We start from the raw sequence: 72,089 nt of genomic DNA, 5'->3' as shown, positions 1-72,089 counted from the left end.
GAAAACTCTATTATTTCTTGCAAGATGAGTTGCTATTTTCCATTTAATTGGTTTGGCATTACATTAACACGATACACCGTAAATATCACAAAGCAGAATAAATGACATTTGATGGAGGAAAAAACTAACTGTCACTGGGTCTTGCAAAACTTTTTTGTTGTTGTTGTCCCTGTTTTATTTTGCAGCTCATTTTGGAGGTTCTGACCCTAATCCTGAGACACAGCGTTGCCTGGCAAACTCATGTTGCTCATTAAACAAGGTCTGGGTGACCCTACAGGAAAATCATCACCATAGCTTGTAATTGGCCTTGAGGGAGAAAAAAAGAAAACAGCACACATTCGTCCATCTATCTGAGTGTAGTGTTTGCTGGAAGCAGGCATTGCCATTAAAGGGGAAAAAGAATTATGAAGATAAAATGGAAAAGAGGGTGGAGAAGGTCACCATGAAATAACAGTCTTGGGTCTTGCTTCTCAACTGGGATGATAATGCCTATTCAGTTAGTTAACAACTGTCTCTGTGTTTCAACCAATCTCCACAGGGACAGAATGGAGCATAAACAATCTTACAAAGTGTAAGTCAGTGGCTAGAAAAACAGTAAATGGAGCCTGTGAGGAAATTTTGAGAAACTTTTCACAGAATGTTATTTAAAGGATGACAGCAGTGGACAAAGCAGACACAAAACCCGAAGCAAGTTCTGAGAAATATAGCCTGTGTTAATCAAAGCCAGTGGAGCAGCAAAGACAAACTGAAAGGTGAGCAAACTTTCCAGAATGGAGAAGAGTGTAAGTTGAGGCTGGAAACAGGGTCAGGCAGCTCTGCAGAACCTGTGGAGCTGGATATTAATAACCCATGCCGGGTTCTGAATTGTACTAATCAATACACACCCTCCAATGTGTGATAGGGCCCAAGTACCTTCACTGGGAGAGAGATGAGTGTTACTGATCAAAAGTTAGTGACCCACCCAGGATAGCAGAAGAGCTACAGAAACCACAGTGGTTACAGAAACTTGTTTCCATTAGACACTGTGGTATGGAGTTCTGCCTTTGGGCAGTTAGTGTGGTGAGCAGAGAGTATCCGGGGGAGACTCGAGGGTAGTGACACTATGGAATGACTAGGTGCTTTGTTTTCTCTTTCATTTGATTTTCTCAGGATGTTGGTTTGCACTCAGGGAAGTCCTGTAGCAACACATTTCAAATCATTATGATTAACTCCTAATGGAATAACTCAAAGAATGGATGAGGTTGCCAAGAGAAAGACTGCTCTTGTGTTTGAGCTGTGTATGAGGAACCCAGATAGATGGGCTTAGGTCTCAAGCAGGTATGGTATGTGAACACTGAAGTGCATGATCAATACATATTATGTTCCTTCTCTTTTAGATTTATTTATTTACATGAATGTTCTGTCTGCATGAATACCTGAAGGCTAGGAAAGGACATCTGATACAATTATGGATAGTAGTGAGCCAATGCGTGCTTGCTCGGAATTTAATACAGGACCTCTGGAAGAGCAGCTGGTGTTCTTCACCATCTTCCCAGCTCCAATATATTCTTTTCTTAGTGTTATCTTTTATCTAGTAAACATTCTCTTGTGTTTAGTCAATAAGGTTTGCAGCCCAGCAGGCATCACACAATCAAAAAAAAAAAAAAAAACCCAAAGATGGCTCTTGTCTGACAGAAGCCAAGACCAAAAAGACTTGAGCAACTCAGACTATAAAACATTTACACTAAGCTACTGGTTTGAGAAGATATATAAAAATCTATAGCATCCTGTTAAAAAGATTCTTTAGGCTAGATGAGGGAGGGTGAGACATTAACAGATCTATTTCTGAAAATTATCTGAATTCTAACTATCTTTTTGTCCCTATTACCTCCAACCTTTAAACCAACTGATGTCTGATATGACTGGGCAATTGCAGAATAAGTTAGTAACCCTCTGATGGCTCCAGCATGGGCTCCTGAGTTGAACCCAGGAAGATGGGAGAACTATGACTTTGCCAGTGTACTAAGGAACAATTGAGTAAAAGACCATTTCTATAGACAAAAATGGACATGAGTTGTGTATGGGATCCATGTATCTGAGAACTGCCTGGATTAGGTACAGAAGTCAAAGGGGTTTTGATTCCTTGATATGATATGATAAAGTTGTAGCTTGTGTGCACCAGCACCACAGTGGTGGCTACTCATGGCCATCAAGTTTTTCAGGGCAGTGGTGTTAAACCAGTGCTTGGTTTAGCATCTGTATTAGTTATTCTTTTTATTGCTATGACAAAATACTCAACAAAGGGAATATAACAGAGGTAGGACTTAGTTGGCTTACAGTCCTAGGGGACCCACTCTGTTATGACAGAGAGATATGGGGACAGGAGCAGCATAGGGCTGATCACATTGTGTTCAGTCAGATAGCAGAAGGAGCTAAATGATACTGCTTAGTTTTCTGTTTCCTTTTTATTCTTTTTGGGTCGCAGCTCATAGAATGCTGCTACCAACACCCAGGGCCTTCCCGCTTCAGTTACACCTTTTCAGAGGTACACTCACTGACATGCCTAGAGGTCTGTCTCCTAGACAATTCTAAACCCTGTCAAGTTGAAAATCAAGATTAATCATCATGGCATCTGAGACAAAATGATACATGCCCTTAAGGATAGGAAAAGTTACTGATCTGAGAGCAATACATTTGAAGTATAAATTTCGAGACGTGAGAACCCAGGGCCAAATCAACTTAAGAATTCTCCTGGTATGTGTCATCTGAGCATCAGGATGCAGTGAGGAGGTTATTTATCTTACAAATAATTTCCACCAAAGTCACAGCCCAATTCTCTCAGGCATCTCCAACCTTATGAACTGCTCATCACAGTAGTACAGCATAAAGGAGCTCCTCTTTGAAAGTGACTCTAGTCACTTTAACGCAGAGAACAGTGGCAAGTTGTCCCCTGCCTCTGAGCCCAGCTGTCAGAACTCCTTCAATTTAAGCACATCTCTAAAGCAGGTACACACATGTCTTCATTGACTCCTGGTTGGCCCTTGAACGTATTTCCAGTTTTTGATATTTGTTGTCTTGTGGTTAAGTACAAGGGGCAGAAACATGGGAAAACCTGTGGAGACTCAAATGCTTGATGAGATGGGCATTTCAGGAGTATGGGATGGTGGCCATTACTGTGTGATGGAATGTGGGATTCACTGTCATCCACGAGGCCACATTGTGAAGGGCAGAGCTGAGAAATGAATCCAAGGCTTTTGACTTCAAGGTTTTCTACTGAACCAAATGATTGCTTTTAGCCCTGTTTTAAAATATGGGAGCCAGAGAGCTATTTTGGAAAGTGCAAAAAGAATAGAATCCTCTCTTTGCCTCATGAATTTATTCACCAAATAAATGGAAAATACAAGAGTGGAGTCTTGGTCAGCTTGGCACAGGCCTATACAGACTAGGTACCTTACAAAGAGCAGAAATTTAGTCTAACACAGTTCTGAAGTCTAGGAAGTCCAAGATCAAGGGAGTGACATTCAGCCTGATGAGAGCCTTCTTCATTGTTTCATGGTGGAAGCCAGAAGGAAAATCTAGTAGAAGGCTCTATGATGTCTTCATCCTTGCCAGAGCTGTCTTTATGGCCTAATGTACTCTTTAAAACCTTAGTTCTTTGTCACATTGACAATACATAAATTATGAAGGGTACCCATTCAAACTGTGGTGCCACCCGGTGTCTGCTTTTTGCTCTGGGTAGCCCATCCCATTGAGCTCTGAGTTGAACTGGAGAGAGGGAAGCCTAACTGTTCCTGGGTTAATGTAATGCAGGATCTAGGTTGGCGATGCGTGCCCTGGCAATGAATACCTGGGAACAGCTTCAGAAAACTGGTTGTGTTTACTAGGCAGCAGGGGGGTGGGATGAGTACTTATGCCCCTGAGATGGTGGCCAGGGTCTCTGGGGACATGGTTTCTGTGACTGTGTACCATTGGCCAGGACAGGAGTATTGGAAGATGTTTCATCTACATACCCAGGGGCTTGTAGGGTGAGGATGAAGGGAACCTTGTAAAGCCAAAGGAGTGAAGCCTGATAACTTTCAGGATAATAAACTCATATTAGGGTTGTCAGTCGAGGAGCCGTCTTTATGGTGCCAAATTGGAAGGGGGAAGGTAGCCAACTCCTAGCATCCTCATGTTTTAGATATCTGGCGTTGAAGTTCCTTTAACCTTTTGTTCATAATCCTGGGGCGTTAGGGTCCCACAGCATGGCAGTAGTCAACACTAACTCAATTTATGCCAGATCAATGAACCAGCTAATAAAAATAAATGGAGAGATAAGAACAATTCTGACTTTAGAGACTAATGTCCAAAAATAACCAGGAACTTGAAATTGAACTATGCCTGTTAGTCCAAGCTTGTGCCAAAATATCATCATTACATAGTTTTTCTTTCTTTAAAATTTATTCATTACCCATACATATACATTTGAAACCTTAGTTCAGCTACCAGCGTATGGATGTTTCTTGTACAATAGCCTGGGACGATCTGTCTCAACTCTTTCGTGCCTTGCATTCATAACAAGAATCAGGATTTGTGCCCTCCAGCACCAAATCTACATTGACTCCTGCATGAGATTTTCCAGCTTATTAATATTTTGAAGTGGTCAGGATAAGCTCTACCACATTAAAGAGAATGTCTCAGTGACACGTGAAGAGCTTAGTGAGAAAACGTTAGGGAAAGCCTGCAGGAGTGGCTCAGTGCAAGAAGTGGCTGAGCCGTTTCAGTTTCCACTGTTTTAGCCTATCTGATGAAGTTGGGAATACAAAGCAAGAAATTGTGAAGGAAATATTTTGAGGCTAAGGAGATGGCTCAGTGGTTGAAGTTCTTGGTATGTGTATGAGATTCTAAAGTCAGATCTCTAGCTCCCATGTAGAAAATAGGCACACTTCTGTAAGGATAACTTTGACCAACAGTGTGTGTGTGTGTGTGTGTGTATGTCTGTGTGTGTGTGTGTGTTTTCCATAAGCTTGGCTGATTTTACTGTGCAATTTTGTAGAATATACAGCTTTTCAGAAATGTTATCACTATGGCAGAGATCACTGCATCCACCAGGCTTGGTGTGAAGCAAATTCTGAGACAAAAGTTCCAGTGTAGAATGACTGTCACAGGAGCTCTTTACTAACCCCTGTGGAGGAACGTGAAGAGGAGAGAAGCAGAGTGAAAGAATGAGGAGAGAAGGGGAAGAGAGGTAAGGGGGGGAAAGGAAAGGAAGTGGAAGGAAGGGAAGAGGAGAGAAGGATAGGGGAAGACAGGGCATGAGAGTGGAGTGGAGGGGAGCAGAAGGGAAGGAAGAGGAGGGGAAAATATTGAGTAGAGAAAGTCAGCATGCGGCTGAATAGCCTCAGCTGATCTCACAGGTGGCTCAAAGTTAAATGGCCATTAAAGTACTCAATATTGCCTTAAAAGGTCTAGGGTCTTTTACTCTGCTCTTGATCAACTATTCAGTGTGGGGTTATCTTTGTGTGACTTTAGGCAAAGCAGCCGCTTGAAGCTAAAGCAGTTCTGGAAAGGCTGATGGTTGGCGGTTGTGTACTGACAAGTGATACAAGAATTTCTGGGAATGAGTATCCAGGCCCAATGTCCTCAAGTCTGTTTTCTTATGAATTTTAAGGAAAACTGGAGCAGTCTAAACCCTATGCTCACAAATTATTCTTTGGTTTGTATATGTATATTTGCAGATTCTTCTCTATATCCATGTATTGATTTGCCTTTGTGTTTGTGTGCATGGATATGAATGTAGCAATGTGCCACAACTGTTTCATTTGCCAATCTACCTTGGAGATGTGTCTAGTTCAATTCTTTTATATCTAGGACATTCTTCTTTTTAGCATGTGTATGCATCCAATGCATGCATGTATATATATAGTGTACCAATATATGAATACATGGATGCATTTGTATTTTAAAATGGGTATACATCTGTCAAGTGTACCCATGCAAGTCAGAGAACAACCTTTGGTATTGATCCTGGACTTCCAGTTTGTTTGAGACAAAGTCTGTCTTAGTGTTTCTATTGCTGTGATAAAATATCATGACCAAATGCAATGTGGGGAAGAAAGGCTTTATTTCAGCTTATAGTTCTGTAGCACAGTCCATCCTTGAAGGAAGTCAGAACAGGACCCTGGAGGCAGGAACCTTGAGGCAGAAACCTGCAGGCAGGAACTAAAGCAGAAGCCATAAATGGACACTGCTCCTCATGGTTTACTCAGCCTTCCTTCTGCTTAGGCACTGTCCAGAGGTTCTCCTATATCAATATCTTATTCAAAAATTCCCCACAGGCTTACCTACAGTCAAATCTCATTTTCTCAAATATCGTTCTCTCTTCTTAGATAACTCCAGATTGTGTGACTCGGCACAAAACCAACCAGAAGAGTCTCTTTTGTTGTTTTTCTGCAGATTAGCTGGCCCACACGCTTCGGAAATTCTATTGCTGCCTTCTATCTCCGGGAAGAAATACCTAGACATCAAAAATTTTTTCGTGCCACAGATGTAACTTTTATGTGGGGCTTAACTTCAAGTTCTCATGCTTACTGACAAACACTCTGATTCACTGAACCTGTAGCCTAGCCTTCTGTTATAGTTTTGCACTTTCTAATATATTCAACTTACATGATTCTTGGTAAAAGAATCGCTCTTTATCAGTCTGAATCCTGATTTTACAAAGATAGTAACGTACACATCTCAGAAGTCCACATGAGTAGATGAAGGTGAGACATTTCAGAGTTCTGCCTAATTCACCTCCCTAGATTCTATTTACTCTCCAACAAGAATAACAAGCAAATAATCCTAACTAATGTAACTGATTTAACTATCTTGTTTATTGTTGAAAATGTATTATTGCTCTCTAAGGTCCCAACAGTTCTAGCATTTTCACAAGCTCAATCAATACCCATGTGGATATTGTATTGACTGTAAGTCCCTACAGAAGTAAAAATATAGTTGTGTGCTTAGAAGATACAATAGCACACAGTGGAAGTTTTCATTCTAAATGGAAAGAATCAGAGGATAGAATGGAGGGATCCAGCCAAAACAAGCATAAAATTGGGCAGAAAAGATATCAAGTTTTATAGCCCTTTATGTGATGTTGGGGGAAAGGTATGGTAAGAGTTCAAAGGGGCCTGTGTGGTCCTGAAGTGAGGAGGCTTAACCTTCCTACATGACCTCTCTCCTAGCCTGTGTCTGCTCACAGATTTCCCTGTCAGTCCACATTTCTTCCTGATGTGTCTCTAACTTCCTAGAGTTTTCGGTACCTCTTGCATTCCACCAGGGTTGCCTACAGGGATCTTGACCCTCTATCCATCCAAAGGCCTGACATTGTCTATAACTATTGCATTCTCTATGCCTAAAAAACTGGTAGCATGTGAGCAACATCACTGTCTGCTTTCACCTCAGAAAAAGGCTACACCACCTTGGACCACAGCTGTGGTATCCTCCACATGCCCAGATGGCTGAACCCAGGTGTAGGCTACTCTTTGTGAACAGTATATTTTGGTGGATCTGTCTGCTCAAGGGAAAAGTCTTCCAAGTGAATTTACACTTGTATACCCTTGGCTTTGTGATTAGCAATGACTCCATATGTCCTCAAAGCATCGTTTTTTATTATACTAATGCAAAGTGCCCGGATTCCTTTATGATACTAATCTCTTTAGCAAGCCCTTCTTGTACTGAGCATTCAATTCGCTCCATCTCTGGCCAATCTGTAAACTTTTCTAATCCCTGCACTCTGCCTTTTTGCTTCTTTTTACAATTCTCAATGTAAATTGGATTGAAAGCAGGCAGCAAGATTCATGCTACAGATGGAACACTGAGCCACCTTGAAATTCCAGCCATCAGTTAGTTAATCCATAACCTTTTGATTCAGCCTCACAGAAATTCTTGGAGAAGGTACAAAGGACAGCTGAGTTCCATGCCAGAACGTCGGTAGAGTATGTTCTCCCTTCTATAATCTGATGAGTAGGTTTTACTCTCCTCATTTGTGTTACTCATTGTCTTCTATACTCCCAGGATAATTTCCTATTAAACTCTTCAGGCAGCATTCCATGTCTTTTGTCACCCGCATCTTAAAACATTTTCAATATCCCCCTTCCTTAGATTTCTTTTAATTAATTAATTTGTTTATTTTAAACTCCAAATTTTACTCCTCCACAGTACATCCTCCAACTGTTCCACAACCCATACCTCCTCCCTGAACCCTGTCTCCATGAGGAAGTTCCCCCTCCCCACCAGACTTCTAAACTCCCTAAGCCTCCAGTGTTTTGAAGGTTAATTGCATATTCTCTGACTAAACACAGACCCAGTAGTCCTCTGTTGTATTTGTGTTGGGGGCCCAATATCAGCGGGTGTACGCTGCCTGGTTGGTGGTCCAGTGTTTGAGAGATTTCAGGGGTCTAGATTCATTGAGACTGCTGGTCCTCCTCAGCGTCTTCCAGCTTTTCCCTAATTCAATCACAGGGGTCAGCCGCTTCTGTTCTTTGGTTGGGTGCAAATATCTGCATCTGACTCTTTCAGCTGCTTGTTGGGTCTTTTGGAGGGCAGTCATGATAGGTCCCTTCTTGTGAGCATTCCATAACCTCAGTAATAGTGTGAGGCTTTGGGACCTTCCCTTGAGCTGGGTCACACTTTGGGCCTGTCATTGAACCTTCTTTTCCTCAGGCCTCTCCATTTCCATCCCTCCAGTTATTTCAGACAGGAACAATTCTGGGTCAAAGTTTTTGACTGTGGGATGGCAACTCAGCAGGCTGTAAGTAATCTGTAGCGGCCTGTGGCCACGGGTCACCTGGGTTCACCTGAAAGGGAGGGTGGGAATGAAAGAAGGGACGGAAGGGCGAGAAAAGATGGAGCCAAGACAACGTATTCTGATCAAGGTTCAAAGTTTAAGGTTCAGCTGTCAATTTAAAGGGGGAGCCCCACCCCACCACCAAACCCCTTCTTGCTTCAGGTGGTGTAGGTGAGGAGAACCCATCCTTAGTCACAGCGAGAGGTGTCTCGAGGCAAGTTCAGCAGGCAATCTATTTTTCTGAGTTCCTGTAGTAGGCTATAAGTGCAGCCAAGGTGGGTAACACCACCTGGGTCCTATTGTTTGGTCTACTGTGGTAAACAAAGTCTTTCAGCCTGCTCAAGGCTGGGAGAAAGGCCACAACTCTCTCCCTCACTTGATGCCATGTCTTCCTGTTGGAGGTGAGCTCTATGACTTCACTTTCCCTATTGGCAGGCATTTCATCTAAGGTCACTGACTTTGAATCCTGAGAGTCTCTCACCTCTCAGGTCTCTGGTACATTCTGGAAGATTCCCCCCGCCCCTACTTCCTACCTCCTGAGGTTACCTGTTTCCACTCTTTCTAATGGTCCTCAGGGCTTCAGTCCATTTCCCTCACCCAATACAAGATCAGATTCCCCTTTTCCAACCCTCTATCCGTTTTCCCTCTCTGGTCCCTCCCTCTCTGCACTTACGATTGCCTTCTTATCCATCCCAACTGGGACTGAGGCATCCTCATTTGGGCCCTTCAGATTGTTGACCTTTTTGAGTTTTGTGGACTGTATCTTGGGTATTCTTTATTTTTTTTATTGTCTAATATCCACTTATTAATGAGTACATACCATGCATGTCCTTTTGAGTCTGAGCTACTTCACTCAGGATATTTTCTAGTTCCATCCATTTGCCTGCAAAACTCAGGATGTCCTCGTTCTTAATAGCTGAGTAGTATTCCATAGTGTAGATGAACTACATTTTCTGTATCCATTCTTCTGTCATGGAACATCTGGGTTGTTTCCAGCTTCTGGCTATCACAAACAAGGCCTCTATGAACATAGAGGAACACATGCCCCTGTGGCATGGTGGGGCATCTTTTGGGTATATTCCCAAGAGTGGTATTGTTGAGTCTTCAGGTAGATCTATTTCCAACTTTCTGAGGAACCTCCAAATTGATTTCCAGAGTGGTTGTACTAGTTTGCAACTCCACCAGCAATGGCCAAGTGTTCCTCCTTCTTAACATCCCCACCAATATGACTTGTGGCCTGAGATTTTGATCTTAGCCATTCTGATTGGTATAAGGTATAATCTCAGTGTTGTTTTAACTTGCATTTCTCTGATCCCTAAGTACTTTGAACATTTCTTTAGGTGTTTCTCAGCCATTCAAGATTCCTCTGTTGTGAATTCTTGGTTTAGTTTTATATCCCATTTTTTGATTGGATTGTTTGGTGTTTTTGGTAGTTAGCTTCTTGAGTTTTTCATATATTTTGGATATTAGCCCCTCTGTCAGATGTAGGGTTAGTGAAGATTTTTCCCAATATGTAGGTTGCCAATTTGAGTTATTGACTATGTCCTTTGCCTTACAGAAGCTTTCCAGTTTCATGAGATCCCATTTATCAATTCTCGATCTTAGAGCCTGAGCCATTGGAGTTCTGTTTAGGAAATTTCCCCCTTTGCCAATAAATTCAAGGCTCTTTCTCACCTTCTCTTCTATTAGATTCAGTGTATCTGGTTTTATGTTGAGGTTCTTGATTCACTTGGACTTGAGTTTTGTGCAAGGTGATAAATATGGGTCTATCTTCATTTTTCTACATATCGACACCCAGTTAGACCAGTACCATTTGTTGAAGATGCTTTCTTTTTTCCATTTTATATGTTTGGCTTCTTTGTCAAAGATCCCTGTAAGTGTGTGATTTTATTTCTGGGTCTTCAATTCTATTCCATTGATCAATGTGTCTGTCTCTGTACCAATACCATGTAGCTTTTATGACTATTGCTCTGTAGCAAACCTTGAGGACAGGGATGGTGATTCCTCCAGCAGTTCTTTTATTGCTAAGTATTGTTTTCACCATTCTGGGTTTTTGCCTTTCCAAATGACACCTTCGTAGATTTAGGAACCATATGGTCAGGGTTTATTACAACAAGGTTTCCCCTTTTTGATGGTGATTTTACTGCATCAGTATTTGGTCACTGTGGCAAAGTACCTAAGGAAAGCAGTTTAAAGGGACAAAAGTAGATTTTTATCTCATAGTTTCAGTGAGTCATAGTCAGCTGGCTGCTATGCTAATGGCTCTGTTGTTAGGCATCAAGTCATGACAATGAGAATATGTTGTAAATGAGGACACTCATCTCATGTGACAGAGGGATCATGAATGTAGTACTATGTTACTGCCTGGAGCCAAAATAAGACAGTAGATTGAGTTTGGAGAAAGCTTGAACTGTACATTAATAGAAACTGTGTCTGTTAGATTCTATTAATAATATGTAATATTTTGTGTTGCTGGACATTCTGCTGCAGGATTTGGTATTTTCCCTGCTAGAGTTTAGCTTTCTACTTTGATCACTCACAACCTTGCCTTCCATTTCAGCATGGAAATAATTCATCTGTACTATTATATGCTGGAAGTATGTAATCTCTTGTAAGAGTCTGGCGAGTCTTAGCTTATGGAGGACCCCCTGAATGAACTGTGTGGAGACGAAAATTGATGCAAAAAGCAAGAGACCTTTATTGTTCCAATGCATTGGGGTCATCCTGTACCCGAAGGAGAGGCAGTAACCCCAGGCAGCCCATTTGCCACTTTTTATATAGTTTTTAGGGCAGCAGCCATTAGGCACAATGTAATTGGCAGAACAGTGTGACTTTTTAAACTGATTGGTCTTTAGGGAATGAGGTGGCAAGGACTTCCCTTGTCTGTAGGTGGCAAGGGTTGGTCCCCCCTGCAGAATGTGTCTACTTGCTCTGGGTCTTCCCCACCCTCAAGTGGGTTCCCTCTCCTGTGATCTGAGGACTGTTAATCAGCCTCTTCCTTCTAGGGGAGCAGGACCGAAGAATGTTAATTAGTTTCTCCTGTCCGGCACGTGTCCCATGACCTTTCCAAAGTTCCTGAGCTGACCTCTTCACTCTCACAGTTAAGGAATTTTAGACTTTTAAAGTTTTGGAATTGTTAAAGATTATGATGACTTTTAAAGTTGAACTCTATTTTATATTATGAGATAAACATGAAATTTAGGGAACAAAGTGTATACTGTTATGGCTTCAAAGTGATATTTGTCTAACAAGTTGACAAGGCACAGATTATGATAGTTTTAGTTGTCAATTTGATATAATATAGAATCATTTAGGAGGGAAATATTAAGTATTAATGACAGATTGCTTAGATTAGGTTGGCTTGATAGCATCTCTCTCTCTCTCTCTCTCTCTCTCTCTCTCTCTCTCTCTCTCTCTGTGTGTGTGTGTGTGTGTGTGTGTGTTTGTGTGTGTGTGTGCACGTATGTGTAGGATTATTTTGATTACATTAATTGAGATGGGAAAACTCATTCACTCTGGGTGACACCATTCCCTAGGCAGGGAATTACTGACTATATGAGAGTGGAGTAATTGAGCTGAGTATGAGCATGCATCCATTCTTTTGTGTAGTTGGTAAATACAAGTTTTGTGGTTAAGACTATAGGAGGATGGATACAAAGCATATATGAGTCCTGATTTGAGGAACTTAATGAACTAACACTTTTAAGAGTATCTAATTTCCAAATTTACAAAGTAGGAATCATAATAAAGCTGCCTTCACATAGCTTCGAAAACCAGACAGAAAAGTAATGAAATAGTAATGAAAAGTAATTAAATAGAATGGAAATCACTTCTAATATGCTGGATAACTGTGTAGACTGAGAAAAAGTTTTACAAATTTAAAACTCAAGCCATCAAATCCTCCTGTTAAATGTTATGTTCATGTAGAATATAATGAGCATGAATCTTAGAAAATAGATTCAGAGTTAAACACCACAAAAGGGGTCCCTGGTCTTTTAGACATTCTGATCAGAGAAAGATTTAGCTCCCAGAAGATGTCATGAATCAGTATGATGCTATTTTGCATTTTATATAAATAAGAGGCAAACAGTCTGATTTAACTCAACTTCTATTTTAAAAATGAAACTGAATTTTAATATAGAGCAAGTGGAAGGGCTTTCCTCTAGTGTTTCATGTCTTTTCAGAAAAATGACAAAGCCCTTTGCTTTGAAGAACATTCTGGAGGGAGCTCACAAGGCTCGAGAGAATTCTTGGGTGGCTGGCTGTGTGTCTCAGCTCTTCTGGCTTCACTACAGTGCTTTTCTGAGCTGTTTTGGAAGTGTCTCAGAACAAGGGGGAAATGTCAGAGTAACTGTTGCTGTCCAATATGACAGGGAAGGGCAGTAGCTCAGGACCATTGTGGATGGAGATTTTGATAGGATTTCACTACCTGGTCATACTCAGGAAAATATTGTTTCCAACATGCTGAGCATGATTAAGCTCACTGCATAACGTCACATCTTTTATGTAACATAGCAAATATATCATGAACAGACTGTTCTGTGACAAGAAGCCTTCAAAACACACAAAAATGAAAAAAGTAACATTACTCATATTTTGCTCCTTAGGAAATTTCTCATATATCCAACAGCTGTTTATTATGTTGTTTGGTGGGCTCCCCCAACCCCAACACCCAAATCTACAGATAAAAGGAAAGAAGCTATTATAAATAAACCATGATCGAGTTAATGTAGCCTAGAGACCCAGTAGATTTATTGTGCATATATCTAATTTTGGAGGAGTGGAATGAATTTTTAATTTTTATTCTAGTCTTTGTTTGCACCTTTCTTCAGCATATGTCCTTTACCTATACAGAACACAAGTATTGATTATTACACAAAATTTACTTTTTTTCCCCATGTGAACACTCATAAAAGTGAGTCAAACAGTGGGCCCTTCGTTGCTGGCACATGCGCAGGTGCTATTGAACAAAATGCAGATGAAAGAGCTGAGGTTCTTGTATTCCTCTACCTTGTGGAAGCTTCCTTTATAATCAAGTAGGCGTTAATTCCCCTGATTAGAGAAGGACATTACCCAAACTGAAAGGAAGTAGGTTAAATGGAAGCATTGGAACTAGATGAGTTTATCTGTTGATGAGAACACAATGACAAGTGATTAGCATGCTTTTTTCATCTTAATTTGCCCAATTATCTTTATTTGTTTGATTATCCTGGGTAGAAAATGAAGCCAATAAAAATTTCAAGACAGAAATGTGCATCATTTTGGTGGAGCTAATATGAGAAAACGGGAGCCAATAAAGTAATCAGGACACAATGTCAGCATCTACAGAGTCGGTTTGGAAGAACTGCTTTGTTAATATTTAATGCGCCCGTTGCTTAAACTACTTGAGGACCTGGATAGACATTAATACAAAGGCTTGTTGGGAGTTTTGACTTTCTTCCCAATTATAATTCTTATCTCACCCTGGGGCCCTAAATTCCTGATAAATGAAACACCAAGTTGCCCAGTAGTCATATTGCAGAAATCATAGCTTTGGTAAAGCCTGCTAGAGAGGGACCAGGAGGTTCTGTTATAAAGTTATGGCTCAGAGTGCTAAGTCTTTAAGGAATCCAGAATTCTATCATGGCATAGGCCATGCCTTTTTCTTCTTCTAAAACTCAGGGTCTAGGACCGTGCCTGCCAGATTATAGGTAAACAATAGACAGGATAGTCTAAGTATCAACCTCTGCAGGCAGTAATGGTAACAGCTATTACACATATTCTTGAATAAGATGCTAGCTTTTCTCATGGTCATGGGTAATGTCATACTCCAATCAAGGGAATTAAATGCCTATTGATTATAAAGAAAGCTTCCACAAGATAGAGGAATACAAGAACCTCAGCTCTTTGCATCTGCATTTTGTTCAATAGCACCTGTGCGTGTATCAGTAGCAAAGGGCCTGCTCTTGGACTCTACTTTCAAGGGTGTTCAAAATTTCTTTAGAGTGTACACTCCAAAGAAAGGCTGGCCTTCAAATAAGAACAGGTAAAATCAAGAGTTATTGAAAATGTTTATTTACTATTTAAGGTACTAGACGTGAGTTTTTCTATGACACTTTGGTTTACATAATTCTATATGGCTTTATTTGTGCAAAACAAATTAATTCTGTTTCATGCCCTCACCTATCAAGTTTGAGTGACATTTGATTATGAGTGCATTTTAGGAGGTCATTTTAACACCTTAGGTTGTCTTTAATGTTGCCTGAAAGAGGAGGTTCAAAAATAAAAAAGAGCCTGTGAGGTTAGCTTAAAAGGTGAAAGAGGGTCTTGTGTAAAAACATAAAGAAAAGTGGAGGTGAATCGTTATCGATAGAAAGCAAGAAAGACATAAGAGGTCATGGACTGTGCAGGACAGTAGAATAACAGAAGCGCAGAGTGGGCTTCTAGAAGTATTTGGTAGAAAAATACCTTAGGAGGTCATTTTGAAAATCTCAGCATTCTGCCTTTTGCATAATGCTTTTTTTCTACGTTTATAGCCTCATCTGACCTTCTTAATAGCCTTGTAAGTAGATTTAAACAGGTATCTCCTGGATAAATTAGACCCACAATCTCCTTGTTAAAACCAGAGAAGCTGCAGTTGTAGACTTTAACTTTTCCCCTCATGCCTATAAAAGAAGAAAAAAGTGCCAGAGAGTCTTTTCTGGTACACCTTAGTAACACTGCAAGTATTTATATTGCCTAAAAGCACCAATGGGTCAATAATAATAATAATGTCAGGCCTCGTAAGATAAGTAGAGAGAACTGCACATTTCCCTGGGTTTTATCAGAAGAAATGGCAACAATCTTCAGTTTTGCATGTCTTTTCTTTCAATGATACTTTCAAGGACAAATTTATATTAGAAAAAAGACAGGAAGGAGCTTGCAGTGGTTATGAATATTCACACAGGTCTCCTTGTCACACAGGAAACAAGATTGATATTCTTGTGAACATTCTCAATTTAAAACCTTAGCAAATCAGACTATCTGAGTTTATTTAATGATGCAGAAAGAAAGCTTTGTCTTCTAAGTTAAGGAGAGTGGAGACATCACTTCATGTTTCTTAGACTTCTTTTGTTAATTGTTAATTTTTTTTTTTTTTTTAAAGACCAGGCTCAGGATTCTGTAACTAAGCCTGAAAATGTGGAAAAAAAATCAGGCCCAAGACTTCATTTGTATTTGCAGAGATGGAATAAAGTGTGAATAGGATTTTACTTATTAATAGTGAAAGGAGGTTCACATGGCATTAATCTTCGACACATTCTGATTATTCAATGGAGAACGTGTCATTATCACAGAATGGCAAATTGTCTGAAAGAAAGAGCTGTCAACAAGCATAGATAAGATTATTTCTTTCATAAGGTAATGAGATGTTCAGAAAGTGACAGTAACATAGCAGGGAAGATACACATACCTGTCAAGGGCCAGCCTTGGCCTAAAGAGGAGTTCTAATAGGGGTGTCTGGGAGCAGTGAAACAAATGACTTGAAGTCAAATTGTGGGTCCAAGCTGACAACCTATGCTCTGCTCGAGACAGCTTTCTAGATTTCTCTCTCTCTCTCTCTCTCTCTCTCTCTCTCTCTCTCTCTCTCTCTCTCTCTCTGTGTGTGTGTGTGTGTGTGTGTGTGTGTGTGTGTGTGTTCTGCTCAAGACAGCTTTTCAGATTGCTGTCTTTTTCTCTGTTTCTCTCTGTCTCTGTTCTGCTACAGTCATCTTTTTCAGAGTGCTTTCTGTGTTCTCTTCTTGAGGCAGCTTTCTCTTGCTATTCTAAAACCTCTGTGGATAGCTCATCTTTTGCAAATCAAAAGCCCAGTGTTTTATATCCTGCCAATGCAAACATTATCCCAGGTTCCCTTGTAATGCCATCACTGGGATTCCAAGTACTTACGATCATGTTCAACTTTTCATGTGGATATAGGGAGTGAGCTAAGGCAGGTCCTCATGCTTGCCAGGCAACTGGTTTATAAACTGAGACATCTCCCCAGCCCCTGATGTTCTCCATCCTACATTGAGATAAGCTCCATTATTAACATTTCCGATGGCATTTTGTCTTCCATAACCTTTTGGAATTTGTGAATTAGGGCAAATCAATAGGTATATGTTAATTAAATATCCAGTAAGTGAAACTGTTCTTATGAATATTTCCCCCATCAAGGCTCTACCTCCTAAAAGTTCCATTATTCCCTAACCCCAAACAGTGCCACCAACTGGAACCAAATATCTTAGCCTGTGGGGAAACATTTCTCATTAAAATCACCATAGAGATTAAAACAGTGATAAACAGTACAGGAGAAGATAGCTAACTACATTTATATCCTAACTCTCCTGTCTCTAACTTTTCATATTTGCTGCATTTTATGTCTTAATATAAGTTGATTGTCTTATTAATCAAATAAAAACAAAACTTCAGAGAGACTATGTGCCTATACTAATCTCTCTTTCTTCATCTAATTTCTCTATCTTTCTATCTTCTACCATAAATAAGCTATTTAATATTAAAGGAAATAAGCAATTGCCTATCTCCTTGAGATTTGAGTTGTACTCTTTTTTTTCTTTTAAATTTAAGGTAGCATCAATTATTGTATAGCAGTTTCCTCTGAACTGAAACATCCCCTCCAGTAGTGAGAGGGAAGACTTATGAGACTCAGAGAGTAAACTGATGTCTGGGAAAGCTGAAACTTGCAAGATCCAGGAGATTCCCTCCCTAGACTACAGAAGCCGTAAAGAACAGTTGGCAAAAGATGCTGTAATCAGTTATGTGGCTGAGAGGAGCTTGGACTCATCTAGCTGTCTGCAAGTCCTGCATAGAGCTTAGTATTTTCACCTATGTTCTGCTGGGATTTACAGTGATGTTGCTGTAACCTACTGAAAACTCACTGGTTCAGTAAGTTGGACTTTCACTGAATCTTCACTTTGGTCTGACACTGGTTCATGATTTGTGGTGAGTAGATATGTGTGTTGCGTCTCTCCAGGAAAAGTCTCTGAGGCAACATCAATGACAAACTCAAGTGTTTAAAAACTTTGTTTTCTTCTGATGATTTTTTTCTTTACTTTCCTTTGTGTATTTTGGTAGAAATAGTAAAGTTTGTAATATCACTCCTTTTGGAACATAAACTCTTCAAACTTCCACAGGTGAAATGTTCCTATAATTATTGCCCGATGACTACAGGCTCACAGCTTCTTATCACATCAAAAATCATGACTAAAATATATGTATAATGCAGAATTCTAATAACATGATGTGAGTGCCGGAGCATATTGTTGTCAAAATGAAATAATATAAAGACTTCTCATGACATCTTAGCAGAAGAGCTAAACTCTAGACAAAATAGATAGACCAATGGAATGGGAGACATTGACCTTTAGGCAATGAAGTACAGTGTCCAGGAGTAACAATGTCCAAGAGAAAAATAAAGGAGTTGAACCCTTTATGTCTCTACATTCCTGTCTAGAGCAGTAGTTCTCAATCTTTCCAACTCAGCCACCCTTTAATACAGTTCTTCATGTTATGGCAGCCCCAATCATAAAATTATTTTTATTGTTACCTCATAACTATAATTTTGCTATTGTGATGAATTATAATGTAAATATCTGCGTTTTCTGATGGTCTTAGGTGACTCCTGTGAAAGAGTCATTGGACCCCCCAAAAGGATCATGACTCAAAGATTGAGAACTATTGCTCTAGAGGATGTTTTCAAAATTGTCATATGCAAAGAAAGTCTAGGTATCATGTAAACTGAGGAAACAGGTCAAGAAGGAAAAGTGTTGTAGGAAAGAGTGATTAAGTAATAAAGTATGGTCTAGAGATATGTAAAGAACATTCTTCAAAAAACTCAATACTGATCATAAAGTGGAAATGGAAAAAGAGTCTCTCACAAATTATTGACAAAGAAGACTCCAGAGGACTACAAAGCAACACAGGCTATTGCCATCATCTTGGTTACCCATGCTAACCATGTAAAGGGCCTTTAAGATAAAAACTTTAAGACATCATAGAAAGAAATTGAAAAAGACACTAGAAGATGGAAAGATTGCCCTTGATTATGAATATGATTGATATGAATATGATTATTATAATTTACAGAACTAACATTGTAAAAATTACATATTACCAAAAGTTGTCCAGGTCAAATAAATTCTCCATAAAAGCTCCAATGACATGCTTCACATACAAAACACAAAATAACCAAAACCAAAACCAAAACCAAAACAAAAAATGGTTAAAAAAATCCTGATATACAGGTGGAGGGCACAAAACACATGTAGACAAAAATGTCCTTTGCATAAAGAATAATACTAGAGTTATCACAAGCCCTGATCTCAGAGTGTATGACAGAGTCATAGTAACAAAATTGTATGGTCCTGGCACAAAAGCAGACATCTAGAAAATATGGCAGAAGAGAAGATTCAGAAATAATCTTCACAGCTATAGTCATATCATTTTGTACAAAAGTTAACAATATAACAGTGAAGAAAGATAGCCTGTTTAACTGGGAAACCTGAATTTACACAAATAAATCCAGATCTCTCACAGTATATGAAAATAAATTCAAAACAGATCAAATAACTTAATGTGAGACATTAAACTTCAAAATAAACAAAACACCTGCAAATAAAGGCGTAGGCAAAAGGACTTTGGGAAGGATTTTAGTAGTCCAGGAAATAATGCTAAGAGTTAAGTGATGAAACTACATGAAGTTACACATTTCTGCATAGCAAAGAAAATAATCATCTCAGTGAAGAGGATAAGAAATGGTCTTTGCCAACTACATATCAGAGAAAAGATTACTATCCAGGATATATGAAAAACTGCAAAAAGTTAAATAAAATGAACTGAAATGGTCCAGTTAACAAATGGAGTAGTGAACTGACTAGACAGACCCCCAAAAGAGAAATGCAAATGTTCAATACTTACCTTATACATGAGGAAATTGCAAATGAAAACTGTTTTGACAATCTATTCCATTCTTGTAAGAATGGCTATCATCAAGAAAACAGATGACCTGAGAGGGTATTCATGCTGGTAGACTTGTAAACCTGTGTAGCCATTATAAAAATAAAGTATAATTCACAGTATCTTTTACCCAATAAAAAATTATCTTTTAAAGAAGAAGCCTATTTTTGGCCAAACCTGCTGTAAGAATGAAGACCATTATTAACTGTAAGACTGTTAACATTCCAGAAAATGTCGACATTATTCTGTGGGAGCATACATGTATCATGAAGGAGCCCAGAGAAGCCCTCTGTAGAGACTCTAAACACATTCTACCTGAAGACCTGGCTATACCACTAATGGGTATATACCCCCCAAATGTTCCAACATATAACAAGGACACATGCTCCACTATATTTATGGCATCCTTATTTATAATATTCAGAAGCTGGAAACAACCGAGATGTCCATCAACAGAAGAATGGATACAGAAATTGTAGTATATTACAAAATGGAGTACTACTCAGCTATTAAAAACAATGACTTCATGAAATTCGCAGGCAAATGGATGAAACTAGAAAATATCATCCGGAGTGAGGTAACCCAGACTCAAAAGAACACACATGGTATGCACTCACTAATAAGTGGATTTTAGCCCCAAAGCTCAGAATGTCCATGATACAACCCACAAACCATATGCAGCTTATGAAGAAGGAAAACCTAAGTGTGGATGCTTCAATCCTACATAGAACAGGGAACAAAACAATCACAGGAGGTAGAGGGTGGGAGAGACCTTGGAGGGAGAGAAGAGGGGAAGGGAAAAAGATGGACAGGAATAGGTATTAGAAGGGACAGAAGAGAAGTACAGAAGGTCAGGAAATTTTATAGAAGCACGTAGCAGTGGGAGATGGGGGATGGGGAACATGGGGTAGCCACTAGAAAGTCTCAGCCACTAGAAACTCTCAGGGAAATGAGAGGCTCCCACGACCTAAAGGATATGACTTTAGCTGAAATACCCAACAAAGGGGAGAGATACAACCTGTAGAGACTTCCTCCAGTAGGTAGGCACAGCCTCCAGTTGAAGGATAGGGCCACCCACACATCTCAAAAAATTTAACCCAGAAATGTTCGTGTCCAAAAGAAAGACAAGGACAAAAAATGGAACAGAGACTGAAGGAAAGGGTATCCAGAAACCACTTCACCTAGGGTCCATTCCATCTGCAGACACCAAACCCCCACACTACTGCTGATGCCAAGAAGCACTTAGTGACAAGAGCCTAATGTGGCTGTTCCCTGAGAGGTTCTACCAGCACCTGACCAATACAGATACAGATACTCACAGACAACCATCGGACTGAACATGGGGACCCCATTGGGAGAGCTAGGGGATGGACTAAAGAAGCTGAAGGAGACTGTAACCCTATAAGAAGAACAATATCAACTAACCGGAACACTCAGAACTCTCAGGGACTAAACCACCAAACAAAGAGTATACATGGAGGGAGCCAGGACTCCAGATACATATGTAGCAGAGAATGGCTTTATCTGACATCAATGAGAGGGAACTACGAGGTTTGATGCCCCAGCATAGGGGGATGCTAGAGGGGTGAGGCGGGAGTAGGCAAATGGGTGGAGGAGCACCCTCATAGAGGTAAAGGGGAGGGGGAGAGGAGGAATGGGATGGGTGGTGCTTGTGGAGGGGTAACTGGGAAGGGGGATATCATTTGACATGTAAATGAATACAATGAATAATAAAAAAGAAAACAAAAGAAAAGAAAAAGCAGAGGCTCCAGGATGATAAATGATGGTGAAGCAGAAAGGAGTCCACTACTGTCCAAACTATCTGTAGACATATTCACAACATGATCAAGGTTGTCATGGGCTTCCATTACAAAATGAGGTCTGTGAACACACAGTTCCTCATCAATGCTGTTACTGAGGAAAATGAGTCTCTCTGAAATTCATAAGTCATTGGGGGAAAATACAACCACAATGTTCAAATGAGGACAGGTGTTTCTTGTTTTGCTTTGCAAATCTAGAAGGATGACTTAGTCTTTGAAGGAAATAACATTCAACTTCTTTCAAATCCTGCAGCTTTGATTCAGCAGCTCACAACAGTTAAGACTCGGAGAATCAGCAAGATTTCAGGTATCATCTCTGAGTCCCCAAAAGGAACAGTAGATTGTTCAAAGAAACGCAGTCAGCTTAACCTTAGAAATTTTTTACCCAGTGACAATTTCTCTAAAAACTGATACAATGGCTTTTTTCAGATGTACAGCAGCATGCTTGGGGAGTTTTATCACTCATTGACCTGAATGGTAAAAATAGTTAAAGAAGTCCTTTAAGCTGAAATGTGGGGTACCAGGCAGAACCCTGCATGGATACAAAGAGCTTGAGAATGTCTAGACACTCTTAATACATGGAAAATTATAAAATTACTTTTTATTATTTTGATATATTCAAAATCAAATGGTAATTTAAATAAAAACAATAAGTCTCATCAACATGACTGACTGATCTGAGCAATGGTGGACATGCTATCATAGAGGGGAAAGCTTGCAGGGTCTCAGTTCTAGGCAAACAATATGTACAACTGGGGAACGCTGAAAGATGGAAAAATGGTCTCCATGTGGAGCTCGCCAATTACACACATACATGTTTGTAACAGTTAACGAGAGAGAGGTCACTGACAAGAGCAAGAGGGGATGCATGGAGAGGCTTCGGGCTAAGGAAAGGGAAGGGGAAATCATGTAACTATATCAAAACTTACAAAAATTAAAAATATTGTAAAACTATAATGTATAGAAGAAATACAAGTTTTGTGTCAAAGCTTCTATGTCAGAGTAGCCTTTTGAAATACAGATTATGACACCTTAGAGATGCTTATTATAGACTACCATAAAGCCTCCTTTCTCAGTGGAGGATAAGAGAAGTGATTTTGTTTTTGATTCTTTGTTTTGAAACATGATTTTACTCTTAGCCCAAGCTGACCAGGAATTCACTCATAAGTACGAGATAGTCTGGAGCTAGCAGTGCTCTCCCTACCTCAGTCCCCTGCATGCTGGGTCACAGCTATGCATCTCCATGCTGTGTTGGGAGACAATGGGAAATAATCCTTTAGAATCTGAAGTGTATTTATACTTTTGTTCCAACTGCTGACCTTTCAGAGATCTGACCTATGGAAATTAACAATGTGAACCCTTATCTCTAAATATTTAATTCCCTTTTAAACACTTAACACAAAGAAGAAACTAGATTAGTATCCAGACGTGTCTTGGAACATTCCCTTTAAAATATTATTTGTGAGCACATAAAATAGAAGCTTGAATTAATTTAAGTAGTCTTCAAACTTCTTTAAATGAATTCTGATTTAATCATAAATGAGATACAATGCAGACATTAGAATTATGAGGCAAACTTGGCACAAAGCTCAGTGGTGGAGTACTTGTCTTTCTTCTCAAAGTCCCTGTGTTTGCTTCCCAGCATGACCAAGTACTAACTTGAATACATTTTAATATAGTTAAATATAGTAGAGTTAAAGCCATAGCCTGTTGATACACAAGGAAAATCTAAATAATATGCATAATCCTCTACTTTTAAGTTAAAACAGAAAAAAGGAAAAGTTGGTACATATAGATAGTTATATCCAGTAAAATATCCATAAATACAGAGAAAGTTGATTATCTCTGACTAGTAGAATTTTCTAAGTTCTTATTTTGTTAATTGTTGCAAAGATTTATTTATTTATTTATTTATTTATTTTTAAAGATTTATTTATTTATTTTATTTATGAGTACACTGTAGCTGTCTTCAGACACACCAGAAGAGGGCATCCAATCTCATTACGGATGGTTGTGAGCCACCATGTGGTTGCTGGGATTTGAACTCAGGACCTCTGGAAGAGCAGTCAGTGCTCTTAACCGCTGAGCCATCTCTCCAGCCCTCAAAGATTTATTTTTATAACAATTTAAAAACTAATAATACTATTTACATTTTGGAAAAAATACTCCTCAGGATTATTCTACTTTTCTTGGCAGTGAACTTTCAAACAGAAATTTCTTTTAATCATTTATTCACATTGATGAAAGACATGTTTTATTGATTAATTTTTTAAGACACTGGATTTTCTCTTTCATTCAAGATGTCCTATAGCACATATGTACTTTGATTTTTAAAAATTTGTCCTTATTAGATATTATTGTTCATTTTGATTTTATTATTGAGTAATTTAAGTTGCAAACTGGATTTTATTATTTTACTTTTCCTACTTGGATATTCTTTAACTGAATTCATATAGCTAATTTAAATTAAATTTAGTGTGTAGGGATGCAATCCATGAAAAAAAGGTAAGTATCATCCCATAGACAAATGAACAGACTATCAGCCTGCCAGTCCCTGTGTGTCACATGAGGGATTTTTAGCCATCTCTCATAGGGTGTTATCATTGAGATAGATCATGGTTCAGTTAGATTACAGGCTCTCTCTTGGCACGGATCAACCCAAACAGTCTAGCAGGATCATCATGAATACTTTCCTCTACTACCTGGTTATCTGGCGGGAAACTTTCTCCCATATTGATCTGAGAAACATTGGCATCCATTGTACAGACTTGTGCATCCTTTCCTCTGTCTGACAAATTACTATTCTGTTTCTTGGGCCTTCTGCGTTTCCCCTTCATGCTGTGATCCAGTGAGGCATAGCACATCTGAGCTTCGGCAGGTACCTAAAAAAAGTATGTTAGTTTTCCACTGTTAGTCCATTCTTTAATTTCCAAGACTTCTAACAAATTTCCATGGTCTATGAAAAACAATTTGTTTTCTTGCTTTGGTTACCTTATTTTGCTAAAGTTGACAGTTAACAACAACAACAAATCAATAGTCAAATTAAGGCTTTTGAGTAAAAAAAAAAGTATTTAGATGAACTTTCATTAATTTTATTTCCCATCATCAAAATTTACATGAACATTTTGGACCATTTCTATCTTCACCTTCATCTCAAGTAGTTTCTGTATAACATCACTATTACCAAATGACTGTACTGTAATTTGCTTATGAGGGAAAGTATAATAGATATTTTACAAATCATACAGTATTATTTACATGTGCTTAATAATTAGAGATTTAATGTTTTAAAGGTACTCACAAATCCTTCCTTTGCTTCTTAATTTATATATATATATATATATATATATATATATATATATATATATATATATATGTATGTATTTTAAAGATTCATACGAACAAAGCAAACAGAATTCCAGCACTCTGGAGTCAAAGGCAGACAAATCTTAGAGTTTGAAGTCTGCTTGGTCTACAGATCTACAGAGTGAGTTCCAGAATAGCCAGGGCTACACAAAGAAACCTTATGTCAAAAATTAGAAGAACAAAACAAAATAATAACCAGTAAACAAACCAAACAACAGAACAAAATCATAAAGCAAACAGATCATCTTACACAACTGACATTTAAAATAGAATGGAACTTGTTATTCTTCCTTTTTGTCCTAGAGCTGGGTCAATGTCAGAGTGAGGACAGGAAACTAAGGTAATGTAGGGAAACAGAGGTTGATAGGTTGGAGCCCAGACTGTAAATGTGTTGTAGGAATGCTTCAGATTAAGTCTCAGTTTTACTATATGCACGGCTTCTAAAAACCTTACTCAGTCTCAGTATTCTTGCTTTATAAATGAAAGCAGTAATATTGATCTCATAGTATTGATATGATTGTAAGATGGAGAAATACATATCAAAGCTATAATTGTTCAAAAGCAAATAGCATTGTGATTATTACATGCTTCAAACTAAAATCGGAGGACTTCTACTGAGTATAGTGTAGCTATCTATGTTCAAGATCTGCCTCTAAGACCAGACCAGTGAGATAAGAGGCTGAGGAAGTGACATTTGGTTGAACAACTTCCAGTGCCTGGGAAAGTATCTTCCTACAGGTATAAAGGAAATATCTTGTGTTTTTATTTTAGGCAGAAGGCATGGCTCCATGTACATGCTCTTTTGTTTCGTTATCAGACTTGCTTCTCTTTAATCATTTCTGCAAAACTAAAATAGCTGTCTAACTGGTATCACACTCTCATCTTTTCCCTCCACCATTCATCCCACATACTGTTTTCTTTCTTTTTTTATTTGATATTTTATTTATTTACATTTCAAATGTTATCCCCTTTCCAGGTTTTGCCTCTGGAATACTGTTTTCAAAATTTCTTTCTTGTATTTTATCATCTGTTTTTCAGAATCACAGCCTATGGACTAAAGTTTGGATTTCATGTCCTGCCCTTCAAGGTTTCCTATTTTGATGCCAAGTACTCCCCTACTCTGCTCTGCATCCAAGTGAACTTGGCAATTCACTGCTGTACACTTTTAGTACTGTCATCTGCTTTGACTTTCCCCAGACAGACAGATGAAAAGCCAACAAAGTACACTTAGAACCACGGAAGAATGGCTATTTGTTGACCTCTCGGGATTTTGTTGAACTCCCTCATCTTCTTTGGTAAATTTTGTCCTACTCTGTTTTAGACACTTGGAATGATGTGCCCAAGCCCAGCAAGACTAAGCAAGACTATGCTAAGACCTATGCCAGACTAAGTACCCATTGCATTCCATCACCCTGGCAACAGGACCCAAGAGAATGGCCCAGGAATGGGAATATTTGATGGAATTTTTAAGGTTGATATTTACTCTCAAAAACAGAAAAGGTATTTTTTCCTTGAGTCAAAAGGAAAAACACATGGGCCTTTAGTGAGGCTTGTCAAGCCTCACTGAGGAGTCTCCTGATAGCCAAATTCAAAGAGGTATTCAGTTCATGAAGAGACCGAGGAAAGATTCTCTACGCAATCATCTCAAATGCAAAATACATTCTTAGCTCTGCCTATCATATGAGGCAGTAATTGCCCTTTTATGTCAAAGTGTTTGAAATGTGGTTTCTGCATTATAGAAAAATCACTCAAAATAATTTGTGACTGCCCAATAACTTCTGTATTTTATCAGGCAGAGTCATAGTAAAATAAATGTGAGTCCCAAGAAAGTATCATGGTTGTACATAAATACTTCAGACTTTCCCTGTGCTGTCTCAGTTGAGTGACTAGGGAGGGGGAGGACATAAAGGAAAGAGTAAAAGACTGTGAGTCTCTATAAGAAACAGAAATTATGATGATGGAAAGATCCCCATCTAGTTTCCATCCAGTTCAGAAATAATAGGGAAAAGCAGATCAAAAGAAGGTTTTTTATTATTATTTAATATAGAGATCATTTGCACACAGGCTAGGCAAATAACAATGATTCATTTCTAGGAAGAAAAGGAAAATTAATCAAAATTGTAAGATATTGAAAGACTCTGGAGAAATAGTGAAGAGCATAATCAGTATTGGTTTGAGAAGGAAGATGATGATTTTGATACAGTACGGAGGCAGAACATTGATCCGAGATCAATAAATAAATAAAAGGAGAATCACGTGTATAATAGCCTTCAGGTTTATAGGATGTGGGAACCCTTGAGAACTAATCTGATTCCTAGGATTTGTGATGAACTCTTAACAATTGACTTAATTTGTTGATGTAGACCAAGATACTCAAATTACAGTCTCTGTACCACACACATCATTTTCAAAGGACAATGAAATGGCCCACATATTTCCCAGAAAACATCCTTTTCCTTCAGCATACACCTGTTATTGTAGATTTCCTACATTTTTCTGATCAATCAATGCAGAAAGTATTAATGTAACAAATTGGTCATGATTATGCTGATAAAGTGAAGCTGAGCAAGTAGGAAGAGACGACTGTAATGTGTGGAACTAAATTTATAAGAATGTAATAGAATAAAGACTAGTTTTCTGAATAGTTTCTTTAAATACACAATTCATAAGACAGCAGGCTCGAAGTCTTACATGATTTTGCATCATTTCCACTTGAGTAAAAACCAGATGCAGCTCAAACAAAGCTACTCTGTGCAATTCTCATGTATTTAGTCATAATGTCTAGTCAGAATTCTTAGTATATTTATAGCTAAAACTGTGTGGTGAGTCTCTACAATTCTAGATGGTGCAATTACACCTTAATCTCTTTCAAGAGCTTTTCTCTTGCAAACTCATTATAACGATAGTTTAACAGAAGATATGTCATGTATTTTTCCTAGTTTTTAAAAAAGAAAACTGTTCTTTAAAGATTTGTGTTTATGAGTATGTATGTGTGTGTGCTATGTGCATATATCTCCCTCCCTCCCTCCCTCCCTCCCTCTCTCTCTCTCTCTCTCTCTCTCTCTCTCTCTCTCTCTCTCTGTCTCTCTGTCTCTGTCTCTGTCTCTATCTATCTCTGTGCCCGCAGAGGGCAGAGAGGAAGTCAGATACCCTGGATCTTGAGTTAGCAGTGACTGTGGGCTCTCCATTGTGGGTTCTGTGAAGCAAGTGATTTTAACCACTGAGCTGTTTCTCCTACCCCCCCAAAGCATATTTTATAATGAACCAAATATCAAATTGCATATGTGGTGACTTTTTTCTCAAATGTCACATCTTGATTTCTTTTCCTTTTTAAATTTTAAATTATTAATTTACTTTATATCCTGTCCCCTCCCTTCTTTCCTCCCAGTACTGCCCCTCACCTCTTTCCCATCTACTCCTCCCCTTTTCAGAAAAGGGGAGGCCTCCCATGGATATCAACTAGCCTTAGCATATCATGTTGCAATAATACTAGACCTATCTCCTCCTATTGAGACTAGAATGGGGAAAGGGTTCCAAAGACAGGCACGAGTCAGAGACAGCCTCTGCTTCTGCTGCCAGGAGTCCCACATGAAGACCAAGAATTATTAAAAAGTATGATTTCTTATGAAAATAATGTAGTGTAAAGGAGAAAAATTCTACCACAACAGGGAATTCCTAAAGTGTGACCAACTTTAGAATAAAAATATTATATGTAAGATGGATCTACCTTGGGATTCTGTCTTCACATGTAATATCTGAGTGTGCCAAGACAAGGTTTTCTTTCTTGGTAAAACTGAGATTTTACTGCTGCCTCCTTCATTGTAATCTAGTAAAAAAGGCATGTTGGGCACATGAAACAAACACAATTGTCTTGGAATTGTGGTCCCCATGACTAGTCTAGGTATTAGTGAGAGGATATAAGAGGAAAGATTTTGAAAAAGAAAGAACAATATCTTAACTGAACTTTATGATGCTTACAAAGCATGTTTGCCAATTTGCTGCTGTCCATGTATGCACAGGCGGGGTCTACTATCCTTTGAACTATACCTAATTTTGAGTCTTTGGTTTGAGCTTTGGTTTTGCTTCTGTATTTCTCTGAAGGGCTCAAGTCTCAGAACCTGACATGTGATTCGTGCTGCAAAATTTTTAGCAGGTGACTCTAAATATGTATCAGAAAACACTCTCTGTACTCATGAAACATGTCCCATTGCTGTGAAGTAGACACACTTAACTTGTACGGAAGACTCACCTGTGCAGGAGCAGCCGCTTCCTGCGGATCAGTTGCCAATCTCTGTGGCCGAGCTTTCATTTGTTCATAGCAGTCCTCATCCAGTGGTTCTTGGGAGTAGAAGAGATTGACATTTCCACAGAAAAATGAAAAGTGCTGGTATAAATAAAACGCATGACCCAAACAATGTTTAGCTAACCATACATAACATCAAGAATGATTTAAGTAATCTTTTAGATGGATATGAAAAGAGTTTATGAAAGCATGAACTGTTACCTGCAGATCAGGCAGAGAAGTCTTTTGCCCACAACGTTAATGACAAACAAAAAGAAGGTCAAGATCTCAAGATGTGGACTGTATCATATGAATGTTCTGTTCCACAGCAGTATGTGGAAGTCTCATCTCAGCTACTGTATGAGACGATCTGGAGATACTATGGATTAAAGGTTGTCTGTGTAATCTGTTACCTGGGTGTGCCTACACATGGTCCACTGGCAAGCACATGGCATAAAGCACAGTATTTGCAAAGTCCATCAATGATGAAGTTTTGTACTTTGTTCTGTGAATAAGATGTTTCATTCAGAGGCATTTAAAATACTTCATTGTAATTTTGAATAAAATGGCTGAGGTTGTGACTTGTGACAAATATTATAATAAGTGACGTCTCAGTTAGACAGGACTGTCCTAAGACCTCAAGATCAGTAAACACCATGCTAAAGGTGTAGAGTCTTGTGGAGTGTCTAAAAGTCGGTAGACTTGTACCCATTTCATCCTATTCTATCTCATTATTCTCCCAAAGACATCTCTATACATGTCTACATAGGGTGGCCTCTTGCCTGTCAAAAATGGACATTTCGGCCTCAGAGATGAAGATATAATTATTATACCTAAACGTACTTTATGATCTTTATACTTTCTCTATAAAGCACCATAGGGAAAAGATACATAGAGTAGTGTTCCTGAAATCATGGTTCATGGAAAACTAGCATCAGAATCTTGTATTTGTAAGGTAGTAGATTTCTAATCCCAATCTAGCTTATGAGAGGTCAGAATCTGGGAAATAAACAACAGATATACTTTTGTTTGGAAATTACATTTCTGGTGGGCTCTGGGCCATTGGAATTCATAAGATTTTAAATATGAAAGATCGTAATTCTGTCAAATAAAACAGAGGGAACACTATTTTAATATAACATTTCTGATGGTTTCTTTTGTTATAGTACAGAAAGTTAGACATTCATAATGGAAAAAAGGACCAAGTTAAATATTTGAATCTTATAAAGTTCCCATATCTCTATCTTTATAATTTCATACTGGTAAATGTGTAGATGTTAGGGTATTTTTAGATTATGGAAAACCTTTGTGTTTGAGACAGAGGCCTACAGCAGAATAAACCCAGAGACTCCACTCGTGAACTGAGTGAAGGCTTGCAGAGGAAGGTTTGTAGACTGCGGCAGTTTCTTTCATCAGCCATGGGGCTTCATCCCAGCTGCCTGCTTTGAGGATGTTACAGGGTTTAGTTTTGAGAGAAGGGTCAAGTGGAGAGCTCTTGTGGAAAAATAAAAGCATAAACCACTTAGTGATGACTTGGTTCCACTTTTTCCCCACCTGCTGTCCATCCAGCCCCAGGTTCTCCACTCAGAGAGAACAGGTTAAAACATAGGAAACTCAAGAAAGTGTTCATTATTCTGACCATTAACTATTGTCATGCTTTCATATACAGATCACAACATACTGTTTCTGTGGGTCATATTTTGTTCTAGAAGTGGTTTTATTTCATAGAATTCTCTGAGGGTCAAAATTCATGGAAATTAAATATGCTATTACTATTCTGGTAGTAATATATTGTTACTACAAGAGTGAAATGAAGAGCTCACAGAAAAACAGGAGCTGCTGGCTTGTACTGAATATCACAATGCAATTTACACTGTGGCCCTTGAAAATATATCCTAGGTAATATACTAAATATAACTATGGCTTCTATGATATCTAACTATGGTAGTTTTAAAAAAGTTTCCAACTGTTTGTGGAATTAAGTAGTTTTCTTTGAGATGTTTAATTATAGAAAAATAAAACTTACCTGGGATTATATTTTCTAAGTTACCATAAATTGGAGCATCTTCAACATAATATTCATCAACTCTGCAACAGGGGGACATAATTTTCTTTATTAGACAAAATCCATTTTACACTTAGTAAAACATAACTACTAAGTAATAACTGCTTTAACTAATAAATAGAAATTAATAACTGATTTCTCAGCTAACTTCAATATGTAGTAAACAATCACATGTTCTAGTTGAGACTCAAACTCGTATGGTAGAAGTGATCACATGTAAACGAGTTAAAGCAGGATTCATGCGTGCGTGCATGTGTGTGTGTGTGTGTGTGTGTGTGTGTGTGTGTGTGCACGCGCGCGCGCACTTGCGCAAATTAAGTCAAGATTGGAACCTTCTTTCAGGAATAAGTAATGATAGTAAATGATTACTGAGAACTCTTATGTGTTGGGGACTTTTTGAAGCACATTTCATATCTTTTTTGTTTGTTTAATTCTCCAAGCAATTCCATAGGCCAGCACTATCACCAAAATTTTATAGATAAGAAATTTGGAATACACAGATGTTATATAGCTTCTTAGCTTCAGGGTCACAAGTTGTTTCTCCGGGTCATGAGAGTAGGAAAAAAGGAGAGTTAGGATTAGAAGGTTGGTTGTCTGTGCTCCTAGCTGTATTGCCTGTTTGCTTGCTCCCAGTACAACTCTGAAAGGTCCTTTAAAACTGTATTTGTTACGTAAACACTATAGACTCAGATTAGAAGATGAAATATTATGATTGGAACCTGCTACACTTGTAATGAACACAAACAGGAAAGCCTGAGACTCAGATAGACTAATTTATTAACTTAGTTTGTGAGCAGTATCAGAAATAATTACCAGTTATGAGAATTTCTCACTCTGCCAGGACTCTCTCAACCATTGAGTTAGTCCGTTAGAAAGGTTATGATTCCCTGTATTGTACATACTAGGAATCTGCAATACATAGGAATTAAGTATGCAGACATATAGTGAGTAATTGTAATCCTAGTAAAACAGCTAGAATCACAATGTAAACTTAAAGTCCTATGCTCTACATATATTCTAAGGAAGTCAAGCAGAAAGATACATATCAAAAGCCTTTAGGGAAATAGTCTAGAAAGCCGCATAAGGATCATAGTTTCCTGCACCTCTAGTGAAGATAGTCAACAGGGATCCAGGAGAGTTGTTTTTTGTTATTGGATTAAATGTCCATCTTGCTTTATGTAACTAATGCTATTATTACAGTAAATACCTTGTCATCATCTCCAGATTATCCTAATGATATCATACTTATGACAATGGCCCTAATGGCTAAATTTTACATTGGTAAGATAGGGACAGAGGAACCTATCACTCAGTAGGTGGCATTTTGTGAAATAAGACTAAATGCTTTTACTTTGAGATTACATGTCACAGAGAGGTGGAAGGAATTATATCCAAAGGAAAAAAATCATTCTGAGGCACACCACCAAAAGTGCTTTCCATACTTCTTAAAGAAGACATAGTGTATATAAATACTGAGTAGGTCTCCTTAAATAACAGTTCAGGAGATGCCCACACAAACGTTTGAAGAGCCCGGATGCTGGCCCACATTTCACTTAACTGGTAGTGAAAGAAGTCATCTACAATGGATTTACTATCCAGGACACCTTAATAAGGAACCAATGGTCTTGAGCATGGCTTTTTCTCTGGATATGCAGAAAATATTACAGCAAAAGGTGAAGACTTTTAATAAGACAAGTCATCCATTTTCCCAGCCCACAGAGATAGCAGGCACAACCTGCAAATGATAAATCATGTCCAAAAAATGAATATCACTCTATTCCCTATGAATGAAAATAAGATGTGATTTATAATGCATTGTCCCATGTCTGCAGGCAGGCCTCAGGTGATTAATCACCTCAAATAAACTATTATTCAGGAGCAGCTGCTTAACGAACAAATTAAAAAACGTGTTTTTACTGAGCAATGCCAAATAGCTCCAGCTGATTGCAGACATGTAATAAACTTCAACAACAAATGTTTGGCAATTTTTTATGTAGAAGATTACAATAATTGCTGATTTTTTTTCCCTTTGCAATGCTGAGAATCAAATGTCAGGTCCTGCGCATGCTAAGTATGTGCTCTTCCTCAGAGTCACATACCCAACTCATACAGTGATTGCTTTTTGAAAAAATATTAGTAAGTGAGCTTATAACTGAGAGAATAATTTATCCTGAGTTTGTGGTCAAATCAGGCTCTCACTCTGGGCATATCTGAAGAGAGACTCTAGCCATTAGTTATATTTATTGACACATCAAATTTGTAAAATATATTATTGTAACTTATATGGCCCCATTTTGAGCTTTCATTTAGCTCTTACACAGTTACTGTTTTAAAAATGTGTTTACTCTATTTACCTCAAATGCTTTGTGATCTAAGCAGATTTTTAAAAGATTACTTTTTTAAAAACCACATTACTTCTACCTGATTCCCTCATCCTTCAATTCTGTAAGTTGTAAACGTATTATTTATAAATTATGCTAACACTACATAACTCTTCTCAGCCTCCAAATTCCATAATATAATAAATGATTTCAACATCCAAATAAAAAGGTAGGGCATCGTTTTAAAGCTAATAAAGTTGTTTTAAGGACTTGGGAAGTTATTGGGCTGAGGGAAGGGCAGGTTTGGGGGTCTGTTGGAAGTTGGTATTGGCAAATGTTAGATTGATTTACTTGAAATGGATTTCTTTGACTATGTAGAAATGTAATTTTGTATTTCACTGGCATCTGAATGTTACCTAAGACCATGAAGGAGAGTGAAATTTTTTGGAGACTGACTAGTGGTAGAAGACTAGTTTGCTAGAGGAGAGCTGACACTCTAGTGTTTTAAGGTTCAGGAGAAGAAGCTACTAGAAAGGGGGCAAAATCAAAGGAGTCTGTTGGTGGCTCAGAGTCAGCAAAGTGAGCGTTTCAAGTAGAAATGCTTCAGATGGGGCCAGCAAAACAAAGTTAGGATTTTATGTGTGGAATTCATCGGTCACCTCTGCAAGAGCAGAGTCAGTGGATTGGAAGCCTAAAGACGGAACAACATAGATTCAAGACTTAAAAGAAAAAAGGGGAAGCCAGCAAATATGACCAGAATGCAGCTGGCTAATCATGTTTGGCTGTAGCAGGGGTATAGTGGATAGCCAGCTGTAGCATGAGCTTGAGATTTTATGTATTAAGGTACAAGATACAAGAAATGCAGAAAGAATATTAAAGCAGAAAGGAAAGGAGAAGCTGCTTTGGGTGTTCCTCAATATGCTTGTTTTATTGTAACTTTCTCCACAATTCTAGAAACTGATGCCAAAGACCTTTTGCTGAAGACAACACCCACACAACTCATTTAACATAGAGAAGTTGATCTCGTGCCTATACGCAGCCTTCACTCCAACATGCTAGCATCTTTGGAACAGGAAGGTAATCTGCATGCTATCAAAGGAGAAATGAGAACACCCACACAGCCCCAAACCCTTTGATCTACAATGATGCCCTGCCTTCAAGGTATGCTAGTACAAGTGTGGCACAAAGCTGTGGGAGTATCCAATTTGACTTAAGTCTCTCTCCACAAGATGGAATCATATCCTACACTGCTTGGCTGACCAAGAACCTGAGACTAGATAGCCCAGTGACCTAGGATAAAACTAAATACTTCTGTTCTACTGAACAAACATAGCAAGAAAAATGATTTCTAATGTCATTTTGCTATACTCCTAGATCAGTCCCTTGCTCAGTCATCATCAAAGAAGCTTCCTCCTGCAGCAGATGGGAACCGATACAAAGACCACAGCCAGACAATATGCAGAGTGAGAGACCTAGTACATCCAACCTGAAATGGAATGTCTTCATCAAATCTTTCCCTCAGGGATCAGGGAACCCCGTGGAAGATGGAGCAGGAAGAGTGTAATAGCCAGAGGGTATGGAGGACACCAGGGAAACAATGCCTTCTAAACTCACAGAACTGAGGCAGCATTCACAGTCCTGCATGGGTCGGTTTCCAGATGGAGCCCTAGAGCTGAAAGAAGTACATGGACACATACCCCCATCCCTAGCCTAGAATCTATCTCTAATTGATAACTACTTACAAATGAAAATTCAGTTTTATACAAGGGAGTCTCACTGGGAAAAGAAACAACTGGAGGTACCAGTAGTTGATGGTTAACAGAAAATTAACTCAAAGGCTTCACTGGAGGTTCCATATCAGGGATTTTTCTTTTTTCTGTATATATATCCTCTATCTGTCTCTGACACAGGTGCTTTGCATACATATCATGGCTTCCAGTTTAGTGCTTTTTTTTTTTTTAAAAAAAATGATATAGCTGTGGCGTTTTTTATAGGATCCCTGAAGGTGTGTCTCTGTGTCTATATATGATTCTTGTGCCTTTTCCTAGGCTCCTTTTACTTTGTCCTATTCTATTCTGCTGGGCTAGTTTTTGTTCTGTCTGCTTATATTTTATATTATCCCTTAGAAGCCTCTTTTCTAATGAGAGACAAAATGAAAGTGAATCTGGATGGAAGTGGAGGTAGGAAGGAACTGGCGGGAAGGGGGTGGAAACCATAATCAGGACATATTTTATGACAGGAAAACTCTAATTTCAATAAAAGGAAAAAAGAGGAGGAGCTTCAGTGTGTGTATTTTTGGAAGCTGTTGGGTCAGGAAAGGATGCATGGAAGTCATATGTCTTAAAGATTCTCAGTCTGGAGAACCAGTCTGTAAGAACAACTGCAAAAATTTAAGTAAGTTTCTGATTTCCTTGGATCTCAATCCCATAGTGTATTCACCATGAAACTTCCTTACTCCAATAGAGGAGGAGTAAGAATTGTTTACAATATGTTTCTAAGAATGAGGTGATCCAAGGATAAGTAACATGGAGTACGCATTTCCCTTCCTGTGGTGTACATTTGGATGTTGTGTTGTGCTTAGGTTGATCATGTTTGTGACCTTCTTGTGTAGAAAGGACAGGGACTTGGAGAACCAGGAAGAGCAGAAAAGAAATTTCTTTCTCTCCAGTATAGCTTCCAGCCTAGCAGATATTGTAGATCCAGAGAAAGTGAAAAAGGGAACCCAGTATAGTGGACTTTGTCTAGCTAAAGAGGCCTCAGTAATTCTAGCCCACCTCAAAACAAGATCATTTTCCACTTGTTTCTTTCTTGATGTTTTTTTTCATTTTAATGAATGAAGATAATTTCCTGAGTCTCAATGTCTTCCTACAAAAGTCATTTTGATCTTCAATCCACATAACCAAAAAAAAAGTGGACTAGTTATTTGTATATAAACTTGGGAATTAGTTTATTTTTTTGTAGGTGGTATCTGCTTTGTATATCCAATTTTTGCCTAAATGGAGATTTAAAAACAATAGGCAATGGATATTTAAAGTATTTAATAACAGGCAATAGATAATTAAATCTTTGAGGAAATGATCTATTTCCTTCCACTTTGTAGTAGTTTTTTTTTTTTAAGACTATTCTCGAGGTGAGTTTGGAACATCCCTGTCTCTTTTGTAATGCTCAAGGATAATCAAAGTATGCAACAGAAGATCAAACAACATGGCATGAAGAGAAACTGGCTAGAAAATCCTGGGCTTGGCTGCAGTCTCCATAGAGACAGGAGCCTTCACAGCTTTAGTTGTCATTTTGCCTCTGGGGTATACAAGCCAATGCTGACTGATTTCTGATTTTGCTCATCTAGAAGTAAGACACATGCGGATGAGATGTTCTGCCACAAGCAGTTCTCTGAGTCACTGGGGACTATTTATGATGAACTTGAGGTCTCTTTCTCCCTTGCTGCATAATTGTAAATGATAAACATGTTGTGTGTATTAATGTCTTCCTTACTAAGCACAGCGGGCAGGAAAGTGGAGCTCAGCTGAAGTGGGTTGAAGCATTTAAACCCCTGTACCTGATGGTTGGCATGGTGATGATCTTTGCTTTCTTCCAGACAGGAGGAGTTTCCTCTTTGGGAATCAGTGAACTTAGTTTATGGTTTTCTAACATAGCTCTTATTCCTTTTTTTAAAAAAAGAATTATTTATTTATTATATGTAAGTACACTGTAGCTGTCCTCAGACACCCATATGAGGGCATCAGATCTCATTGTAGATGGTTGTGAACCACCATGTGGTTGCTGGGATTTGAACTCATGACCTCTAGAAGAGCAGTCGGTGCTCTTAACCGCTGAGCCGACTCACCAGCCCCATAGCTCTTATTCTTGAGTGATTCTTTGTTAAATGAGCAAATGTTACACAAGAACCAGCCTCATTCCCACATCTATAGTACAGATAAAAGCCTAGTTACATTGAGCTGGGTATTGTACCAATTTTCCTTTCCAACTCTTCTCATATCAGTATAAAAACCATCAACATAATCTTTAGCTAAAAAATCAAATCCTAAGACTTTTTTTACACTATATCTTTTTTGTTTGTTTGTTTGTTTGTTTGTTTTTTGTTTTTCGAGACAAGGTTTCTCTGTATAGCTCTGGCTGTCCTGGAACTCACTCTGTAGACCAGACTGGCCTCGAACTCAGAAATCTGCCTGTCTCTGCCTCCCAAGTGCTGGGATTAAAGGCGTGCGCCACTACACTATATCTTTTTATTTGTTTCTTATTCTTTGTATTTTGAGGTAAGCTCACTTTGTGCAAGCCAGTCTAGCCAGAAACTCAGAATAGACTTCCTGCCTGCCTTTCAGGTACTGGGAATACAGATTAGTGCTGCCACCACAACACCTGGCAGGTTGTATCTTAATTGCCCTTCAAATGTCAAGAATCAAGTTTATCAGAAAAGAGGTGAGGGTTCTCATGTTTATCATCAGAAAATCATTCAGATAGCCTAAAATAATCTCTAGTTAAAAGATTTCAGTATGAAGAATAGGCACAAAAATTCATATGCAGAGAGTCTATCTGCAACAATATTTTGTATCTCTGAAAGACATTTTTAATCAGAGAAGAAACTATTATAAAAAGATCCATTAGAGTCCAGGGGCTTCAAATCCTTCCCTTTTCTGCCTGCCCTGCTGTGCCTTGTCCTGTCCTGTCCTGCCCTGTCCTGTCCTATCTTGTTCCGCCTATGTTATTTATAATAGTCAGAAGCTGGAAAGAACCTAAATGTCCTTCAGTAGAGGAATGGATACAGAAAATGTGGTATATTTACACAATGGGGTACATCTCAGCTTTTAAAAACAATGAATTCGTGAATGGATGGAACTAGAAAATATCCTGAGTGAGGTAACTCACTCACAAAAAAACATATAAAGTATGCATTCATTGATAAGTGGGTATTAGCCTGAAAGCTCAGCATAACCAAGATACAATTCATATATCATGTGAAGCTCAAGAAGAATGAAAACAAAGTGTGGATGCTTCAGTCCTTCTTAGAAGGAGAAACAAAATACTCAGAAATACAGAGAGAATGTGTGGAGCAGAGACGGAAGGAAAGGCCATCCAGAGACAACCCCACCTGGGGATCCATCCCACATACAGACACTATGGCAGATGCCAGGAAGTGCTTGCTGACAGGAGCCTGATGTAGTTGTCTCCTGAGAGGCTCTTTCAGAGCATGACAGATACAGAGGTGTATGCTCGCAGCCAACCATTGAACTGAGCACAGGGTCTCCAATGGAGGAGTTAAAAAAAGGACTGAAGGGGTTTGCAACCCATAGGAAGAACAACAATATCAATCAACCATATCCCCTAGAGCTCCCAGAAACTAAGCCACTAACCAAAGAGTACACATGGAGGATCCCATGGCTTCAGCAACATATGTGGCAGAGGATGGCCTTGTCGGGCATCAGTGGGAGGAGAGGCCCTTGGTCCTGTGAAGGCTCGATGCCCCAGTGTAGGGTAATGCCATGGCAGGGAGGCAGGAGTGGGTGGGCAGGTGGGTGAGTACCCTCATAGAAGCAGGGGAAGGGAGGATGGGATTCGGGATTTCCAGAGGGGAAACTGAGAAAGGGGACAACATTTGAAATGTAAATAAATAAAATATCCAATAAAAATTGGAAAAAAAATTGAAGCTTGTTCAAAGATTTCTCTGTCCACAATTTTGGAAGATTTGAAAAATCCTGCAGAAAATCATTTTTATTTGAATTGTCATTCCTAATGGAATATCCAATATAATGATACATTTGGGTTATAATATACTATACAGAAAAATGAAATTATCTTACTATTATTTATGCCCTAGACTCCCTTTTAAAGATATATTGTACAAGCTTGGCATGTTGGTGCACATCATTAATCCCAGCATCCAAGAGACAGAGGCAGGTGAATCTCTGTGAATTTGAGGCTAGACTGATCTACATAGCTATAGGACAGCCAAGGCAATAGAGCGAGAACCTTTCTCAAAAATCAATATATAAACTAATCCAACAAGTATTAAAGAGATTCTGTAATTAGTATTTGTTATTTCAGAGTATAAATTCATTACATTTCACTATTGATTAAAATCATCCTTACAAACACCATGTCACTAAGTCACTGTGTGTGTTTCTTCCTGTCTATCTGTCTGTCTTTCTTTTCTATTTGTTTTGTGAGAAATGTCTCTATACATCTGAGGATGGCCTCAAAATTCACTATGTAGCCCAGGCTTGCCATATACTTGTGTTCTTTTCTGTCTCACCCTCTCCACTGCTGAAATCATTGACATGAACCACCAGGTCTGATTATTTGTTTTATGGGATTTTATAGACTTCTTTCTATTCTACATTCTGCAGTACCATATAGTCCTATAAAAAGTTAGACTGCACTCTTTTCATCTTCATTATCATATAAATATCTATATTAGATACTGAGACCTTTGTAGATGTCAGATTATACTGTCCTTTTAATCTTTACTTAGTTCTTTGATTGACTTGATGTATTAGTAACTGGGATCTATGATAGTGCTATGGCTTCCAGTCTTCAGATGCAAGTAGAAAAAATTGTAATTTACTTTTCATTTCCATTTAGCTCAATTGGTAATATCTCTGAGACAACTCTATAAGCAATATAACATTTGTTACTTTCCTTATTAGTTGGAAATCATAATATATTATTCAGTTTTAACATACCTTGGAATGTAGTCATCAGAGTATCTGTACATTTTATCTGAAAAATATTAAAAATAAACAAATTAAAAAATGCGTATGCATTTAAAAATATTTCATGAGGGGAGCTAATCCTCAGTGTAAATTAACAAAGTTTATCAAGCCACAAAGGCTACAATTAGTTGCACTGGGGGGTAGATATGATTTTGAGGTGATTTGAGGGTATCCAAGGAATCCCTGTGATAATATTTACTCCTTAAAATTGCAGTATCATGAATTGCACTGGAACTTTCAAGAGTGGAATCTAAGAGAAAATCCTTTAATCACTGAGAATGTCTGCTATCAGAAGGAATTACGCAGTTTCTTATGTGACTGCTTGGTAATTCTTGGAAGATAGTCATGAATAGGAACAAAACGGATTGTTCCCGTCTGTCTCTTGGCTAGATGTGATCAGTTTCTCTAACATGTACCACTGCCATTGCTATCAGTTAGAGTCTGTGCTATAACTGTCCAAACTTTGAACTTCCAGAACTATGAACTAAATAAAACCCCTTTCTTTATAACAGTAACTGCCTTTGGTGTTTTGTTGTAGAAATAAGTAAGTTTAATAAGTGATAAAAGCAGCTTCCTTTCTGAGTCAGTCAATTCTGTCTTGATATAAGACAGCTTGGGCATAATATCGAGCCAGATGCATTGTATTTTGTGCACAGAAAATAATAAGAAAAATCTGAAATGTCTTTTCTTGGCAATCTTGTCCTTTACCATTGTAAAACAGGACATAGTTTCTGCCTTTGAATGTCACCAACACTTCTGGGTTTTTCTGTTATTTCTATTTTTGTTCATGTTGGTTCTAATAGATTTTTTTTATCATCATCATCATCATCATCAACAACAACAACAACAACAATTCTACTTGTATCTGTCTGTCTATGTATCTATCTATGTACCATCTATCTATGTATCTATGTATCTATGTGTCTATGTATGTATGTATGTATGTATGTATATATGCATGTATGTATGTATGTATTCATGTATGTATTTATATATGTATATATGTATATATGTATGTATGTTTGTATGTATGTGTCTGTCTGTCTGTCTGTCTATCTATCTACCTACCTACCTACTCACCTACTTACGTACTTACCTATTGATCTATGAGAGAGGGCTCTATTTATCATATAGCTATCCCCTTCTTCTAAAATTTCTTGGCATCTGATAAAATGAAGAAGCATTGTAGTAGTTTCATTTTATGCATATAGTAACTGTTAGAGAGTGAAGACACTGGAAAAAAAGTGTAATTCATTCTCTGAAAGCATTTGAAGTATTAGAGCAGCTTATATATTGACCAGAGATGTAATCTAAGAAAAGAAAACCATGGGAGAAAGTATGTTCCAGTCCTCAGGAAGTATTTCACACTGAACCCTGAAGATGGTAGCTCAAAGGCAAATAACTTATTAAATACATCTGTATATTTAAAAGTAACGGGAAAGTGTAGGTTTTGACTAATATTTTATGAAAGTAACAGATTCACAATAAATTATGAAAATTAATAGATTTTACAACATTCAAGATCCAATTCTGTGCTGAATATTTACTTTATAAATTTTATTGCCTACTTATCGATGATTTATACACTAAAGTAGAGGTATATACATAATATGGCATTTATCATACTTGAATTTCTTATTATTTAATATGCCATGGAACAAAAACTTAACTTTTGCTATAGTTATTCTATGAAAATAGAGACTGGAGCCATCTCAGTCTCTGACATCAGATGTTAAATGGTCTTACAGTTTTAATATCTGGAAAACACTGTGATTCCGAGTACAGAATACAGAATACAGAATAGCAAACCTAGCATAATGGAGTAGATATGGAAAGTGATGAAAGCAATGTGAAGACATTTTATAAAATGACAAAGCAATTTATCCACATCATGTGTTCTAAATCCATATCATATAAGCTATACTTTTTGTTCATTGAATTTCAAATTGAATAAATGAGTTTACTATAAATAGACTAACATTTTTCAGTTAGTAAAGCGAAATATACAATATATTCCTTTACATTTATATATATTATACATGAAGTTTAACTTGAAAGGAAATCTCTGACATTTCACCTTTACAGAGGGCATTGTCACTAGTTGAGTAATTTTGTTTTTAATAAAAAAAAAATTGAGCCGGGCGGTGGTGGCGCACGCCTTTAATCCCAGCACTTGGGAGGCAGAGGCAGGCGGATTTCTGAGTTCGAGGCCAGCCTGGTCTACAGAGTGAGTTCCAGGACAGCCCAAGCTACACAGAGAAACCCTGTCTCGAAAAACCAAAAAAAAAAAAAATTGAGACTAAAAATACGGAACATTAAGAAAAAATACAGAACACTGGGCTGGTGTGTAGCTCCATTGGTAGAGCACTTGCCTAGTGCACACGAAACCCTTGGTTCAATCTCCTGCACTATACAAACTGAATAAGCTGGTGCACATCTGTAATACCATCATTTTAAGGTCAAAATAAGAGAAATAGAAGTATGAGGTCATTATCTACTATATAGTGAGTTTGAGGCCAGCCTGAGGTACATGAAAGCTGATTTCAATATTAAACTAAAACAAAAAAGAATGACATTTAGTAATAACAATAAGAACAATTAGGTGTCCCATAAAATATTTTTGCAAACTGGCAAAATATTTTATAGTATAGGACTTTTAAAGTAAAAATTTAATACTTGTACTATGAATGTTGATACCTAAAAAATATACTCATGCAATGTTTAAAAGAATAACCCAAAAGTAGGGAGATATAGTTGATTGTTTCATCCCCAGAATAAAAAAGAAAAAAGATCATAAATTTTTGTAAAAAGGTTAAATAAAAGCAATTATGTACATGATAGTATATACTAGTATCTGGTCATTAGATGAAATGAAAGGGGACTAAAGCAATATGAAAATAAGAAAATAAATGGATAACGGGTATTGTACATCAGATAAACTGCAGAAGAAACACTGTGAAAGAAGACTTTGAAAAGTTCTAAGACACCACCAGCTGCACAAGTATTAGAAAATAAATGTGCATTTGAATGGTAGCTAGGTCATCACTGCTAGTTGTACAGGTTAATGGAAGATGGATGATCCCTTGCTAAGCATGAAGGTGAGCAAGCTCAGATCCTGCAAAGACTTTCTCTGTCCCAAAGGTTCAGAAGTTTATTTGAAAATAAATGGCATGATTTAAACACTGCCTACTCATCTCAGTGCTACATGGTTATAGAGCAGCAAAGTGTGAAAGATCATGAACCAGAGTTAGGTAAGGCTCCCCCATCCTCCCTGTGATATAGATGCAAGGCTTGTGGTTGGTATGCATCTGAGAGGGTACGCTGCAAAGACATTTGCTTTGATGGTTCCCCTTTAGGGTGTCCACCTTTTAGGCACATTTGTCACAGCAAGAAACAGCAGCACATGACTGAAACTCTAACACTGAATCTCATTAATTTTCAGTCAAAAACATACCATAGTCTAGTGAAAAGAAGGTTCACTAATAAGATTGATACACAAACAAATCACACACTTGATTAATCTTCTCAAATCGAAGAGGAAGAGTTGAATAAATAATATTCTTTGGATTTCATGGAAGAAAAAAATACATTCTGATTAGTAAAAGAAATGAATATGCTCTGAAAGAACAGATTTGGACAATGCATTGAATAAAAATAAAGGTTTATTTTAGAAAGCAAAGTATTCATTTTCAAAGCTGCTTGTTCCTTAACTGTTTGCATCTATTGTATTGCTAGTTCCTCAACCTAGAACTGACCTTAATACTTGCATGTAATTAAAATGGTATAAAAGCAAAAAGGAGGAGGGTGGATGGGATGGGGGTTTCTAGGGAGGGGAAATGGGAAGAGGAGATGACATCTGAAATATAAATAAATAAAATATCCAATAAAAAAGAATAAAAGGTGTCTGTTTGATTAAATGTGTAGATATTTGCACTATCACTGGAAGGAGGGTTCCTTCTCTAAGCTATTTAATATGCACCCGAAGTTTTTTAACTGCTTTTTGGCCAAGGTAGAGTTATATCTTGCAAGTTTCTTAGCCACAAAGCGTAGCATAGAGATGCTAACATAAAAGTGACACGGGGCCAATTGCAGCAGCATTACAATTACAGAGCATGTGAAAAAAAGGCTGGATGATGTGACAAACTTTCTTCTAGCCTGTTTTGCCCAAGACATAGAGCAAGCCCAGGCCTTCAGGATTAGGGAGGAACTGAGTGTTTACAGAGACAATTCAAACTGCCTCCCATCTCTGGGAGTGAAGAATAGTATTATTTGTTCCTGTGGGTTGGAAAAGATGTCATGGTGAATATTCACACCTGGGGAAAGTTCAGGGTTGGGGTGGGGGAGTGTTGGGCAATTGGGAACATGGAGTGAGAGCAATTTGCAATCCTTGAGCACTGTCAAAGCTGCTTCAAGGCTAATCACCCTGAGCTTGCATCAATCTATACAGTCTGTTCCACCTAAGAAGTGTATATCAAATCAATGACCTGTGAGCCACTGATGTTTGGAACCAATCTCATAAAAGCCTCAGAAAACCCAACCCACTGAAATGGAATGGATTGTGGCTAACTGGAGCACCTGGACGAAGCCCTAGGTGTTGTTAAGTTCTTAAATAATATAAAGATGAGGGTGGAGGAAAGTGAGCCAGGAGCTACAGAGGATCCCAGGACACAGGCATGGTTGGAGCAGCAAAGAGGCTGGAGAACTGACTGACACCTACTGAAACAATGTACTAACGTTACAGGAAGTGATGTGGGGCCAGGGAAGGCCCTTGGTGATTACTGTGGCCAAAAGGAAGGAGGTAGTTACTGTGAAAAGAGAGAAAGAAGCACCAGGTCCATGAAGTACGGTGGTATGGACTGTATCACATACAAACCAACCTGTCAAGTCCCCACATTGTACTAACATATATGTACATTTACTTTTCCCCGACAGACCCTTATGACCTGCATGGTGTTTTACATTAGCTGTAAAAAGGAAGAGAGATAGAGACCTTTCTACTTACATGAGATCTAACAGCTGACACCTGAAACCAGAGTGAATATTGATTCACACATTTGATTTGCTTTCGAAGCTATACTGCTTATGATCAAAAGCTGCCATTAGTCCAAAGAAAGACATCATGCATTCAATTTATTATTTCCTATTTTCAATTTTTATCTCCGCCTCACTGTTTTTAAACGATAGAGCCCTCTATGGTAAGGCTGAGACAATAATAGCTAGTACACTTACAAAAAAAAAAAAAACCCATCAAATCTATCATGCAAAAGTAAACGGAGAGGGTCTGCTTCTATCTGTACAATGTAAAATCATCTAGATATGAACAAATAAAATCTGATGCCTCAAGCACCAAAGATGAAAATTACAAAGCCTGTTTACATTGAGGTAGGAAAAATTAGTGTATGGCTATCCTGGGCGCTTGGCAACAATTTTGATATTGAATGGTTCTGTGACCTGAGCTATACCATCTATACCACTCACTCTCAGATACCTCCAAGCTTTCAAAATCTCCATGACAACAACTTCCTGTCCACACCTGATGCTGGGTTATCACCACGTAAGAAGCTCCTCCAAAGTGGATGGAGGACCCTCCCTGTACAACCTGATCAGCATTTACACTAGCTTCATGCAGGTTTTCTTAGACACGTGTTGTATGTTTAACTCCAGTGTGCTAACTTAGTTTTGTTCCTTTTCATGAGTTTTATCTTTTCTTTTTACAATTCTTCCCTCCCTATTTATAACTCCTGCTGCAATTTTTCTGCTCTTTGTATATGAAGGCACTTCCCAGAAATAGTTTAGCTTTGGTTCTTCTGTGCACTGATCCATGTAGTCAGTGTGCACACAGAGGTGTGTGCAGCTTGTGCACATTATAGCATTTTAATTATGACATATGTAGATAAAAGCCACCTGGCTAAAAGGGGGCAAAGCTAACAGTGGTAATGACACTCTGACAAGTTCTAGACCTGTGGTGTCATGACAGGACTGGGTTCAGTGTGTGGCTTTTCCAGTCAGTGCCAAGTCACATGGCTGGAGCCCCAGAGAACTGAATAACTTCAGTAGAGCCATAGGGTGCAGCTCTTCACTTTTGTCACTGTCTCAAAAGATGGCCATCCCCTGATTTGTTCATTTAGAGAAGCCCATTTAGCAGAATAACTCCTTTCAGCTGTCAATCCTGAGACAGTCATAAAGCTACATTGGGGAGCTTTGTCTCACATCTCCAAAGTGAATTCATGTTTAAATTAAGGGAGCCCTCAGGGTGAAAACAGATCTCTCACAGTTATAACAAGCCGTTAATGACATCTCATAACAGTTTCTACGCCTGAGGGTTGCCTGGGTCTGCATTTGAACAGGTATTATACAATGGTTTGCCAGAAGGTCTTACCTCGTCGCTGCTTCTCTACATAGTGGGAAATATTGAAGATCAACGATATAACCAGAGCCAAGCCCAAGAAGACTAGAAGTCCCCAGAGGAAGAAGGGGCATTCAGAGTTTCCTGGAAACAAAAGTAGATATGTCTGTGATACAATGGCTTACTAGACATCAGTTTTACTTCAGCTAAGGTTGTGATTCACACCACTGCATTTAGCTGAGGTGGCAATTCACACCAGTGAGTGCAAAACTCGAAAGGTTAAGGTACTAGAATTGCTAGGAGTCTGGGCAAGCCTGGACTATGTAGTAAGGGTTTTTCTCAAAATTATTAAGTAAATGAATTAATTTCCTTTACTCATAATGAATGATAAATCTGCCTGAAGATTAATATACATTGACAAGCTGATATTTGCAGCTTTCAAAGTGATGATAAGCCCTTGGGTTCAGAATGGTTAAAGCAAGCTTTTCATATTTTTAGTGTTAGTAAAACAAAAGATAAACTCAGTAATTAAAGGGTGACAAGTGCTGACTGATTATAAAAACTTAGTTCAAAATCAAGATTCTTCTGATCATCCCAGATCTTCATTTCATAGACTCTCCCTAGACTTTATTCTTCAGGCTAAAATGATTTCCCCCCAAAATCACTTGGTCCTTTTACCAGATTCCGATCTATAACACACTAGATATTGGAATGAAACTGTAATTCTGGAGTCATTGTAGCAGTTTTATTAGAATGGACCATAGGACATTTTTCTCATTCCACTGAGTGTCCCATTAATAGACAAAAGTGAGTTCACTGCTGTGAAGGTCTCTCTTTCCATTTTACTTCTGAGTGATAAAAGGAGTTAGGTTGCTTATTGCCAGCCAACTACTCCAGATGATTTACAGTTACCTCCACATTTTTATGAGCAGTGATGAAGACAGCAGACCAGAGTTGTCATATCTTGATAGTCATGCCAACATGACCCATGTTATATGCTGATCCCAGAAGAGTAACTTTCTGATCATCAGCAGTATCAATTAGCTATCTTCCCTATGTCAGCATTTATATCTGATACTAAAGAATCAAAGTTTTGAAATAAAACAAAACCAACCAAGTCATGTCTTTTAGAAACTCTTTTGTGGGGAACATAGACGTTGTGTACATAATGAGAACTGCAGGCTGTAAAAAGCTTGCAAGTGCAAGTAAGAGAGATCTTAGTCCTTCAGAGCCACTACTCTCTAACCATGAGACCAAGTCAGAGACCATTTTAGAACCTTTCTGAAAATTAAAATATAAGCTAAAAATATTTGCTTATTGCTAAACACAATAAAGTGTTAAAAAACTTTTGTAAAAATTAATTTATTTATTATCTTTTTGTTGTTGTTTTCAGTACATCCTGACCTCTCCTTTCTCCACTCCTCCCCCACTCCACCAGATCCATTCCTCCATTTCTATTCTGAAAAGAGCAGTCACATCTACCAGGGACATCCACCAAATATGGCAAAACAAGATATGGTAAGACAAGGCACAAACCCTCGTATCAAGGCTGGACAAGATGACCCAGTAGGAGGCAAAGAGTCCCCAAAACAGACAAAAGTGTCAGAGACACCCCTTCTCCCACTTGTAGGAATCTCACAAAAACACCAAGCTAACATGCAGGAGAAATTGGTTTAACTTCCTTCATCTACCTTTAAGTGTTTAATGAGAATGCAAGGTGTCAATAAAAACATCTTTGCTCCGCTACTGTTTTCTGCATCTCATACATGACATTTGCCTTTTGATTGTTTCTTTGACTTCGTATTGATGCTCAATAGCTTTTTAGTTGCCATCAGATGTTCCTGTGTTCAACTGGACATCATTGATCTTTACATAAACATGTTCAGACATAAGAAGATTTATATGCGCTGCATATGTGTTTATGATGTAGACATGCACATTCATATCCACATATAATTTACGTGTCATCTATTTGTGTTTGTGTGGTGCATGTGCATGTGTGTATGTGGGACACGGACTGACCCGAGTGGGTGTTGGGTATCTCACTCTGTGTCTCTCTGCCTTGTACCTTTTAGCCAGAGTGTCCTCACTGAATTTCTGAGCTAGGTTGGCAGCCAATAAGCTCCAGTGATCCTCCTGTCTCAACAATGCTGGCTTCACAGACTCACACAAGGCCACACCCAATGGCTTGGTTGTTGTCACTTCTTAAATGTGGGTTCTAGGAACAGAGCTCTGGAGTTCCTGTTTCCACTCTTACACATCGAACCCACTCTGTAGCAGCAATGATTGCATATTTATTTATGCACACACATAATATAATATATATGTGTATGGATATATACATGTATATTTAATTTAAGCTAGTTTAAATTTTATTTAAAGCCAGATATATGTCTATTCATTACTTGCTATTTAATTTAATACTTTTATTTTTTTTATTTTTATTTTTTTTAATTTTTTTATTGGATGTTTTATTTACATTTCATATGTTGTCCCCTTACCCCATCCCCCACCCACCCAGGAACCCCCAATCCCCTCACACCTCCTCCTTCTTCTTTGTGGATGTAACCTCTATCTACCTTATTCCTATATCTTTAGAACACCATAAACAACTGAGAATAGAGCTATTTCTGACTTCCTTTTGTAACAACATCTAATGTGTTCTTTATAAAATAATTTTCAAGAATTAATTAATTCTTGAATAATGATAACTTGAATAATGATAGTGATATAAGTGGGTTTTTTTTCCTTTAAGGGAATAGTAATGTTTCATAAAATGTAAAACAATAGAAGCCTTAATGATTTCCCTGCACAATAATCTTATTAAAAACACTCCATCAAGTATTATTAAGCATTCTATAACATAATAACTATCAACTATACCAAATATGCTTAGAAATTCTGCATGTCACATGATATTGCATACGTACATGAAACTGTTTATTTGATTACTTTCTTTCTTTTGTTTGTTGGGAAACAAACACGTAGCCCAGGCTGGCCTTGAATTCACTAGTGCTGGGATTACATTAATATGCTGCCATGGTCAGGATGTATTGATTTTTATATCGGTAACAGCTTGAAAAATAAAAACACAAGGAGCCTGGGGATACTGGTAAAGTACTGGCTGCTAAAACTACATACCCTCAATATTTTTAGGTTAAAAATTATGAAGAGAGATGACCAGATGAAAGTATATATAATATTGCTCAGTGAGTAAAAGCACTTGAGTCTCACCACCTTGAGGTAGACCCCTGGAGTCCAGATGGTGGAAGGAGAGAACCACATCCTGTAAGTTGTCTCCTTACTCCCATACACAAATAGATAAACATAATTTTAAAACATTTTTAAAGTATGGATACAGAATGCAAAAGACCTTTATATCTTAACACTCAAGGTTTTCAAACACAATACACCATCTTCTCAGGCCAGACTGATTCTGTTTCTGTGTGCTCAGTTGACCAGAGCTCTTTGTTTACTCAGTGACTGGAGCACTGCTGTTTCGGCGAATCCCACATTAGCCAACTATCCTGGCAGAAACATCATTTCACCATCTAGTCTGAATCCTGGATAAAATTGGTATTTTTCTCGTGTATGAATGCATGTTGTATACACATGGGTATAGATGTATATGCTGGTGTACATGCCCATGTCAGGCATGTAATGGCCAGAGGTTGACTTTAGCTGCCATTTTCTTGCTTGATCCACATTATTTTTTGGAGACTGGGTCTCTCAGTAAACTGAATTTCTCTGTTTTGGCTAACTGGCTGTTTAGCAAGCCGTTGGGTTCTGCTTCTCGCTCTATGACATAGCACTAGGGTTACAGATATAGAACCACCACACACAATGTTTACATAGATTCTGTGGATCAGGTCCTCATGTGTGACCAACATGTACTCTACCATCTGTGCCCTCTCCTCAGCCCTGAGATTTTCTTGTTGAATGCATGCATAGCCTATGACATAGGGTAACGTCTGTTCCTGTCTCTGCCCAAACATGAAGAGCATCAATTTTTATTCCTTATCACCAAATCTTTCTACAAAATTCTACTTCAGATTTTCTGCTTATCTTTTGGGATGCAGCTGCTGTAACCTCTCAGTCATATGTGATGCCCTAGTCACTAAGAAGTACTTACAGTTGTCAATAGATACCATTCCTTGTTAATGTTCTTATGTTTCTGTATAATTGTACTTTGCCTGAAATGCCTTTTTCTTAGGCAACTCAAAGAGACATTCTTCTCTTTGAGGCTTTCATTCATCTCTTTATACTTAGAAACCTTGTTAATCATTTGTATACTAATTTCACTACCAATCTAAACTGTGAGCCTTCTAAGGGCCAAACACTGTCTTTTTCATCTTTGTCTCCGTACCTCAATTTCCCCATTTGAAAAAGAAAATGAATAACAATGTTTTTTATTATGGGGTTTAGGTTATAACACGTGAGAATGTTTTCAGAACAATGTCACTAACAGCTCAATAAATGTTAGCTATAGATATTAGTATCCTTGTTACGTTATCACCTCACTGCTGGTAAGTATATTTTTATTTCTGTAACAAATTCAGGAGAACGTCATTTCTCATTAAGCACCATCAGCTCACTCAATAACTGGAAAATTGAATGGAGAAGGATAATTAATATAATGGCTCAGAACCAAAAGAAAGGTTCTGAACAAGTATGAGGTCTAGACATATCCATAACCAAGGAAGAGACGCCACAGATTCTCTTCTACTTATGTATAACTGTACTGAGAAGGCCCATTCTCCGAGCATCTGGGAAACAGACTTCTGTGCTAGAGACAGTGATGAATGAGGCCACTGTTGCTCTGGTAAAAGTGTTCATCAACAATACCCAGAACTAAAATTGTCTTTCTGTTCTGAATGTATAATTACCAAGAAATGTGGTGGTTATTTATTTGTTTCTCAGAAAACATGAAGCAAGCATTTAGTGCTGATGGATAGCCATCTGATCAAGCTGATTGATGTGTCCTCTATAAATATAAAGTCTATTTTCTTTTGGGAGATTGACTGATGCAAGAAAAGGTCTGGGAAAGGGACTTTGAAAACTCTTAACAGGAGGAGCTAGGCTATAAGGCCAGCTGCAAGGCCAGAAAAGGTCTCCTTGCCTAAGGCCAAGATGTTAAATCTTGAAGAGCTCCCTGCGAGTGGGAATGACCTGGTGAACAATCAGATTTGCTCTCTGTTCTTCCATTTTCATAATATGAACCTAAAACCCAAAGTGTTTTTCTTTAAGCTTCCACCATCCTATTGAACAAAAACCAGATGCTTCCTATGTGTTCATAACATAATTTGTCTTTCAGACTCTTCACGAAGCAGCTAAACTGATTGGTTTCTCCCAGAAAAAAGAGTAATCATCACAATCCAATTATTTCTTTACATATATCTACCGTTTTAAAAGCTTTACTCCTTTAGGATAGTAACAATCATGTAGTATACTGTCACTTCCTATAAATTCCCTCAGTACACATTTTAAAATTAAGTTATTGTAAACTTAACCCAAATGTTGTACTTTCTAAAAGTAAATATTTAATGGTTATATTGATAATTTACTTTTAGTGACGCTGAACTTGTTACTGAGCTTTAGAAATAATCCAACCTAGAAGTCATACACTTCTAGATCTATAAGAGGATTTGCGATCTTGACCATGTGCTAATCTCAAGTGATGTAAAATTGATTTTGGAAGTTAAGTTTGACTTTGAAAGCATCACTGGGAACAAAGAGGTGGAGTTCAGGTTGTAGTTAGTAAATATAATCTTGACTTTTCTGTGGCTCTTGTTACATTGGCCTGTTTTCCATATTCTCTGCCTTTTTTTATCAAGACAGAAAACAAGTTTAAAGAAAAAGAAACAACTGTATGAAACTCATCACCAAATTTATTAATTATAAAAATATTGTAGAACTATTTATGTAAGTTATCTCAAGTATAAGGAGTTCAAGAATGGCCATGCTGCACAGTATTGCTTTTCCTTACAGCTTTCTTTAAACAAATCTCCAGGCCTTTATTATAGTCATGTTGATGATCCTTTAATCTACCCTGATTTATGTGGTTACTTTTTTTTACTACTATATATTTCTAATACTCCTCTGTCAGTAGAGTATTAGAAACCAGGAAATTATAACGGACCCATGGCTCTCACTATTGATGAAAGACTGCTCAAACTAACCTTTCTACTACGTGTTTTGTCTTGTTGCTCATTCCCCACAGTTGCTATTATTTTGTATACAGTTATTAAGTTGCTATACTTTGAACAAATAAAAGAAAGCCGAATATAAGGAGCCACAGTTCAAAGGAGTAAGTCGAAAGCACTTATTTTTTTGTTATACTAAACATAGTTAAAAATTATCCTATCATTTGGACAAATTTATATTTCAAATAGAAGTTGCACTTTTTCCTTTTCAATCAAAAGGAAAAGTGAAATGTATGTTAGTCCATTAATTGCTACAGGAAGATAACTTTGTTCTCTGCTACAAATAAACAGCCCAAATACGAATACTATTCTATACTGAACGCTTTAAGGGAAATCCCGACAGTGTCCATGGACTATGTCAGTGGTACTAGGTAAGAACTTGGGACACCCTGTACGTATCCTCATGGGGCTGTGTGTGTTGCATTGTTTACAAAACAATGAATTTGTTTTACATGAGCAATTCTAGTCCTTGACAACACTAATGAACCTGTAACATCCTGGGAAGTTTAGACGTGCAAGTGGGGAGGTGGTCTGTGTGAGCTCGTCTCCCTCTGACTTTAGCATTTTGTTTCTATTTTTCAGAAACATTTCCCTTTGTCATGCGATCTGAATTTTATTTTCACTTGGAAGTCTTTACAACACCCTTAACTTCTTTTGCATCTTCTTGATTGACAGAAATGCCTGCTCTCCCTTTGAAACACACACACACACACACACACACACACAGAGGCAAAGAGCAGAGATTGTGTAACTAAACAGAAGAACTCAACAGATCCATATATGTGTGAAAACACACACACACACACACACATACACACACACACACACTGCCTTCTTTCTCCAGTAATTCTCCAGGAATTGCTGTGCAGTGTAAATATCTCCCCATTTTTCTGAGTTTCTATGAGTGCAGAGTGCATCCTCTTGTACCCAACAAGATTTGCTCAACAAGGGCATGTTTTAGTAGCATTATTAATTAATTGTACTTTCATTTATATAGATTTTTTTTTTACTCAAAAATAACTACACAATCAGAATTTGGCCACTTACATCATTAAGAAGGCAGGGGTTTCAGGTAATCATTTGTGAGGCAATAGCAAATAGGAAAAAAAATTATATGCACTTCTATCTAGTTTTCAATCACTAAGGGCTAATAATGGTGGGTTTAGTTGTAAGATCTTTGACTACCATAAAGCCAACAGGTATCAGCAGGCAGTATATATGGAGTTCATAATTGCATAATTGTTCTGGAAAGAGATCTGGCTAAGTAAATGTAGTGCTTTTCTATTAGCAGACTTTATTAGTGTAGAAACCTTCTCTTAAAAAATTAATAATAAAAAGAAGAAAACATAATGCTTTATGGATTTCAGACTTCAGACTGTTCTTAACTAGGACAAGTGTCTTGGTTTACTAGATATAGCCATTCTCTGTGGTGCCTTCCTTGGCTTATAAACTCTATTCAGACATCCATTCCACAATTGTGTATATTTGTTTGAAGCATTAAAATGTTTTGAAAGAAAAATTATTTGATACTACAATCTCAATGTATCTACTCATGAAGGGAAAGTTGTGTTGAACACAGCATATTTTTATTTGGGGATTATAGCATGCTAGCACTATTTCCATATCCGAAACTGTCACCACCTGGGCCCATTATCACCAACAAAAGGTATGAGAATCATAGATGATAGCCTAAAGGGAACTTTCCTTGTAGTTCCAGGTTTCAAGTAAATAATTTGTTTTTAATACAAAACTTGAAACCCTATCAACCTTAAAATGAGTGCCTGTCATGAGTAGAGGGTATCTGAGATATGAATGGTATAAATCCCAGAGTGCTGGGAGAGAAGCAAAATAGCAATACAAAATTTGATGTGTCTATTTCCACACAACATGAGAAGGAGAACAAGATCAGGCCTTCGGAAGTTGTATAACTTCCCCCATGCAAATCACTGATCCTCAGTAAGCCAATAGTCAAACTGGAGTGTCCAACTTCATCCTTGTGACATGTGGCTCATCTCTTTCTAAAGAAACTAGATTCCCATTAATCAATATTTAAATTAATTGAAAAATATGTCTAGAAGGTAGATGGTGGATTTTAAGAGAGCATTCTACAGATTTATCTAATGCGAGATTCATTTGTTGCTTTTACAATTAAACATTATTTGAGATTGGTAAACTCCGTAGATGCTGTTGGGGTTGAAAGGCTGCCCAAATCTCCACTATAGGAAAGCTGCTGCTCATCCGTGCTTCGTTACTTCACCTTGTACAGAAACTGTGTCTCTTTTAGAGAAGTAACCAGGAGGGACTGTGGAGATAAACATGGGAACCTTTCAGCCCATAAAACACTGGAGTTAAAAGTTTTTTAAAGGCCTATTCTATTTTCTTTAAATTTAGGGAATGCTGTTATGAATAAGTAAAATTTAAAATGCATGGGACATTGTGCAATGATGACATATGTTACTAACTATTAACTTGTACACATGTTTTTCATGACTGTGACCTTTAAGTGATGGTGTGCTTTTTCCTTTGATTAGCTCATCTTACATTTACTCCCAGATATTACTTAAATTGCATGGTAAACACTGTCTCTGCATCTTTAGAGGAATGTTTGAGTGTAAGAGGCCATTCATAACTAGTCAACTCTCATTCCGAAAGAGTCTGACTCTGTTCATAAGGTACCTGAAGCTCCAGTGAGCAAAGACAGTGAGAGCCTTATAAAGCAAATAACGAAACACAACGTGTTAGCTAGCTGGTGAACCATTGTTCATTAAAGGAATTGCCAAAGGAATGGATTTCTCCACTTGATCCAGTTAATACTCCTTTAGTGTGAATGGGGAAGCATGGCCTCTGCTATCAGATTAGCATGTTTATTTCACCTGTTTCAACATGGAAAATGTTATTATCAGATTATTTTTGTTCATATTAAATTTTGAGTGATGGGGATCATTTTGGCTTTCAAGATCTAGGAGGCCTTAATAATAAACACTTTGATCTCTGTTATGGGGAAATCCTCATTGGCAAGGATAGCACTCGTGCCCCGTGCTCAAGTGTGCTGTGAAGGATATGCATCCTATCTCATCTTGTTTAGAACTATTAAGTTTCAGAGAGAGTTGAATAGCACATTCATTGCCTTTGAACTTCCCCTTCCCAAGCTCCCATTAGCAGCACAGGCAGAGTACTGCTATGTCCGTTTCTTACATGATCCTAGCAGAATTAGAACTATTCTATTTATTTTTGCTCTCATACAAACTGGGGAAGAGAACACGGGTTTGAACATCATGTGGCAGCTTACATTCCTGTGCTTTATTCAAACAAATGATTTTTTTAAACCCTTCAGGCAAACTTTTGGGAAGCCAACTCTTAGAAATTATAATGTATGACACCTTTTTCTCTACTACTGGCCAATATTTATTGCTATTAAGTATGCCAGTTCCATAACAATTAGGCAAAAGATATGATCAGACAAGGTCCAAACCACAGTAACAAACAGCTTAAAAGCCCAAGCAGAATGCTTGGTGTTTAAGCTCATTGTAACCAAAGGGATGCATATAAAGCAGTTGAGTATGTTGTTCTCATGAAGATTCTTAAATGAGATTAGCTATTAAAAAGAAGCAGTCTAGAATGTGAAAGAATTACCATCTTCATTGGAGATGCAGCAATTTAGCAACAATGAGACTTGAAATAACCACATATCTCATTCAGTAAATTCAATTCTAGAAATAATTTTTGAAAACTAACCCTCAATACACAAAGGCCTTAGAGTCGTTCATTTTCCTGCCATTTAAAAACATACATATAAAATGCTAGATACAACAGAAGTGTCTAGCAATAAATGAATGAATGGACAAATTCTAATTAGTGTGATGAATGTTGTTCTGTGAGTTTCTTTAATGAAGAAGGGAATTATTTTGTTGCAGATCTGGTCCCAAAGATGGATATATGATTTAATGACTGTTATTGTAGTTTGAAAAGGTAAATTGTGTGGAAGGCATAGAAAACTTTAAGAAAATTCAACTTAATATTTTTCATTTTAACATAATTAAATGTCTGTTTGCAAGATGTTTTTCTACCGCACAATGTCTTTTAATCTACTATGCATTTTTTCTCTCATAAAAATATTTGTTAAAGAAATAAAAAGTCCATCAAGAATACAGGAGGAATGAATGACAGACGTGGGTTTATAGTTGCAAATTAATCTGAGCTCTCATCACGATCTGTCTCACCGTGGGATTTCCACTGGCCTTTTCAATCTTTCATTTCCCTGACTATTGGCAATTTCATCAAATCCTGGGAGAAACTATAATGTCTAATTGCTAGACAATTGCAATCAATTACTCCTATCCCATTATCTATTTAAGCCAAGTAAAGAGAAATACACATGGTCAACAAAAGATTCTGTAAAAACAACAGATTTGCAAATGGCACAATTACCAATGGACATTTATCAATAGCTGTGATAGTTTTATGTTCAGGAGACACTGCCCCTACACTTTTTCTTTCAGAGCAAATAATCAATATCCCCATCAATACAATTTAAACCACTTTCCAATCGTATGAAACATCATTGTACAATATTTTTTAAATACTATGTTAACCAGTTTACTTCCCCACAAGTAACTGTCTCATTAATACTTTGAAATTACTAAATGAACTGTTAGACATAGTAGTGAAAGACAAAAAGAATTCAGAATGCCACTCACCTGACATGCTTCCCTTTTTAGAAGCCCCTGTGTGCATCCATGAAAGAGATCGGTCACCTAAGAATTCTCCTACCAACTTTTTTCCTTAAATACCGTTGCTCTGTTACATTACAAACAGCACAGCACCAACATATATCTTTACCAGTACTCAGGTTTTTTTTCTCCTCTGTTTCTTCAACTCTTTTGTGTGTACTTTGTTCAGTTATAAACAGGAAATGTGGTGATAGAGGCTTCTAGAGTTTAGGTCTGTAACGAGTAGACTTACATAGTTGTGAAACGTGGGAAGAAAAATCCCCTGAGCTTCTGTATGCCAAAAGGTGAATTTTTATCACTACCCAAGTCTGACTTAAAAACAAAGAATCAAAGCGAATGTGTGAATGAATGAAGGTCAAATCCACTCTATGTCTTGAGAAAAATACAGGAGTCTCCTCATATCTGAGTTCCCCTGAGAACAAAATAAAATCTATCAAACTGATGAGCCAAAGAGTAAGCAAGCCCCAGTGTGTGTTCAGTAGCACACTCTATCCTTTGGCATAATGAGTAGAAGGGAATTATCAAATCCTAAGTGCTTACTGGGTAATAGATGCCTGTCACGTGGATATCATCATACCAGGAGACCTGGTGCCTGTGGTACCCACTAGCCATCACAGTAGCCAGCATGAGTCACTCTGTGTAAGCCACAGTCAACAGGAAAACAAGCTCTACCATCATCCCGGCCTCAGTATCTGAATTTCTTAAACAACTGTATGTAACCGTGCTATGCAGCAGGAGTTAAATGCACTTGTGTATAATTCGTGGAATCAGAATTTTTGACATGGAGCAGCCCTGGCTATTTTGTTATCTTTCTTATATGAGATTGTTAAGGTAGAAAAATGGGAAGCTTTATTTTAAGTGACTTTCTTTATTAATATATTTATTATCTAACATGGTTTCTCCCGTTTTAAAAAAGCGATATAATTGACATAGTATACACACATTATTTATGGGATATGGTATAATTAGGTACACATATGCATAATGATAAAATCCAGATATTGGCTTTCCTCTCTCCTAGCATTTATGATTTCTGTGTGGTAGAATGTGGACTTGTCCAGATATTTTTAAATACATCATAAATTGTTAGAGAATGTTATCATGCTGCTGTGATTAATTAATTATCTTGCTTCCGATTATCTAGTCATACTATGTCTCCTCCCCTTCCTGGCCTCCAGTGACCCCTAACCCCTCAAGTAACCTAACAATTGATAGGGAAGTATGTAAATTTGTCTTTGTGTGACTGCATTATTTATGTCAGTATGATACCTTTCAATCCAATCTGTGTTGCCAAAGAAGCTATTTCATTTCTCTTTTATAAAGTAACACTGCTTTGTTCACAGACAGCATGCTCATTCTCTTTTAATTGCTGAGATAATATTTAATTTAGTATATATCACACCCCCATATGTGCTGAGTTGTTTCTGGACTTAGTGATGAATTCCATATTTTTGGTAATTTGAATAGCAGTTCTCTGGAAGATGTTTTTGAGAAACTCAGACATATGAGATAGAGTTAATCTAATTAACCACTACACCTTTAGAGCCTAGGCTTACTGCTCTACCCATTTTAGGTTTCAATAAATATTAGCACGCTGTGGAAAACATAACCATGGGGTGGTGCCGTCTGAAGCATCTTTGCTCCTCTATAGACCATAACTCCATAGGAACCAAAGTGCAGTGCTCATGGCTGTTGCACCGTAGGATGGAGTTGGCTAACTACTAGGGACTTTTCTTTCACTTGATTTCCTTTCCCCCAGAATATATGAATAATTGAACCAATCTTAGTAAAAAATACTAAAAGATTCTCTACTCTAATCCTTAAAAGCACTTTAAAAGTATGTTCCAGGGCCACCAAGATGGCTCAGCGTGCCCATTCTGAGTTGTCCACATAGACCCACAGTGGAAGGAGAACTGATTCTCAGTATTTTAGTCCCTTGACCTACACACACACATCCCACAGCTCACCCCACACAAAATAACAATCAAACATGTGTGTGTGTGTGTGTGTGTGTGCATATGAATGTTTTACAGAATACTTGGCTTTAAGAAGCTTTTAGTGTTAGGGTCTCGAGGCAGAAGGAAGGGTACCTTGGCTTACTGGAGTCAAGGAGTTCCAAAAAAGTCACACTGTGCAACAGGCTGTATACAAGAGATTTATCGGGGGCACTATTTCTTCATCATCCACCATCAGGATGACATGATCTGTGGAGCAGACCTGGCTGACCACACACTAATACTTCAGGAAAATAATAGTATTTGGTTCATATAGAGTCCAGAAAGCAAGGTAGAATTAGGTTTCATTCTAGAATTAGAGAGAACATTGGGATGCACAGAGATGGATTCTTGACATGTCAGTTTGAAAAGAGAGGATGCCATTGTGGGATGTCATTGAGGAGTTGGTCCTTAAGGAAGGTAACTGGCAAGAAAGATTGAAGCTATGGGTCCAAGGAGAAACAACACAGATTAACCAAACAAGCATTTATATGTGATTGATACAAGTGACATTGGAAAAGGTTTCCGAGTTGAAAGTTTGGGTGCAAACACCGCCTCACCGAAAAAAACATTCCAGAAGAGAGAGAGAGAGAGAGAGAGAGAGAGAGAGAGAGAGAGAGAGAGAGAGAGAGAGAGAGAGAGAGAGAAAGAGAGATGCTCACACCATGAGCCATCCAAGAATCTCAATTCCAGAAACAACAGTGTTCAGGCTTTGACTCTACAGGTCAATGGCCTGAATGACTTGGGCAAAAATGCAATAATTCTGTTGCTGGCACTAGATGCACAAAACAACTAGAAGACACCTCAACCAAACTCACCGGTAGCTGTGGCTGCCCTAGAGCTTCCCAGGCTCAAGTTGTGACTTTACATCAGACTTTATAAGTATAAATAGAACTGAAAACTAGGAGCACAGAACACAGGCAAATGCATTGTGGTTCAATAAGAGGATCATGTAATGCCTTAAAAAAGTAAAATATGTATCCTAAATTCATGACTGAGACCTCGGATATATATATATATATATATATATATATATATGCTAAAATTTTTGCTTCACAGTTCCTAATCATGGGTTACAGAGCACGCTCATGGAAGCAGGAGGGAGGGGGGATGGGACAGGGGGTTTGTGGACGGGAAACTGGGAAGGGGGAGAACATTAGAAATGTAAATAAATAAAACAATCAAAATAATATCCTTGAAATGTGATCTTCATTACAATGTTCTCCATCTATGCTATAGGAAAATATAACAACATTGAACAAAATACAGGGAAAGTCTACAAGTATGGAGGAGAGAGCGCCACTTTTTTTTTTTAATATCCAGGAAAATAAATAGCTTTTTATTAAAAGATGGATGGGTAATGAAGACATTACTGGAATACAGAAACATCATAGATATATGTATGCCATGAAATATATTAGTGAGTATAGTCATATTTGAATAATAGTTTTATGAGCTATGCTCAAATAATAAATAAACATGAGGACTCTGCACTACATTTTAATGAGATGGGTTATCAAAACAAAGTTTAAAAGATAGCTTGACTAAGCAGAAATCTCCTGATGCACTCCAAGCCTACTATAAAAGTAGAAAATTTGAAGTGAGGTTTTGATGGGTACCTGTCAAGAAACGAGAATTTTAAGACCAAGAAAATTGAAGTTTTGTTGCCAAAAATGAAAAACACACAATGACAGGTGTACTCAAGTTCCATACACAGAAAATTAGAAAAATAGGTCACAAGGTAAAGAAGTGGAACTACTTTGTCTAGATTAATTTTATGATTATCTATCATTTCTATAATTAATTATTCCTTATTAGTGTGGTATATTTATATCTATGCTAAATATATACACATGTTCATCTATCTATCTATCTATCTATCTATCTATCTATCTATCTATCTGTTCTAAGAGGCTATAAACATTTAAAATCAAGCATTATAGTAGAGTTGCCTTTGATTTGAAGTGTTCAAAGTAAAATTGACAGTATGTCTTCTATTTATATAAATAAAACATTCCTCTGTGGAATTTTCTTTGTTATTTCAAATCACTCAACCACACAGAAGCTGGGGCAAAGTACAAGACACAGCTTTATGAGAGATAGGAAGAGAGAGAACCCTTTACCTGCAGTTAAACAATTTTAAAACATTATATTATTCAAAATCAGTTACGGAGTTACAATTGTATCTGGTTTGACCATATTGATCATTCACATTTTTATTGAACTTCATTGGAATTAGACTTAGATCCTCTGGCAATTTTACTCATTCAGACAGGAAAGCAGAACCAAGTTAAAACCCATAGAACAAAAGGTGGAACATTAAAGTAACTTTCCCTTTATTCTTAAGCAGTTTGCAGGGCTATTGTTCAGAAGAGTGTATTTTAGAAAACACTAGATTGAACACTTTTTTCTTTCCTGAACTGCTTGCACATGCAGGGCTTGGCTTACTTGAAGGACAGTCTGATGATCTTCATTTTATCATCTCAACATGAGCTTTCCTCATTAAAAAAAAAAAAAAAAAAAAAAAAAAAAACCGGTTTCTTGAGATTAAAGGAATAAGCCCTCAAACTCCAAATGCCTTAGGACATTTGCAACACAAGTAGTAACTTCAGAGTGACTGACACAGCAAATTTTCTTTTGATTGATCTTTCACTGAATAAGACATGGAGTAGATTAAATTTTGATCAAAAATAGGAGAAGATTGGGGCTAGAGTATTCCCAGGGACAGAGATTCTAATGGGAGAAGCAGGAAGCCAAAGCAGAGGCTTGGAGAATTGATGCACACACCTGAGTCCTGGCTAGGAAAATGCTAACAGTCAAAGGGCAGCCAGAAGAGTTAAATAAAGAGAATATCAAGTTAGGAGAGTCAAAAGAGATAAGTAAAGAGAATACCGAGATCGAGGTAGTTAGGTGTAGGTAAGGGGTGTTTGTCAGTTTTATTACCACTGTGGGATAATGGCAATGTAAGGAAGTTTTTGTTCATGGATTCAGTCCATCATGGCAAGAAGGTGGTGATGGTATAATTCACAACCTGACTCTCAGAAAGCAGAGCAGAGCAGTAATAGTAAGGACAGGACTATTGTAGCCCTTAAAGATGTAACCCCCTACAACCTTCTTCCTCTAACAAGGCCTTCCATCTCTAATATATCATGTTCCAATACTCTAGCCAGTTTTTAAAAGCCTATCTATTCACTAGATCAGAGCACTTATAATATATTTGTCAATAAAAGTCTTGTGACAAGGACTCCTTGAGTTGTGCTGTGGGGATCTCCAAGGTATTATTCACTCCAGTAAACTGACCAGAATAATCATGACATGGAAGTGGCTAAGGGAGAGCAAAAGACTTCTGAGTCAGCAAAGGAACATGCAGATGAGCAACCCTGGGCTTGAAAGTATCAGAGAAAGTATTAGGGAAGAAAGTCCTGTGAGATTCCTAGATGCCTGGCAGGAGGCAAGAGGCACGGATTTTAATAACAAACACCCAGTGCCATGTGATGAACAGGCAAAAGGAGAGCTGCCCACTCTTCTTTGAATATTTTACACTCTCTCTTCCTTAGCCAAACTCACAGTGTAGGAGGAGCTAAGGTGGGAGGAGTTGGGAGAGGAAGAGAAAAAAGGAAAAGGAGGAGCTAGTGAGGGCAGAGATGTAGGAGGATGGAGAACCACACAGGTATGGAGAGCACTCATGGGGAACAACCTATAAACTTATAATTAGGTTAGCTAATTGGGATACAACTCTCTTTGTATGGGCACCTTGTTATTAATCATTATCAAACATATAAAGCCTTTGATTAACCTATAAGAATTGGAGTCTCATTCTCTTATTGGGACCACATGGATGGTGGAATGGTCTGGGCAATGCCTTGCCTTGCGGAGACAGCGTGGAAGATTAGCAGAGCCATCTCTCATGCTGGCATCTAGTGGGTGGCAGGGCTGGTGTTTCTGGCAGCCCAGCACTCACGTGGCCTCAGGCCAAGAAACATGGTGTCTGGGCTGGGCAGAGCCGCTGCAGCTTAGATAGTCGGCCTGAGCCAGAGGCCATTTTAAATAATTACCACAACATCATAGTCAGGAAGGATGGCAGTCATGAAGTTGTAGACCTTAGATTTGAGTCTACAATATTTCTAACAGAGCAAGGAGAAAGAGACAGGGCTCTAAAGAGGTAAAAATGGGAGGGGCCTTCAGTGAGAAGGTTAGTTTCAGATAGCTGTTATGCGTGCCATCTGATATGGACTTCATAGTGGTATAAATAGAATTATCTTCAAGAACATCACAGAGTAAATCATAGCAATTTATCTTGAGATTTTTCTAGCTAAATTCATCAGATCAATTTTATTGACTCTCAAATAATGTCTGAGATATCTTAAATAGTGAACCTGGTCTTGTATAGTAGAAGCAGGAAATGTAGAGAGATATTAGCCAGGATAGAGATTAGCCAATAACTCTACAAAAGTGATAGAAAGCAGATTTAGAGAGATATACATGGGATTTCCGAGTTTTAAATATGAGTCATGAAAATAAAAAGCATCGCGGAACGAGTGGGAAGATACTATCTATGTAGCAAGTGGCTAGGATGTGTAGAATCTGTAAAAGTACATGAGAATATCTAATATTACTCTTAAAGCAGTTTTCTTTTTTTGTTTTTTTGTTTTTTGTTGTTGTTTTTTTGTTTTTTGTTTTTTGTTTTCTTTTTTTCGAGACAGGGTTTCTCTGTGTAGCCCTGGCTGCCCTAGAATTCACTTTGTAGACCAGGCTGGCCTCGAACTCAGAAATCCGCCTGCCTCTGCCTCCGAAGTGCTGGGATTAAAGGCATGCGCCACCATTGCCCGGCTTAAAGCAGTTTCCTAAAGTTCAAAATTATTTCAAAATAGAAATTTGAATATAATATGTAAATTACTTAGAACAGCATCTGATAGCCATAAAATACTTAGCATGGGACACTGATGCTATTAGCATTACCCTGATTAGCACATTCTAAAAGGGGTTGTAAGAAAAGAAAACTACATGTAAATTGTTCCTCATTTGCGTAAATAGAAAATTCTTAGTAAAGTTTTAGCTACTGAAATCACACAACATCTTAAAAGGATAATCGTGACCAAAGGAGGTTAATTCTTGAAATGCAAAACAAATTGAATATTTCAAAACCAAATTGGTATAATTTGCTATATTAATTAGTGGGAAATGTGTGATCACCTTTATGGTAGTCAATTGGGGTGAATGTTAAGAAATATAACGTAACAAGGTGGTGTCTTTGGAGGGCCCATGTCTGGTACAAAAGAGGTTTGTTGTGGGAGGGGAAATGAGGGGAAGAGATAGAGGCAGCAAGAGGGCCATGGCAGACAGACAGGGAGCAGAGGGAGTTCCACAGAGACAGAGAGAGGGAAAAGAAGGGGCCTGTATATGGAGGAGAGAGAGAGAGAGAGAGAGAGAGAGAGAGACAGATCTGAGGTGGCTAGTTCTATCCATCCATTTACCTATGAATTTCATAATGCTTTTAACATCTGAATAATATTCCATTGCAGAAGTGTACGGATGTAGTATTTTTAAAAGCTAAAATTTATAGTACATCTCAATAAATGTCATCTTAAAAATACTGAGAGAAGTGAGGCAGTAGCTTAGTAGTGGAGTGCTTGTTTCGAAAGCAAAAAGCACTGAGTTCATTGTCTAATGCTGAGAAAGGAAAATTGAAGGAAGGGAGGGAGGGAAGAAGGGAAGGGAAAGGAAGAGGGAAGGAGACTGGGAGGGAGGGGGAAGGGAAAGGTGGGAAGAAAGGATGGAGAAAATGAAATTATACATTCATTTGTCAATGAACTCTACAGTCTTTTTGTCTCTTCATATTTTAGATTCTCCCCTAAGTGTTTATGTTGATACATAAAGGAATAATTGAAAAGGAAAATGCTGCTTTTTTTTTTAGACTAGAATGTCTGCTAACAGTTGTAAAAGGAATGATGGAGTCAAAAAGTTCAGTATTTTAGACCTATAAATTAATAACTGATGCAAAGGAATGCTGTCAGTGACACTGAAGTGGTCAGTGAAGACTGATGGATGAGCAAAGGGATGCTTAATCTTGAGATTTCCCTCAAAATTATATAAAATATTGACAGGATAATCTGCTGACTACATGGTAGACAGAATGAGTGGATGTTATCATAACTAGGAATCCAATAAGGAAATAAACCAGAATCATCTATCTCCTGAAACAAGGCTTGAAAGAGTGCTTTTTCTGGTATTCTTGTGAAAATTGCAATCAATAAAGTGTCAGAGATTCCCAGACTACAAGGCACAGTATAAATAGGAAAAAAAAAGAAAGAAAGAAAAAGAAAAGGAAAGAAACAATATTTAAAATTTCTGAAATGCACCTAAACCAATACTCAGTGGGAAATAAAATAACTGCATATGGTGGTACCATTCTATCATTCCAACTTCTAGAGAGGCTGAGGCAGGAGGATTATATCACCCCAGGAGTTAAGGACTGACTAGACAGTGTAGCAAAATTCTACCGTTAAATCAATAGTTAAGTTTTAAATTACATAGCAATAAAATACTCACATAACAGAGAAAGACAAGTGTAAATCTTGTCTTTTATAAGGAATATAAAAGTAAAACTTCTGGGCCTGTGAGATAGCTCAGGAGTTGAAAGTACGGGCTGCTATTCCAGAGGCCCCAGCTTTGATTCTGAGAACCCACACAGTGGCTCACCACCATCTGTAATTCCAGTCCCAGGGAATCTGATGCCCTCTCCTGGCTTCCATAAGCATCAGGTAGCTACATGGTGTGCATGCATACATGCAGGCAAAACACTCATACACATGAAATAAAATACGAGTTTTTACAAAAGAGAAGTAAAATTTGAAATTAAAAGAGTAAACAATAAAGGCCAGAGATAGAAAGAAGAAAAACAAAAGGAAAATCAATAAAGTGAAAAGCTTTTCTTTCTTTATAATAATTAACAAATATATAGGCAATAAATATTGATAAGAAACTATGATCAACATGATGCATATGATGCTAATACTTGGACAAATTAAAATTTTAAAGTGATGCAAAGTACCAAAACTGAATTAGAAGAGAAAATATTGCTGGATCTATAAAGACTGAAAATTAAATTAGAAATTGTAAATGAGGAAGAGAAATTTCTGGGGAAGACCATAGAATTCTATATCATCCAAATCCGTTACTATAAACACATAGTAATGAATTATTTGTGTGATAACAAAAACATAGTTTTTTATTTCAACAACCTCTGTAGTTCTTATTTCAGTCTAATGAAGATGTAAGGCATACTAGTCTTCATCCACTGCATTTATTTAGCGTTAAGAAAGCTCACAAGAAACAGCTATTCACAACAGCATCAAAGGCGTGTGTGATCTTATTCCACCCACAGCCAGCTTGAGAAATGAAGCAAAGAAATGTCTCAAATATCTCAACTCAGGAACCCATCAGCTCTGGGTTCCCTGACATACCCATTCTTTATAAGTCACAACATTTCTTGCAGCAGCATGAGAGCAGTCTCAGTACAGTGGAGTGGAGGCTCAGTTGCATCTCGCTAATGGTGGTTATTCTTTAGAAAGTCTAAACAAGGATGCACTGTGGCTGGTCCTGAACCTGTTCCTTTTAATTCTCTTTCAATATGTAGTATTCTGTTAAGTTCCTAAAAACTACTTCCGTTAACATTGTAGATAGGATAAAACATGATGCAATCCTTAGGCTCTGCTGAGCAAAAGTCCAAAGAAGCAGATGTTAAACATCTGGACATACATCACTCAAAAGCTAAGAGCGTGCTTGTATTCAGAAAAGACATGAATTATTTTTTTTTTAGAATAGAATGTCAGCTAACAGTTGTAGAAGGAATGATGGAGTCAAAAGGTTCAGTATTTTAGACCTATAAATTAATAACTGATGCAAAGGAATGCTGTCAGTGACACTGAAGTGGTCAGTGAAGAGTGACGGATGAGCAAAGGGATACTTAATCTTGAGATTTCCCTCAAAATTATATAAAATATTGACAGGATAATCTGCTGACTACATGGTACTGAATTGTTCTGCTTTGAAAAACTGCCTCTGAACGCCACAAACTCAACTCCATTGCACTGCATTCACTGCACTGGTTCTCATCTGACTCACTCAGCTATCCAGAACTTCACTGACCTTAACTAATAGCTATTCTCCTAAGAGGTGAGTGTAGCCCATCCTGCCAAATCTTTCTCTGATTCATCACATTGTCTGTCTCTCAATTGGATGTCATTGTTTGAGATTAAAAGTGTGTGTTAAGGGCTTTTTTATATTCCAGCCAGATCACACAGACCCAGAAAGTCTTTGGATATGATCAGAACAGCCTGTTGCTGGATTAAAACTCCTCAACAGAGGTGGGAACCAGGCGTGAGGTCCTGTTCCCCGTAATGTATGGAGGTAGGAAAAGGGGATCCGGTCCTCTCGGAGTCATGTCTTTGGTGCTTGCGGCCTCCTGTTCGAGAGTTCTATCCTCAGACACCGGAACACCTCTTCTCCATGCAGAAATGTAGCTAGGTCCAGCAGTCCCCTCTGGATTGCTCAACCTTTTTCTTTTTTCTTCAGGTCTCCATGACTCCCCGGAGTGATAACGTTTTCTTTGCTGTTTATTATTGAACCAATAAAGTTTGTGACTCCGCCCCTAAAAAAATTCCTGAACAGAACTGATGCAGAGGCCATAGAGCAGTGCTGCTGATAGGCTTGCTTATCATGACGTACTCAGCCGTGTTTCTGATAGAACCCCGAACCACCACCTCAGGGGTGTCACTACCCACATGGTCTGGGCCCTCCTCATGAATCATTAATTAAGAAAATGCCCTTACAATAAAATCTTATAGATGTAGTTTCCCAGTTGAGGTTTCCTCCTTTCAGATAACTAGCTTGTGTCAAGGTAACATAAAACTAGCCAGCACATACACACATATAAATACACATACCATAATCTAGGTTTAAATCTAGGGTTTCACATATCAAAGATGTAATATTGGTCTTTATTTATCTATTTATATCACTTGACATAGGGATTTTTTCATTTATATCCATTTTCCTGAAGATAACATGAGTTCATTTTTTTTTCATGGCTCCACAAATTAAATTGTGTGTATACCACATTTTCTTCCTTCATCCATTGATAGATATTTAGGTTGGTACCACTTACTTCTCCTATAAATACTGAAGTTATATTTCTTCTCTTTATAACAGCCACTCAGACTGAGGTTGGTTAGAACAAGGTTAGTTAGTTTATATTTGCATTTTCCTGGTCTCTAAGGATGTTGAATATTTTTCCAACATTTCTTCTTTTGAAAATTGTCTACTTAGGTCATTAGTCCATTTGTGGGCTGCATAGTTTGGGTTTGGGAGTTTTGTTTTTATAATCTTTTATATAACTTTGATGTTAATCCTTTGCATGACATGGAATTGACAATAGTTTTTCCACCTGTTGTCTGTCTTTTCATTCAGCTGGTTATTTCCTTTGCTGTGGACATTATAATTTCATGTCAGCTCATTTTGTGGACTTAGTTTTCATGCTATTGTAATCTTCCTCAGAACATACTCATCAAGTATTTTTGCTATTTTCCTCCATTTTCAACGTTTCAAGTCATGACCGAGTTTTAAGTGGATTCTGTGCAGGATTAGAGAAGGGAATCCAGTTTTTCTAGATGTCACTACATGGTGAAATCCAGTTTCAGATGCACTTTGTGTTTAAAAGCAAAAGCAAGCAAGCAAACAAACAAACAATAACTGTTCTATTCCTCCAAGGTATGGTTCTTGGTCTTGATAATTTGTCAAGATCTAAGTAGTTATATCTATGAAGTTACCTTTGGTTTCTCTATTTATTATATTGTCATACATTTCTACTTTCATGCCAGTACCATACTGCTTTTATTAGATTGCTCTGTGATATAATTTGAGATCAAGTATTATAAAAATTTCACCATTTGTTTTTCTACTTAGTATTTCTGTCACTGTTTGGCTTTTCCTTTTTTCTTGTGGTTCCACATAATTTGGAGATTGCTTTTTCTAGTTCTGCGAAGAGTGTCATTAGAATTTTTTATGAGATTTTATTAAGATAATAGAAAAACATGGAAACAATCAAATATAGATAAAATTTAACTTACCATCTCTATGACAGTAGTTATGTTTATCCATACACATGTGATACCATTCCATCATCCAGTGTCTTCTCTAGTTTCTTTGTTCAATATCTTACAATTTTCAATGTAAAATTTTCTACTCCTTGTTAAGTTTAGTTCTAGGTAGCTCATATTTAATTTTATTTTAGCTACCGTGCTTTATCTGGAAGCTATTGTGCATAGGATACTGTGGGAGATAAAGCGTAAAAAGCACACAATGAACCACCTATCCCCCAAAACCCAACAAAATTATAAGAATTAAAAATATCTGTCAAAAGAAACTATAAATGCAAACAACCTCAATTCATCAATAAAGAGATACAGACTGACTGACTGGATTTAAAAACTAGTGGCTATTATTTTTTGTCTCTAAGAAATACAACATATTAGCAAAAGTGTTGATAGACTTGTTAAGAAGGAAATCAGAAAGTACCCGGCTTAAGCTAGGATGTGCAAAAAAAGTCTTCTGCTGCTCATCTTTTGGGTTGCATAGTGTCTAGCTTCCCTACTCTTCACAACGGTCTTACCGTTGTAGGCATTTCCTCACTGAAGCACAACTTGAGGCCAAATGGATGTGAACTTATTTGTGGATGTTCTTTGATCTGAGACCCCTAGATTTTCTCTCAGTGTGGCAGCTCAGCCACTGCACCCCAACTACTATAATCCTGATAAAATATAATTTCTTCCTAATGCTGCCCTACTTGGAAAAGTCACTATTTCACCAACCCCCAAAGAGTTGTGGACTGTGAAGGCTATGGGCTAGTCCTGAGACCAGGGATGCCCAATTTCATTTGGATTACTCTTTGGAAGTGGATTTGGTTTCTCTTTCCTTGTGAGGGAACTGCACCGTTGAGGTTAAGTTCTGCTTTCTTCCCTACATTGTCTATTGGGTCCTTTCTGATAGCCTGTCTCTTCCTTCATGGATTTCTGCTACTCTTCTTCTTTTTGAGATATATTCTTCCTTTTCTTCCTCATCTTCCTCTTTCTTCTCCTCTTCTTCCTCTTCCTTTTTCCTTACTCCTCATTCTTATTCCTATTCACACCTCAACAGGCTATATAGAGGCAGGCTTTAGTCTGCCATCTTACCCAATACTTCCATTTTAAGGATCATCTTTCTTATAGACCTCAGATTGAACTATACTGATGATTTCTATTGTTTTTGTCAGGGTTTTACCATGTAACTCTGGCTCTTCTAGAACCTCCTTGTGGACCAGATTGGCCTCAAACTCACAGAGATCTGCCTTAAGATTAAAAGCAAATGACACCATGACCAAGTAATAATTCTTATTTTAAAAAAGTAATGCATATTCCAAACAAATTTTACAACTAATTTTTTTTTAAAAAAAAGGAACATGCTTTGAGTACTTTTTACTTCCTAGTCTACTTTTGCATTAGTTGGGTTCCCTATAAAGACCTGGGCACACTCATGTGCATGCACAAGAGATCCAACAAAATGCAAGGCTCAGCATCCATGGAAGGCAAAGGAAGACAAGCTGGGAAAAGAAGTCAAGCAGTAGTACAGGCTCAACAGAGGCTCCGGTTGCCTACTAGGACTCCATAGGCATGGCACCTCAAACTGCCATGTTTTGTGCATCAGTGAGGAAAGTGGAAAAAGATGGCAAAGCTGAGAATGGACACCGCAGGGAAGAGAAAAGAGCTCTCAAGCCTTTACAGTCTCATGCTGATGTAGGTGTCTCTGGGTAATGGTCCACAAGATGGTTCTCTGTAGCACACTATTCTCTGCAGGTAATTAATAAGCCAAGGCCTAACTTCAATCAACCTTCTCAACAATTGGGTCATCAGTCCTTTATTCCTTAAAGATGATATGAGAACTATGTTACAGCCTACATTACAATTTTAAGATGACAAGAGAGGTATACAAAGTGCGTACCTCTTATACTGAAGTTTATAGCAGGCACCATTAGTTGCAGAGTCAGCGAAGCTTCTTGGATGGTTTGGTTGAGGCAATGATGTACTCGACCCCTGCTTATGCAAATAATAGTTTCAGATTCCTAAAGCTGCCTTCTATCCCCACCCCATGCATAGTAGTTGAAGGTGACTCATACAGCCCAATTTCAGGTAATAAAGTACAAGACAGTATTTGCTATAAGAATTATGAAAAGCACTTTGTTTTTCTTGTATAAGGAACAAAAGAAGATGACAGCCCCCCTTATCCTTCCTGACTTTTCTATTCCTTTCTTGTACGAAGATATGGTACTTAACCACTGCAGCATCCTTTTGACAACTAAGAGGAAAAGGTCAACAGAAATAATGATTTTTTTCCTAATATCATTGAGCAATTGAGTAAAGCCGTAAACATTCCTTCACGT

General features: G+C 37.8%; 1 protein-coding gene and 1 non-coding gene across 2 annotated transcripts; one reads left to right on the top strand and one right to left on the bottom strand.

Moving 5' to 3' along the window:
* Positions 1-23,687: 23,687 nt before the first annotated feature.
* LOC114610955 (T-cell receptor-associated transmembrane adapter 1) lies at positions 23,688-57,743 on the bottom strand. The gene is made up of 6 exons (XM_028755603.1): positions 57,591-57,743; positions 46,724-46,834; positions 40,315-40,351; positions 31,257-31,318; positions 29,198-29,286; positions 23,688-24,464 (listed from the first exon to the last, which is right to left on the bottom strand). The coding sequence occupies exons 1-6, from the start codon at positions 57,625-57,627 to the stop codon at positions 24,207-24,209; spliced, it is 594 nt and encodes a 197-aa protein (XP_028611436.1). The 5' UTR covers positions 57,628-57,743; the 3' UTR covers positions 23,688-24,206.
* A 10,229-nt stretch (positions 57,744-67,972) lies between these two features.
* On the top strand, positions 67,973-68,118 carry LOC114610990. The gene has a single exon (XR_003709771.1). It is a non-coding gene; the product is annotated as a small nucleolar RNA SNORA57 (small nucleolar RNA).
* Positions 68,119-72,089: the final 3,971 nt, after the last annotated feature.

This window comes from Grammomys surdaster, unplaced genomic scaffold (genome assembly GCF_004785775.1).
Source record: "Grammomys surdaster isolate TR1022 unplaced genomic scaffold, NIH_TR_1.0 126066, whole genome shotgun sequence".
Lineage (NCBI taxonomy): Eukaryota > Metazoa > Chordata > Mammalia > Rodentia > Muridae > Grammomys > Grammomys surdaster.
The sequence above is the reverse complement of the archived record's forward strand: the minus strand, read 5'-3'. Positions and strand labels throughout refer to the sequence as shown.

Coding starts and splice junctions, on each gene's coding strand:
- LOC114610955 (XM_028755603.1), bottom strand. CDS start 57,627: ATGCACACAGGGGCTTCTAAAAAGGGAAGCATGTCAG. Junction 46,835..57,590: donor TAAAAAGGGAAGCATGTCAG/GTGAGTGGCATT, acceptor TTTTGTTTCCAG/GAAACTCTGAATGCCCCTTC. Junction 40,352..46,723: donor TGTAGAGAAGCAGCGACGAG/GTAAGACCTTCT, acceptor AATATTTTTCAG/ATAAAATGTACAGATACTCT.